Below are 72089 nucleotides of genomic sequence, written 5' to 3' on the forward strand. Positions count from 1 at the left end.
TTCATATAGAATGTCGGAATGTCCCATTATAACATCATCTTATAAAGACATCTATAGGATATCCTCCAGACATCCTGAAATCCTGTAGATGTATCAGAATAGAATATCCTATGGATATCTCTAATCTAATGTACATTCAGCTGAGATATCCAAATATGCTCATGATAATAAAATATCCTAACAATATCGTCTAGATATTTAGGAAAAATAAATAATGTACTACTTTTTATATTACATAAAATGCAATAAACCATATAGATAGATATATATTACGTCAAGACAACAAAATATCCTGTTGGTATCTTCTGGATAATCTGGACATTTATGAGCTTGGTCACTCCCAGTAATACAGAGAATTTAAAACGCCCGCGCAAAAAAATTCCCACAATCCATCTCGACCAATGACTCTGACTTGTCCAAAAAAGTTAATTTTTATTTACTTATCTCTTGTGGTCTGCAATTCATGTCTTAACATCTTTATAAAAATAAATATCTACTTTAATTTAAGAAAAAAATAAATAACAACCTTCAGATTCTCCTCGAGAATCGTTACAATACTAAATAAAATCAGTCTACTTTGCCCATCGCCTCCGAATACGGGCCAGCCTTTTTCAGCGCTATAGCTATCCCGTTTTGTTGCACCTCCTCGCCAGGCAAAGCCTTAGGAAGAAACCTGGGAATAGCGTAGACAGCTAACAGCGCCAGCAAGTGCACGATCCAGTACAGCTTAGCGTACACCGCTATACAGGGCCAGAACTCCAAAAGTATGAACGGGAACGTGAGATAGGCCATCACAAAACGCGTCGTGGCGAAGGTTATCAGGTCGTACAGCAACTTCGACTCGGAGGAAGACGTGAAGTGACTGCGCAGATGTCTACGGACCGTCCGCGCAGCTATGGTAAAGAGGGCGCCGCTCATAAACGTTAGGTAGTACCCTAATTCGAAACCGTGCCACAACGCGCTTAATCCGAACGTGAGGAAGGTCGAGTATTTTTGTACTCTTCCGTAAACTATAAAACGTAACCAAGAGTTTGTGCCTCTGTTCCAAGCATCTATACTCTCTTTAAGATTCGTTCCGAACTCGAACTTGAATATATCCACGTTGGAGAACTTGTTCCAGTTTGTTCCGTCCCATCCCATTCCCGCGTTATTGCAAATGGCGTCCGCCAAAGTCCACGCGAAATAATACTTGGTTCTCACTAAGGTAGTTGCCACAGTTAAATACCAAAACTTGTAGCTGAACGTGGTGTTTTCTATGAAGTTGTCGTCTTTGAGTCTGCTGATAGGGAAGGCTGGAAGAAACAGGACGAAGACTAAAGCGCATACGATGCCGAGAATGAGTTTCTGGAAGACCACGCGATTGAGGCTGGGCTCGTGGACGATGACTTTCTGCATAGAAGTGGTGGGTTTCTTGGTGGGGGTTAGGGTTTGGCCTTCGATGAAGCTGATGTAGTCCTTGTAGAAGATGACGGGGCCGGCCATCAACGACGGGAACATCAGCGAATAGCTGTAAAAAAGAATTTGGTTAGGAACAAACTATATAGAGGGTGGTCCGAACTGTTGTAGCCTGGAAACTTCCTAAATGTATGTCCTAATATGCTTAATTTCGGAGATACAGGGTGTAGAAGTTTCATTTTTATTTCAATTTTTTTCGAATAATTTCTGAAAAAACGTCAATATTTGGATGAATTTTTGGAAAATTGGTGTCTGGGAGTTTTTTGGACATGAGAAATTTGATTTTGATGTCAATATGACTCCTACATATAGAGGGCACCACCTACATATTTTTTAGCTGGTTTGAAGAGTAATCACTTTTCGTCCGTACCTGTATAAAACTACTGAGTGAAAAAATATACACCCAAGCAGCATTTGGACGTCGGGACAACGTTGTGTCACGCGACCAAACGTCGGGGCGCAACGTCGGCACAATCTCGTGCCAACCCTAGTCTGCACTAGTTTGGAGAATAAATTTTGGGTTGAAACGACGTTGGATACCGACGTTGGCTAGCAGCCTAATTTAGTACAAACTGCAACGTTGTTTAAAATCCTAATTCACAGAAATACAAAACTATAATAATAAGTCGCGTTTTATCCTAAATTGGGATAATTATAGTAAAAATATTATTTTTATGATTTAGTTAGAGACATATGCCAGATGGTAGTAAAGGAAAACAAAACAAAAGTATTTAAGTATGGAGGATATTTGAAGATCATAATTATTGAAACACTTTAACCGACTCTGTAACTCGTTACTCAAGGAAAAAAAGTTAAACGCAAACAACTTTATTGATAAATGTATTGTCTCTACATTGAAAAATACTAATGGGCTTCAAAATTAAAGAAGTTTTAAAAAAATTCTTGAATTTTTTTAAGTAAAATGAGAATAATTTATTCGCAGTCGAAAAAATTGCTTCCGCGTGTTTTTTAGGGTCAAATATTTCAAGTTAATGTATTCAAAAAGCAGGAATTGCTATTTTAGGAACGAAACATTTTCTTATTCAACAACATGGCGGCTTTTACTTTGTTGTTTTGGAGATTAAGATGGAGTAGTTCGAGTAGTCGCATACTGGACTAATAAAGTCGCAGTTTAGTCTTAACAGGTAGTATACTAGTCGCAAGATTGCCTAATTTAGTCATCCTAGAGTCTAGCTTGTGCCGCCCTCTATAATCTAAATAAACGAGGGAATGGATAAAGTATCGGTAATATGTCGATGTATATTTAAATTTAATTTGATATGTACCTTTCTTATGTAGCATTTTAATTAAGTTTTTTTTATAAAAAACAAAAACAGCACTGAACTGTCTGACTGAACAATGAAATGAAAATTTAAGATTTAAGGTTATGGTTCAATACAGTTGCAAAAAGGTAGTGGCTCGACGTCCTACCAACGTAAGAATAAGGAAATCTAAACAACGTTGGAATTAGTAAAACAGACGACGTTTGCATAACGTTGGAATAGGTCCTAAAAGTGACGTCGGAAAACTCTTTATTGCCCAACATTGTAACTACTTTGTCCGAATCACCTAAAGATCACTTAAGCAAAAAAGGTTACAAGACAACGTTTATTCGACGTCGCAGAGCTTTTACTTTGTTGTAGTACTAGTTCAACGTCGGCACAACGTTACAACAACGTTTACATTTATAATTTAATACCCAAGGTACGGAGCTAACTATTTTTTGTAACTAATCCAACGTTGTGTTTAGTAAACATTTGGTCGCAAGTCGTGAAAATGCTACTTGGGCATTTACGACCTTTTTTTATGTAAGAAACGTCTCTTGGTAAAAATCGCTACGTGCAATGGTTTTCGAGATATTTGGAATCGAAATTATCAATACCTGTCATCACTGACATAAATTAAACATGTTGACTAAATAGTTATTAGAGTGAAATCATAAATTTTAAATGTTTTTGTGTCAAAACTTCAACAAAAACTGTTTTATTATCATTTTTTCGCAGAAAAATTTATCATTAATTTAAAAAAATAAAAATTTCCGAAATTTATTATTTTAGTCAAATAACTATCTACTCAATGTGTTTATTTTTTGTCAATAATGACATGTATTGACTATTTCCATTCTAAATATCTTGAAAACGGTTGCTCGTAGTGATTTTTACCAAGAGACATTTTTTACGTGAAAAGTCACGGAAATTTACATTTTTTCAATTAGTAGTTTTATTATAGTATTATTACGGACGAGAGAAAAGTTATTACTTTTCATAACAATTAAAGCACATGTCGGTGGCGCCCCCTACAAATAGGAGTCATATTGACATCAAAATCAAATTTCTCATATCAAAATACTCATTTTGACTCCTCAATTTCTCCCCAATTTTCATCCACACTCCTCAATTTTCATCCAAATATTGACGTTACTTCATAATTATTTGGACAGAATTGAAATAAAAATGACACTTCTACACCCTATATCTCCTAAACTAAGCATTTTATGACATACATTTATACGAACTTTTTTACTTATTTTTATCTGCAGAATATGCTGCCAAAATTTCCGGAATACAGTTCGGACCATCCTGTATATATGTATATAACGTTTTTTTGTTAGAAATACAGGATAGTTTTAAGAAATATTTTCTATTACATAAAATGTATACGAAAATGAATGATTTGCAATAAAATCAATGTTTATATCTTTATTTATGAAAAACTTTGTACTACCTTTTAACTCTATGGAACCACCTAACAGTGAATGGAAATGAAGTTGGACTTTTTTGTTATTGACCAGTTCGTAAAAAATGCTTTTTTCAAATATGCTAATGAGCCACCCTCATTTCATTTGAAGAAATTGAGTTACGATTAACAATTCATTTAGGGCATTTTTAAGTGGCCACGAAAAGTTACGAAAAACATTAGACGATCAAATCTATTTTACCAAGGACCCTTAAAATTCTATTTCTTTAAGCATAAATGCCAAAAGTTCACAATTTTTTACAAAATAAAGTAAAAAAATACCGAAGGTACCGTTTAAAAATCAAAAGTTGTTTTCATTTCCGGTGAAACAGGAAGTGACCGAAAATAATTGAATACGTCAATCAATCCTGATTTCTATCGTATAGGAACATACCAAATCTCGTTTTTTTATCTGAAAAATTAAAAAAGTTATAGCGGTGAGCCATTTTTGAAGAACACCCGCTATTCAATCTGTGCATTGAATATGCACTCGATAAAACAATACACGCAAATATCGACTTATCCTTAAGAGCCACTGACAAAAACCTATACTGACGTCTACATCGATGAGACCTCTTTTAATTGAAAGCAGATTGTTTGCAGAGCTCTTGTCTCATTGCGATTCCATTTGCGTGTTCTTTTTTCCTGTTTGTGCAGTCAGTATGAATCTGACGTATCGCATTGTGCACACCTCTCGCCGATAGCACGATAATGTTTAGTTTTGCTACCGTAATGAAGTGAAATCGATCATTCCATTTATCGGAACCATTGTTGTATCTATGTATGGATATCCAGTTGCCTGTGGTTTACTAGTAAAGATATTTTTAATTTTGTTTTAAACTAGGGTTAATAACGTTTAATATTTTGAGGTTTATTTATTTTATTTTAGATCCTTTCCTTGCTAGTTCATCGGCTTTTTCATTGAGTTGGATGCCGTTGTAGTGCTTCATTCAGAACCTCGCAAATAGTGGTTTAAATTAGTGGTTTCAATTAGCGTAGAAGTTTGCTCCTCTAGTTTGAATGTAAGCATTCAGAGCGTCAAAATTACTGGTAGGAATTTTCAATTAGTGGAAAAAGTTAACAAACTTCTAACTTTTCCAGTAATTATACTTCAAAATTTGCGAGAAATGTCATTTTGGCCTTTGATTGTCATCCGTCAAGAGAAAATGTGGTTAGAAATCAAAAGTTTATTGTTTTATTACTTTGAATAAAAAGACTAAGGAAGGAGCATATCAAAAATCTTAGGTCCACCGCGATGGGACTCAAATATGGCCGACTTAAATTCCGGTTTATCAGTGCCGTTCTAATTTTATTTAAAAAATGTAAAACTGTGATGTAGGGTAGACAAAATAATTTTTTTTTATTTTACGTTGTGAATAAATGTTGGTAGTTATTAAAATTGTTATAAAAACATATTATTATAATAAAAATAGATAAGTTTTAATAATTATTTATTAACACAAACATCCGATACGCTACTGAAGCAGGTAAGTCAAATTGACGTATCTAAATTCTTTGACATCTAATCTTTGACAAGTAGTAAATAAAAGCAAAAATGCAAGAAAAAATGTATAATTAGTTAATTTAAGTGAATTTCATAAATGATCGGTTTACTACACGTATGTATAATTATATAGTCACTTACTAGCGAAAAGTTGTTCCATTATTCCACTCGATTTTTGCCAAGATCTACCGTACGCTACACAACTAGTGATGTTGATAGCGAATATTTCCATTCGAATTTTGCAGGAAATTTCAGAAATTTCCGAAATTTCGGTCCCAAAATCACGAATATTCGCAAAAATCTGAATTTTGCATGAAATTTCTTTTCAAAATATACGGTAACAGTCGCGAATATTCGCGCGAATGTTTCATGTATAAAATAACCTCAAAAGGTGTAAGCAATGTGTAAAAATACTCAGTTGAAATATTTAGCTGTTGCTCTGCTATCTTTACCAACGTCATCTGCAGCCACTGAGAGAAGTTTTAGTACTTACAGTTTTATCCATACTAACAAAAGGAATTCCTTAACTGCCCAAAGAGCCGGCAAAATAATGTTCGTAGCTCATAACAATAAATTATTACTACAAAAACAAAAAGTGGATATGGAGCATGATATTCAACAATATGAAACTCCTCCAGAACCACCAGAACCCGTAGAGGTAGAGTTCCATCCTTCAGAATCAGAACCAGATGATACATCAAATGTATCTGATTTGGAAATAGAACCTAACGAAGCTTTGAGTAAGACTATGGAAGGAGCATATCAAAAATCTTAGGTCCACCGCGATGGGACTCAAATATAGCCGACTTAAATTCCGGTTTATCAGTGCCGTTCTAATTTTATTTAAAAAATGTAAAACTATGATGTAGGGTAGACGTAGGGTAGACTCAATAATTTTTTATTTTACGTTGTGAATAAATGTCGGTAGTTATTAAAATTGTTATAAAAACATATTATTATAATAAAAATAGATAAGTTTTAATAATTATTTATTAACACAAACATCCGATACGCTACTGAAGCAGGTAAGTCAAATTGACGTATCTAAATTCTTTGACATCTAATCTTTGACAAGTAGTAAATAAAAGCAAAAATGCAAATTATAATTACTTATAATTTAAGTGAATTTCATAAATGATCGGTTTACTACACGTATGTATATTATATAGTCACTTACTAGCGAAAAGTTGTTCCATTATTTCACTCGATTTTTACCAAGATCTACCGCACGCTACACAACCAACTAGTTTAGAGGCTTTTTCGATAAATCTCGATAGTGTCACTGTCAATTTAAGTTCTGCCACAATTTCCATCTAGATTTACTACCTTTATACAACTATCAGTAGTAGAATAAATAATAAATAACATAAAATAAGCTTCGTAAAGACGGACAAATCCACAAAATTTCAAATCAAATTCAAATGTGTCAAATGAATCGTCAAACGGAACTGTCAAGGATCCCCACCCTAGAGTCCTTTTTCCGCCCACCATGCATGAATCCATGGATAGCGTTATGCTCCTTCCTTAGTATTCTTATTCAAAGGTTAAGTTATGTCCTAAAATCTCTTTTTCTATGGATATGTCATTATTTTTATTATACGAGGGAAATTTTGAAGACGCTTCTCAGCATTTTCGATGTCGTAAATTATCAATTACTTATTGAGGAATTTATTTTTATATATTTATTTTTTGATAAGGAATTACGAACGTGCATTTTTTGAACACCCTGTATCTGCATTGAAAACTGCATCGATAAGGGAATTCAAAAGAGATGTATGGTCTAACAAAATAGTGCAATAAAAAGATTAACTGATAAAAACAGGTGATCTTGAACAATGTAAACAATGGAATTCTCTCAAAACTTGACTACAATGTACTTAAAAGAATGTCAATTTCGACACGAACAAGTGTAATAATCATTATGCTATTTATATTGTTGAAGTGGAAAATAAATGATTTTAAAATAGATTCCCGCGATGTGACGCGTGAGTCACGGTAAACACAACCAGACGAAATATTGCAAAAAAATGGGAAAATTATAGTAAGGCGCTTTAAATATTAATAGTAGAAATAGTTAATTTAAAAAATAAATTAAAAATGTATCTGTTTTTACTTTATCCGATAGAAAGTGGCACTCTGAATAGAATGACATATCATATGCCAACTTTTGACATTTTCGCATATGGATTATTTAAAATTGTTCTTAAATGCATTCAAGAGCCACCTTTTAATAAAAATGTCAAAAGTTGATATATAATATATCAACTTTTACATTCTATTGAGAGTGTTATTTTCTATCGAATAAAGTCAAAAAATACCATTTGTAGTGCCATTTAAAAATCAAAAACAATTGAATACGTCAACCAATCCTAATTTATGTCATACACCAACATACCAAATCTCGTTATTTTATCTAAAAAAAATAAAAGCTTATAAGGGTGATGAGAAACACTCGGTATAAGTATTCATTTTCCATGTTGAACATTATAGTTGTATTGAAAACTTTTGCTTGTTCTAAAATGGTTATTGCCATTTATACTTTTCCAAATTTCCATACCGTATTATTAAGAAAAATATGTAAATATGGTTTAATTTTTTTAAAAGTCCTAAAAATCAAAAGGCGTTCCTATGGTTATATGATTTCGTATTCATTCTTTGATAGATGGTTATTATTAAATTTGATTAACGTCATATTCTTTGCTGTTGTTAAAGTATCATATTTTCTGATAATTATCATCGCCCTTACCGTAGCATTGATCTAAGTAAATTTTTTTTGTACTTTTTTAATATTTTAAAACAGCAAAAAAAGTTATGTTAGTTAAAATTATATGAATAACAATCTATCAAAGAATGAAAGCGAATTTATATTACCATAGAAACGCCTTTTAATTTTTAGGACTAATAAAATTCAACTATATTTTTCATTTTTTTCTTAATTTTCCCTAAAACGATATGGAAATTTGGAAAAGTATAAACGGGATTAACCATTTTAGAATAAGAACACATTTTTATGAAGAATGAATCTTTCCCAAAATGTCAATAATAAAAAAGTTTTTCCTCTTGTAAAGACAATCCGGGGACATCTTGTTTTTTAATCAAGGATCCTTGGAAAAATACATTTGCCCAAATCAAAAAATATTTTTAATCATACATCATTTTTTTTCAAATGGAACGAGTATGGCTCATTAGCATATTTGGAAAAAACATTTTTTACGAATAATTTGGTACCACCACAGATTAGGTATACTATATGTATACAGATAAAAATCTTATCCCTAATTCGTGGTACAAAAATTGTTTTTTATGACGATGTGCAAACGAGTAAAATTTCCTGTACGCAAAAATAAACTCGCGTAAAATAACAATAAAGAGCATAATAGAGAGATATCGCTAAACCGAATAGCGTGCATGGACGTTAATAAGGCCAGGTGTTATTTCCTTTACGTGAGGTGGAATAGGTGGTCTCTTCATTTATAGTTATCGGATCGGAAAGAATTCTGTTCGCGTCGCGTCCGCTATTTAAACTTAACCTAACTTTGAATTTAAAACTTTGAAATTGTTTTGTTTACTAGGTATTTTAAAACTAAAGGGCTAAAGTGCTTATTTCCAGTGCTTTATTGTTCAACGTTTGCCAGTGGGTTTAGGGTAACAAGCAACAAATTCTCTTAGAAGGGCTAAGTCGTCATATGCTGTAAACCTAAGCCTCTTTATAGGTTCTTTAATATTGGAAGAGGTGGAATCCATATTTTGGGCCATATTTATTTAATTAAAACTAATCCCAGCTACTTAAATATCAAATTGCCTAATAAAACTAAAGTAATAATTCAAAACAATTCAAACATAACCTAAAATAAAAGATCTCGCCGGCCGGCCCCGGTTGTCAAATACCCACACATGCCCATTTAAGCAATTTTTAAACGTTATTTAGAAATAGCGCTTGGTGTAATTTATCTGTAAATTACGTCAGGCGGTAACGTTATTAGCGGGTGTTGAGTTAAAAATTGACTCGCGCATATCGTAACCATGATAAGGTACGCGTAAATACTGCATGACGCTATTCGGTTTTCCGATATATCTCTAATAACTGTACCGGTCAGGCGCTGTGCACAATTTTAGAGGCCATAAGTGGGTGTGCTAAGTGCGCAAACTAGTAACCTAACTAGTGCCCGATTCCGAAAATTGGAACCACGAAAAACAATAAAGAAAAAACAAAGTTTATAATCTGTATAATCTGTGGTACCACACACTTGGTATTTCAAGTCAAATTGTCGTTATGAACCGCATGTTACAATTTCAAATAAACCATATGCGAAAATGTCAAAACTTGACATATGAAATGGCATTCTATTCAGAGTGTCATTTTCTATCAAATAATGAAAAAAAAATACCGAGGATTCTTAATCAATCCTAATTTATGTCATGTCATATACTAACATACCAGATATCGTTTTTTTATCTGAAGAAATAAAAAAGTTATAGTACCTGAAAAATTCCAAAACTGACGGCAGTTTATCTACAGCATGATATTTCTGATTTTCTGTGAGTGATTCTCTCTCCTTCACCGTGCCGTCGTGTAAGCTGTAGGCCAAACTGGTCACTTTCTGCGTGATGACCATCAGCGGACCGCTAATGTCCAACGAACTGTCGTCCAGGAACTGGCGGTGCAGATGGACCAAGGACAGGTACAGCATGGCAGTGAACAGGACTGCCCCGTGCATGATTGCGGGGTTCTGCGTTAAAATAACCTAAAATCAAAGAAAAATATACGATAACAAAGTAGCATGAACTAATGCCCGATCCAGACCAAGCAGACAAAACAACGACAAAACAGAAACATTCATGTAGAATGTTTAGAAGGGGAGTTAATCACTGCGACCTTATAGATCTATTGTGTGTTCCCCTTTCTTGAGTTATAACGAGTTATAACTCATCATACAGTCTCAAGGCTTTAACAAAAGCCAGTATCTGAGACGGCTCCACAGAGGGCAGCTCTCCATCCTCGACATCAGCCATGACAAAGGTCATGGCACGAATGGTCGTCGTCTCGGCGCACTCAGTGATAAGGTGTTCTGGTGTTTCCCCATCTTCCCCACAGAATCTGCATTCGCCGTTGTTTCTCAGCTTCAGTCTACCGAGGTGTTCGTTGAGGAGACAGTGTAATGTTAGAAACCCCGTGACAATCCGAAGATTGTTTTTACTTAAAACAAGGAAAACCTTTGATTTTTCTCGGTCATAAGTTCTAAGGAACTTTTTCGAGTGTCTTAGACCGTTGGAGGACACCCATTCCAAGTTACAGATGGAGTCTTCCAGATTCTTCAGTTCCGCTTTCAGTTGGTTCCCGTTTGGAAAACAGAACGGTTCTGGTCCAGTTAGTGGAGTGTTCGCTCCTTTTCTAGCTAGATCATTTGCATTTTCATTGCCTTCTATCCCTTGGTGAGCAGGCACCCAGAGTAGGAGGACTTTATTTTCTTTGCCTAATTTGTTGAGCTTCTCCAGGCATTCTTTGACCAACTTCGAATTGATGGTTACTGAGTTGATCGCGTTAAACAGGTTCCAAAATATTTCAAATGCTAACCAAACCAGTCCAACCTTTTGGCTTTTAATATTATTTAAATTTGTGATAACATACATAGGTAACCTAATTTTTAAATTCACCTAAATAAAAAATAGTAATATCAAAATAATTTAAAAATGAAAAAATGAAAGGGAATTACAATGGAGCAAAGTGGAAAGGAAATAAAAGTAGATAAAAATAAAATAAAACTAAGTATAAATTGTACTGAAGCTGTGGTTGGTTCCTTGTGAACAAAACCATCAATTTTCTTGACGTTACAATTACAAAACATTCTAATAGATTACAATTTGATATTTACAGAAAACCCACTACCACAGACACTGTAATACATAGTCAATCACACCAATCCTGGCAAATCAAAATGTCATCCATTCATAGATTAGTAATGCTTCCACTGAGCCCAGAGAATTTTAAAAAAGAGTTAAATATTATTAAACAAATCGCCATCAACAATGGATATAAGTGTTCCCTTATTGATAATATGCTAAAGAAAAAACAAAACAAAATATTAAAGAAAAAAATTTATTCCGCTAATTCTAAAGACAATAACAATTATCGACTTTTAAACTACATTCCTAATTTAACTTACAAAATATCAAATAATCTCAATAAAATAGGATGTAAAACTACTAACGTAAATAAAAGAAATTTAGGTCAAATTTTATTAAATAATAAAGACAAAACTAATGTCAAAAATAAGTCGGGTGTATATAGGGTGGATTGCAATGATTGTGATGCATAGGCCAAACAGGTAGAAATTTAGATATAAGGATTAAAGAACATGTAAAGTCTATTAATAATCTCCAGCATAGTTCTGGTCTTGCAACTCATTGTATAGTAAATGATCACAAAATTAATGAAAACTCAATTAAGTTACTACACAGAGAAACAAAAGGTAGACGCTTAAATTACATTGAACAGTTAGAAATACTAAAATCTGTTAAAAACGAAAATAATGTTAACGACCAACAAGGATTTCTAAACACATTTTTTATTATCCCTATTGTAAACTCTCTGAACTCACCTCCATAGCAAATATATACAGGGTGTTTCAAAACAAATGCGAAAAACTTTCGGGGGTGATTCCTTGTTCAAAATAAAGGGTAGTTTGCTTTATAAACGTTAGGTCAAAAGTCAACCATTAGATATCGCTGTACAAAGGTGGCGGAAAATTAATGTTTTTATTTTTTATCTTGAAAACAAAAAGAGATAGACTAATGAAATCTTATGGAAGCATTACTGTTATGAAAACACACTTTCAGGTAATTTTTTTACTTTTTTACTATTAACTTGTATATTTTTTATTAGCCTGTGTGGCATTTTGATAGCCTGTGTGGCTTGTTTTTTTAGCCTGTGTGGCATTTGATAGCCTGTGTGGCTTGTTTTTTTAGCCTGTGTGGCATTTTGATAGCCTGTGTGGCTTGTTTTTTTAGCCTGTGTGGCATATTTTTTTTAATAGTCTGTGTGACTAGCCTGTGTGGCATGTTTTTTTGGCCTGTGTGGCATTTTGATAGCCTGTGTGGCTTGTTTTTTTTAGCCTGTGCGACATTTGATAGCCTGTGTGGCATATTTTTTTAATAGTCTGTGTGACTAGCCTGTGTGGCATGTTTTTTTAGCCTGTGTGGCATTTTATTATTTTATTTAAACTTGTATTTTTAAGTTGGACTATTGATAAATCATTCAAGTACCTGTTTAATTTTAAATTCACTTTATTTTAATAATAACTGGTAACATTGTTGCTCACACCATGTTTTTTTCTTTAATTGCAGGTAGGTCATCTCGGTAGCCATACAAGACTTTTGTTGCTATACAACATTTGTCCATTTGCAGCGCCCAGATCAAAGTTGGCTATTACCATTAGTAACGTACCATCTATTAGAATTATTTTTATTTTATATTATTAGTTGTATTTTATTATACAACATTTACGCTCTTTAAATTTGTTTTATGGTTTTTATTTTTAATTTGAGTTGACCGCTTGAAAAAAAAAATGTTTGGCCCGTACAATTATTATCGTTATTATCACTAGATTCTTAATCTAAAAATGTTTTTTGTCCTGACATGTAATGCTTTACATTTTATTTTTTAATTTCAAATCGGTTTATCGAGTTTTATCAAAAAAACACAAGAGATAAAAAAGTTTCTAAACAAACTAAACTATCCAAATTAAAGCATTTGCATGTGTTTGATAAGATTTTTCTTTAAATTTCGTTAACAAGAATGATAGGGGTAGTTTATTTCAACCCCTTCCACTCATTTTAAAAAAGTGAAAAAATTACCAGAAAGTGTGTTTTCATAACAGTAATGCTTCCATAAAATTTTATTAGTCTATCTCTTTTGGTTTTCAAGATAAAAAATAAAAACATTATTTTTCCGCCATCTTTGTACCGCGATATCTCCCTAATGGTTGACTTTTGACCCAACGTTTATGAAGCAAACTACCCTTTATTTTGAACAAGGAATCGCCCCCTGAAGTTTTTCGCATTTGTTTTGAAACACCCTGTATATAGTTACAGTGTAGTTAGACGATTAGTTCTTAAAATACTCTTGAAAAAGGCCTAACAAGCCGAAACATATATGTAGAGTTAAAGTTACTCTTATTAAGAGTTTTTTGATACATCTAAAAGCGTGTTTTATTAAAATACTAATAAAACTAAATATACCGGGTGCGTCTCAAAAGTGGCTTACCACCATAACTTTTTTATTTTTTCAGATAAAGAAACGGGATTTGGTATGTTAGTATATGACATAAATTAGGATTGATTGACGTATTCAATTGTTTTTGGTCACTTCCTGTTTCATCGGAAATGGCTACTAACTTTTAATCTTAAATGGCACCCTCAGTATATTTTTACTTTATTCGATAGAAAATGACACTCATATGTCAACTTTTGATATTTTCGGATATGGTATGAACCAGGACAAGACACGAAAAATATTAGACGATCAAATCTATTTTTCCGAGGCTCCTTGATTAAAAATTAGTTTTTATCACAGCCATGGCACTCTAAATTGAAATTTAAAATACGATTTTTTAAGCGAATATGTCAATAATTGACATATGATACCATTCTACTCCGAGTGTCATTTTCTATCAAAAAAAGTAAAAATATATCGAGGGTAACATTAAAAATCAAAAGTTGTAGTAATTTCAGGTGAACAAAGCAAATCTCGTTTTTTTTGTCTAAAAAAATAAAAAAAAAGTTATAGAGGTCAGCCACTTTTGAGACACACCCGGTATAGGACTAAAAAGAAATCACTTCATGGATAAAAAAGAGTGCATATGACTGAAAATAAAGTAGGTTTGGACAAAGTTAAAAATCCACCGTCTAAAATTTATAGCTAAATATCATTATGATCCATATTAATTTGAATTTTTATGGCACATTTAGCAATAAAAATTATGTTTGTATTAAAAATATATATTGCATACATTATTATATAACCAGCAGTAATTTTTATTGCGCCGCTTTTTCATGATTCAATTAATAATTATACAGAGTAATCCTGTTATAAAGAAAGTTCCTTACAGTAAATTTCATAAAGCAGTATAATAATGTATTGTTAAAAAACTATAAAAACCCGTTTTTAATTATTATAATAATCGCGGATAATTAACATTCCAAAGTAAATACAGGGTGTCCCAAATAGGAAACTGAACATTAGTGACTGAAATTTACTCAGAAAAAAAAAATATTTTATACAGGGTGTTTGAAAAATATACGGGTAAATTTGAAGGTGATCCCTCATCAAAAAATATAAAAAAAAGTTTCTATAAACTACTTAAACTACCAAACTTTTCTATGAGTCCGGAAATACTTAGTTTTAAAGATACAGTATGCTAAAACTTTTTAAAAATAGTTTTTTTGCTATTATCTTAAGCGTATTTTTTTGAACTTGCTGTAGATAGCACTAAATATCAATGTTATAAATTGTAATTTGTTATTAAGGAAATGAAGTTAATGAAGTTAATGAAATTTGGCCGTGGATTTTTCGAATACCCTGTATAATTAGTGACACAAATACGCTGAAAGGCTCAATTTTTTTAAAAATAAGTAATGATTTTAGATACAATTTGAGTTTGGCGCTAGTTAATTATACCGGGTGCGTCTCAAAAGTGGCTTACCCCAATAACTTTTTCATTTTTACAGATAAAAAAAACGCGATTTGGTATGTTAGTATATGACATAAATTAGGATTGATTGGTGTATTCAATTGTTTTTGGTCACTTCCTGTTTCATCGGAAATGACTACAACTTTTGATTTTTAAATGGCACCCTCGTTGTTTTTTTACTTTATTCGATAGAAAATTACATTCTGAATAGAATGACATATCATATGTCAACTTTTGACATTCTCGCTTAATAAAAAATTGTATTTTAAAATTCAATCCAGAGTGCCATGGCTATATTAAAAATACTAATGCTTCATCAAGGAGCCTTGGAAAAATAGTTAAAAACAGTTAGAAAATGCTCCAATCGTATTTTTAATCATATCTCAATTTTTTCAAATGGAACGAGGGTGACTCATTAGAATATTTGGAAAAAGCATTTTTTTACGAATAATTTTATACCACACACTTGGTATTTCGAGTCAAATTTTTGTTACGAACCGCAAGTTATAATTTCAAATAAACCATATGCGAAAATATTAAAAGTTGACAAATGATATGTCATTCTATTCAGAGTGACATTTTCTATCGAATAAAGTAAAAAATTATCGGGGGTGTCATTTAAAAATCAAAAGTTGTAGTCATTTCCGGTTAAACCGGAAGTGACCGAAAACAATTGAACACGTTATTCAATTCTAATTTTATATCATATACTAACATACCAAATCTCGTTTTTTTAACTAAAAAAATAAAAAAGTTATAGGGGTGAGCCACTTTTGAGATGCACCCGGTAGATTAAAAAAATAACCTAATAATTTTACTTACTAAATAACAAACTGCAGGAAGAGCTGCCAAGTGTAAGGCCTGATATCCAAAACAAAAATATCCCATCCATAGTCCAAAAATAAGTCCAAAAGAATGTCTGACTGATGGGCTGACCTTAGCTGGACTTAAAACTGTCCTAAAAACCGAACCAAATCTATCATCAGTTATGTCATTAAATTACACTTTTTCTAACTTATTTCGGAAACAAAAAGAAAAATAACAGCGTCTGGCAACGCCCATTTCCTGAACATCAACCCCGACTTACCTGTACAACGTTGCCAAACCGAGGGCGAAAACTTGGGAAGCGATGAAATTGAGCTGATCGACTTGGAGACTAGTGTAGCTACTCAGTCCTTCCAGCAGTCTGGAACCTGGATAGTTGTCCAGTTGCTGCGTCATTTTGATTGGGGTTTGTGCGTTTTGTTCCCTCAATAATTCGTTTCCTTATTTAGACAAATATCATTTTGGCGTAGGATGCTTGTAAAGCGGGTCAAAAAGTTTTCTTATGTATATTTTCAAAAATATTTAGGTGGTATATAGTTTTATTTCAGTCGAGGGGATTAAAAAACAGTTAGTTTATAAAATATTTTCAAAAAAATTGCCGGGAAGTTCTTGTTAGTTTTGTTTTTTTTTCTTAGTTTTGAATGTTGTTCTTTCTTCGTATTTTCCAAGGATAAAATTCTAGCGTTCTTCAGTGTTTCACATCTGAAAAAAATAAAATAAAAGTAAGCAACAAGGAAATTTAAATTATCTTCTGAATTGGCCTTAATATTGCAAGCTTCTTATTTTTCAAAGATTAGTACAAAACTTTAAAATAAAATCTCTATTATTAAAAATATATCTTATAAACTGCCCTGTATAAATACAAACATGTCCCCAGATAAATGGGTAATAAAAAATAATAAAATAATAGTAAAGGCGTGATAGGATGAAGGGCAATGAATTCTAAAGTGCGATAGCCTAGAATTTATAAATAAATACAACAAAGGGGGGAATTATTGCTCAATTGATCATTGCGTAATAAATTAATCCACTGTCCTCGGCTATTACTTCTAAATTTTGTAGTAAATAAAATTTATTTACCATAATGCAATAGAAAGAAGGATAAAATAAACAATAGAAAGAAAGAATAATAAAATAATCTATACTAATATACAGGCTGTTTCAAAACAAATGCGAAAAACTTTAGGGGGTGATTCCTTGTTCAAAATAAAGGGTAGTTTGCTTTATAAACGTTAGGTCAAAAGTCAACCATTAGGGAGATACCGCGGTACAAAGATGGCGGAAAAATAATGTTTTTATTTTTTATCTTGAAAACGAAAAGAGATAGACTAATGAAATTTTATGGAAGCATTACTGTTATGAAAACACACTTTCAGGTAATTTTTTTAATTTTTTAAAATGAGTGGAAGGGGTTGAAATAAACTACCCCTATCATTCTTGTTAACGAAATTTAAAGAAAAATCTTATCAAACACATGCAAATACTTTAATTTGGATAGTTTAGTTTGTTTAGAAACTTTTTTACCTCTTGTGTTTTTTTGATAAAACTCACCGATTGGAAATTAAAAAATAAAATGTAATGCATTACATGTCAGGACAAAAAACATTTTTAGATTAAGAATCTAGTGATAACGATAATAATAATCATCTAGATAATAACGTATTGCAGTAGAGTAATGTCAAATAAAATAATATTAGGAACATCCTAAAAAGTAACAGCGGCCGACTAGATTTTTTTCTAAAAAAATTACAGCAGCCCACTAGATTCTTTATCAGAAAATTTTTTTTGTCCTGACATGTAATGCTTTACATTTTATTTTTTAATTTCAAATCGGTGAGTTTTATCAAAAAAATACCAGAGATAAAAAAGTTTCTAAACAAACTAAACTATCCAAATTAATTTTTTTGCATGTGATTGATAAGATTTTTCTTTAAATTTCGTTAACAAGAATGATAGGGGTAGTTTATTTCAACCCCTTCCACTCATTTTAAAAAAGTGAAAAAATTATCAGAAAGTGTGTTGTCGTAACAGTAATGCTTCCATAAAATTTTATTAGTCTATCTCTTTTCGTTTTCAAGATAAAAAATAAAAACATTATTTTTCCGCCATCTTTGTGCCGCAATATCTCCCTAATGGTTGACTTTTGACCCAACGTTTATGAAGCAAACTACCCTTTATTTTGAACAAGGAATCAACTCCTGAAGTTTTTCGCATTTGTTTTGAAACACCCTGTATAAAATCCCCTATATAAAATCCTTAAGTGACATACTGATTAATCACGATCCTGCTCAAACCACTCAACGTAAGAAGCTCAATTTTGGCATACAGGTTGATGCTAGGGTGTAGAAGTTCGATAAGAAAGAATTTTTCGAAATTCCAGTTCCAAGAGGGTGAAACCACCCCTCAAATATTACAATATCTTTTATTTAAAAAACGGTCAAGTTCCCGAAAAAACGCTTAAACACGTATATTTTATTTTGTTTTTTTACATTTTTTACATATTTTAAGATTTTTAAAAATGTATACAGAGTGTTTTGAAAAATCAGGTCATTGATTAATCACGATCTTGCTTAAAGCGCTTGACGTAAGAAGCTGGTTTTTGGAAAACAGATTGACTTTAGGGTGTAGAGGTTCGATAAGAAGGGATTTTTCGAAACTCGAATTCTAAGGGGGTGAAACTATCCCTCAAATATTAAAATATTCTTTATTTAAAAACCGGTGAGTTTTTCGGAAAAACCTCTTAAACACCTATATTTTATTTTGTTGTTTTACATATTTTAAGATTTTTTAAAAATGTATACGGGGTGTTTCATAAAATATGACCATTGAGTAATCACGATTCTGCTTAAACTGCTTGATGTTTAAAGCTGATTTTTGATAAACGGAGTGACTGTGGGGTGTAGAGGTTCGATAAGGAGAGAAAAAAAAGAGGGTGAAAACGCCCCTCAAATATTACAATATTTGTTATTTAAAAAACGGTTAGTCTTTCGAGAACACGCATAATTTATTTAGTTTTTTTACTTTTATTTTTATTTTGAAATTTTTTAAAAAATCATACAGGGTGTTCCAAAAAGTTAGGTATTGATTAACCACGATTCTGCTTAAACTGCTCGACGTTTAAAGCTTATTTTTGGCAAATGTGCGAAAATTTTATCCAGTTTGTATGTTAATGGAAATTCTTGCTTGGCTTTATCATCACCATTACAAATTATTAATTCGACGCGAACGAAGTCGCGGGTACACGCTAGTAGATAATTTTCACAACTTCCAAAATATTATTTTGAAGAATCAGTTAACGGCAACATGATACAATTTAGAACCGTTATAGTTTAAATCTAAATATAATCGTAGTTGCATAACAAACAATTTTTCAATCTAAATGCAACAATTTATTATTTAAGCCAATTTCATGTGAATATCAACAAGATTGAATTGAGACTTTAACATCAATATACAGGGTGGCCCATCGAAAACGTTCCGCAAGGCATAACGGCCAGGGTATTTATTTTTTCAAAAGATCCAAAAACACGTCAATTTTGTTTGTGAGGTGCGATCAGGTGCGGTAGTTGCTAGATAGCTGTTCTGTGACTTGTACGTTGAAGTTCTTCTCAATATCGTTAAACTGACCTACAATAGAATTTCCAAAAATACCAGCCCACACATTCAATTTCTGAGGGTTTTGTGTGTGCACCTCGTGAAAAACCCTGGGGTTGTCCTCAGCCCAGTACCGACCATTGTGCCGATTAACTACACCGTTCAAAAAGAAAGTACACTCATCCGAAAAACACACATTAAATAGGAAATTATCATTCGCCACTCGTTCACTCATAGCTTCACAGAATTGCAAGCAACGATCAAAATCGTCTTCGTTGAGTTCTTGTACCAACTGAATTGTGTACGGGTGGAACTTGTGTTTTTTTAATATCCTTTGGAAACTTGTACGATTCCCGCCGGTCTTATTGGCTAATTTTCTTGTACTCAGAATACTGTCCATGGCAACTTGGCTCAATATGAATACCTCCATAGGTTCATTTACTACAGGATTTTCCCTCTGCCTCTTTTTATTCATAACGGAACCAGTTTCGCGAAATTTTGCTACTAACTGGCGAACAATTTTGCCATAAAAGTGTTTGAATATCTGCGCAACCCGATTGCAAACATCTAGAAATAATAAGAAAAAACAGCAAATTGATCGACAATCCTTATCATTTATTCTGATAAATGTTTAAAAAACTTTTCAAATCTCAATCCTTCATATTTTCCCAACGACTCGACCGATCTTCAAAAACGAAGCAGGAAATTATAGAGAATAAAAAGCCCTTTTCATTGCGCTACCACTTGACCCCCCTTCCCATTTGAAAAAAATCGGGGGATGACACCCCCGCTTAGAGGTTTGAAGATTTTGCAATAATATTTCACAAACAAAATTGATGTGTTTTTGAATTTTCTGAAAAAAAAATTATCCTGGCCGTTATGCCTTGCGGAACGTTTTCGATGGGCCACCCTGTATTTTATTTTAACAATGTTGGTATAGCACAATTTTGAAGTATATTTGATACCAATTAAACTATTACTATTGTATGTAATTGAGGATGCAATTTTTAAATTCATTATTGCCAACCATGGACATATTCTTCACCGGGCTGGCAAACTGGAATTTAAATTTCCCGCTGGAGATTCAGGTGGTAGCTCTGCTGTAAAAAATGTCAAGTTGCCCGATTTATTTATTTATTTCCTGGCATTGTCATTCGTTTTGCCACCTTAGTTTTGTATTACGAGTTTTTGTGGGTTAAATTAATTGTGTTGTGATATTTTATTTATTTATTTATTTGCTAGTAAACATTAATTACATGTTAGCGACTGTAAGGTCTGCTAACATGTAACGTTTAACATGTAACATTTGTAACTGTAAACATGTTAAGAACAATGTTCCACTGAACATTGTTCTTTTTAAAACCTCTTTTAGTGCGAAGTGTACAAGATAGCTTAATAGCCGTAAAAACTCATCGCAGCTTAATTGGAATATTTTGAACGGAAAAGCGGTAGTAATGGTCCTTTATGTCCCTTAAGTGCTGTTAAGATGTCGCGTTTTGTTGATGTAAATAATAGCTGTTTATATATTTATAATTATTTAATTTATGTTTGTTTCCTAAGATATTTTGATTAAAAGAAAATATATAAAAGTAGGCAACGCTGTGCCAGTCAAGCTTAATCACGCGATTAAAAGTTTATTTCATATGAACTGTATACCTATTATTTATATATTGTTTAAGATTAATTATAATTAATCTTAAATTTCTCAATTCTATAGAAAGTACTGTGCGATAAATAGAGTGCAAAACAGAATATGGAATAACAGACATTAATAGAAAATAGAAAAGTATAATACAGTGATACAAATAAGTACATTATTTTACAATTTCTCACTTTTATGACATGAAAATTACGTTTCACAAAGCTTAAAAGTGCATGTCAACCTGGATTTATATCCTTCAAACTATAGTTATACAAAATTAATTAATCAATAAACAAATGGTGGTCAGTGATAAAATTAGTACAGCTCAAATGCATAATTTCGAATTAAAAATAGGTAATACACACATCATAATCATCATATTTTGATACGTTTAAATACTCTAGGAACTACATATAACAATAATTCTGGAAATAATGGGCTAATTTTAGAACATGCCGAATATCAAAAATATTGTGATCTGAATTTTAATGAAAATCACCAGATATATTTTGGTAAGTACTTAATATAAACAATATTGGATAAACATATACCCGTTTACTACGTAAAACACAACAAACAACTACTAATGATGATTATGATCCTTGAGATTCTAAATTTTAATTAAATATAATTAAAATAAATAAAAAGATCTGAAAAACAAACGAGATAAAATTCAATTGTGCTGTTGCAGTTTTATTTATATTATGTACCGATTTATTTACCTAGATAATTATAAAATATTGCAGAACAATATTCTGCTCTTCAAATTTTAATTATGATTTTACTGTTTTAGGATTTCAATAATATAAATAAAAAAATAACAATATCATTAACAGAATATTTCCGTATTTAGTATTTCCTACAATGCGTCACAATATAAGTCACTGCACATTTCAATATTGTATAAATATTTATTTTGTTATTAACATATGTAATTAAAGAAGCTATTGTTAAACGGATTTTTTTTGAAATATGAGATATGATTTTACGGTTTCGCATTGTAAAAATTGACTATGAAAATGAATATCCTTAAAAAACGTTCACTGGATTCACAAATAAATACCCCAATTAACCAAAAACAAGCAAAGAATAACCAAATAAAGAAATAACCAAATTCTCTGTAACCAAATAAGATTCAAAGGTACCCTTAAATTAATCAGATTAATTAAGTACATACACAGTAAATTAATAACTTTAATATAAATAAAAATTTGTAGTCGATTTTCTAATATCTTGCATGATTTATTATTTATTCCAAAGTTAACCAGGAAAGTAACTATTACCTTTGCTATTACTAAAATTTCACAGAGAAATTAAAGAAAGAAATCATAGACAAACAAAGATGACAATTACCAATAATAGTTAAAAAAAATCAGTAACTACCTAAGTACTGTACTGTGTTTAAAAATCAACTTTCCTAAACAATTACTTTCACCAATTTATGAATCCATTAAAACGCGTTAGCCACTAAAGCATTAACAAATTAAAAAACTGCATTCTCCGTGTCAACTCTCTAAATAGCACTTTTTCGATTGCGAGGTTGTCAAGAGACGTTATTATTGTTATTGTTGGACATTTATCAAACAGAGTTTGAAGAGTAGACTTTCTTTTCCATTATATACTTTTAAGAGGCTAACTACAAGTTAAGGTGAATAAACCATATTTTGTGGACACCCATCAGACATTGATTGATATAACTTTTTTAAGAATTTTATAAAAAAAAATTCAGAAACAACATTTGGCATTGGTTTCTATGTAATTTGACAAATAAATAAAGCTGTCTCTTTAGTTGTCAGTTTTGAGTTAATATTTTTTAATTCTCTTTCGTGTCGATTGCTGATTGATGTAATTTTATATGGAAAATGACGATTGGTGACATTTTATACATTTAATACGTATCTATTAAACTTTCATGCCATTAATAAAACATAGCTGTCAATTATTGTCAAACAAAAAGGACATTATGTATTCTGCAATTGAAATCTTGAACACTAATTTAAATATTCAATTTATGTATTTCGTAATCCAAAGTGCTCTTAAATCACAGCATCTCACAACGTTGCCACTAGTTGCTTTAAATCCAAAAGATATATTCATGTACTGTTTGCTGATATAGCCTCATACCCAAATTTTGTTATAACATTTTATAATAATTGAAATACAATACACTTCATCTCATATTTTTTTATTTTACTCATATTTTTAAGTGATTTTTAAAGTAAAAGGTACTAAAAAAATAAGCTCAAAAATAAGTTTGTATTTTGAAAGAGAATTACCTATTACTATTTTAAATACTCTTGTTAAAATAACAGTTGTGTTGTTTATCTAATGTGTTAATTAGATTATGTTAAAAGTTATTAACAGAAAATCTAAATTTTCCTTCTTCACGGAGTAAGTGTGATTTTTTTTAAATAATATAATTTCTTGTAAATGTGGCAACATATGTAGATAGTTTAAAAAATAGCAAAACTAGATCAATTCGGTGGCTATCAAAATGTGAACAGTTTTTTGATTTTCAAACTCAAATAATTCGCATGTTTTTTACTTACATACCTATTTGAAAAATGGGTAAATAGTAAATATATTTCTTAGCCTCTACAATAAAACTACTCTAGCAATTTACCTGAGTAAAGGTTCATTTTAATTAGGCAGTTGACAACAAGCCAATTATTAGTTTCGTGTTTACTTGACCATAATTAAATAAAAGAAAGTATTCTTTAGAAAAAAAGCAAAAAAAAAGTACCTAGGTATAGTACTACAATTTATTTACTAAATTATTCCACTGAGGTTAAAGGCATTTGATCTGATTTCGGCGAATGGTATACAGGAAAGATAATAACGGTACTTACTATACATATTTAACATATGCGTACTTACGAAGGTACTATAAAAGGAAATTAATAATTAGATTTAACCTGAATTGACGTCGAGTTAAAGAAAAATACTCGGAGAAATTACTAATAGAATTTGCAAAATTGTTGATTTAACAAAATAAGCAGAAAAAAATAAAAAAAGTTATTGGAACAAGTTAATTGTGATATATGCATTATACAGAGTGTTATTTCAATAAAAAAAAAACTAAATAATAATTAGGAGAGTGCTTTCTAATTTAGGTACTAAAAAAAATCCATACCTTTTACGAAATGTGGAACTGCAAATAAAATTTTTGAAAATTTAGAATTTTTTGAAAATTTTTTTGGATTTTTTTTATTTTAGTTAAAAAACATAATAATAATATCTTCAGAATATCGCAATATAGATACTTAGTAGGTTAAATTTGCAAGAAAGAAATAATGAACTGAGAATTGTTTTTTTAAAGAAACGTTTTTGTTTATAAAATTTTAACACCCCGTAATTCAAAACATTATATTTTCATAAAAAAAACTTCATAAACCCCCGATATAACCTATATTTTCAGGGATGGTAAATCTTAATAAAAGAAATACCTACATTTACTATTTACCATTTTTCAAATAAGTAAAAAATATGCGAGTAGAGATTTGAGTTTAAAAATTTTAAAAAATGTTCACATTTTAAGAGCCACAGAATTATTCTTGTTCAGCTAAATTTTTTAAATTTAGTCCTTTTTGGACCTACATTCGCACAGATAGGATGGTAAATCTTGATTAAAGAAATATATTTACTATTTATCCATTTTTCAAATAAGTAAGCAAAAAACATGCGAATTATTTGAGTTTGAAAATCAAAAAAATGTTCACTTTTTTATAGCCACCGAATTGCTGTTGTTTTGCAATTTTTTAAACTACCTATGTTGCCACATTTACAAGAAATTATTTTATTTATTTTAAAAAGATCCAAAATTAAGTTGCCTAACTCGCCTAAAAACTAACGCAAAAAATATTTGTAATTAAATTAAACTTATATTTACAAACACGAAAATTGTGATTAAGAAATATGAAAAAATATGAACTACCTATTGTCCTATTGGTGTTCATGAGGGCAATCATTTCATTCTAAAATGACACTAAATAATAAAACATTTACAGTCATTCTATGACAGAAAGACTGCCCTTGTTAAGAAGCATTAACTGCTTTAAATGAACTTGATTCCAGCGCAAGTTGTTCCATGAAAAAAACACCTAAATAGAAGAATCATATAAATAAAAACAAGCAATAATAATGAAATGACACATAGAACCACTCGTCTAGAGAAGGAATGGCTTTTGACAAGATTTAAATAAATTATTGCATTAATTTTTAACAACAGTTGTTCTGGGTTTAGAAAAAAAATAAACAAGAGAGGAACTAACGGTTTGCATAATAACAAGGTATGTTAAATAAAATTACATATGCATACCTTTATTCCTACGTAAGTTTCTATAAAAGGAACTAAAAACTAAACAAAAATACAAAAGATAACTTGTTGAAGTGATATTTTGTTTAAAAAAAAATGGCAAATTAAATGAATAAAGTAATAGGGCTTAATACACAATTACCGGTACTCTACAATCATAACACGACCTAAAACCTAGATTACACACGTTTACACCACCCCTATGACACACAAAACCTCCCTCGTGAGTCACGAAAACAAAACGGGCACATTTGGCAACAAGCAATTAACCTCTTTATCACCTAAACACACCTTATTTTGATCCGATCTCGCTCTCCTGCTTGTTTCTCACTGATGATTTGGTCGTTTCTCTTGAAAAAACTGCAAATTTCACTGTTCACTGATGAAAAAACCGGACGAAATTCGATGCAATAACAAATTCGCTCTTCCCGGCTGTCACACTGACGGACGCTTCGCACAGCGCCGGATAAAAACTGAAAACTGTTTGGACGTTGCCAAGTCGACGCGGTTAGAAATCTGTGTCGTCATGGTCGTAGTATGTTGGAGGTTCAAAGTGGGAGAGAAATTAGAAGAAACGCGTGATTTTGTGGGAGGAGATTTTTTTGCATTTTATGGAGAGGGTGTGCCAAGAGGTTTGCAACAAATGAAATATTTACGACAATATTAAAAAATATTGAGTAAAAAAGTTTATACAGAATTACATACTTCAGCATACTCTAAAGTATACAGGGCGAATCTTATTAAATAAGTGCAACGTTGGCTAGAAGCCTAATTTAGTACAAACTGCAACGTTGTTTAAAATCCTAATTCACAGAAATACAAAACTAATATGGCGTCTAAGTCGCGTTTTATCCTAAATTGGGATAATTATAGTAAAAATATTAGTTTTATGATTTAGAGACATATGTCAGATGGCAGTGAAGGAAAACAAAACAAAAGTATTTAAGTGTGGAGGATGTTTGAAGATCATAATTATTGAAACACTTTAACCGACTCTGTAACTCGTCACCCAAGGCAAAATAGTTAAACGCAAACAACTTTATTGATAAATGTATTGTTTCTACTTTGAAAAATACTAATGGGCCTTAAAATTAAAGAAGTTTTAAAAATTTTCTTGAGTTTTTTTTTTAGTAAAATGAGAATAATTTATTCGCAGTCGAAAAAATTGTTTCCGCGTGTTTTTTAGGGCCAAATATTTCAAGTTAATGTATTCAAAAAGCAGGAATTGCTATTTTAGGAACGAAACATTTTCTTATTTAACAACATGGCGGCTTTCACTTTGTTGTTTTGGAGATTAAGATGGAGTTGTTCGAGTAGTCGCATACTGGACTAATAAAGTCGCAGTTCGGCCTTAACAGGTAGTATACTAGTCGCAAGATTGCCTAATTTAGTCATCCTAGAGTCTAGCTTGTGCCGCCCTCTATAATCTAAATAAACGAGGGAGTGGATAAACTATCGGTATTATATGTCGATGTATATTTAAATTTAGTTTTATATGTACCTTTCTTATATCCCATTTTAATTAAGTTTTTTTTTATAAAAACAAAAACAGCACAGAACTGTCTGACTGAACAGAACAATGAAGTGAAAATGTAAGATTTAAGGTTATGGTTCAATACAGTTGCAAAAAGGTAGTGACTCGACGTCCTACCAACGTAAGAATAAGGAAATCTAAACAACGTTGGAATTAATAAAACAGACGACGTTTGCATAACGTTGGAATAGGTCCTGAAACTGACGTCGGAAAACTCTATATTGTCCAACGTTGTAACTACGTTGCCCGAATCACCTAAAGATCACAAGCAAAAAAGATTACAAGACAACGTTTATTCGACGTCGCAGAAGCTTCTACTTTGCTGTAGTACTAGTCCAACGTCGGCACAACGTTATAAAAACGTTTAAATTTATTTTAATACCTAAGGTAGGGAGCTAACTATTTTTTGTAACTAATCCAACGTTGTGTTTAGTAAACATGTGGTCGCAAGTCGTGAAAATGCTACTTGGGATATTAGATTAAATTTAGAAGAAAGAAAACCCAGAAAGAATCCAGTGGTTGTCAAAATTTAAGCAAAAAATCATTTTTTTTAATTTTCAAAGTAGAACGTCTCAGTTATTTTGGCCTTATTTGAAAAACGGTAAAGAGAAAATATGTTTCTTTTATCGAGATCTACCAGCCCTAAAAATATTTGCAGTTATTTAGGACCCACCCTGTTGTGTTGTCTGTCAAAATCTTCTCTGACCGGTTGGACATAGTTTATTGAAGCACGCAGTACAACACAAATGCGCGCTTTTTTGTACATACATTTATTTAAAATTATTCAATCGATTATTACATTTTTTAAGGATGACAAAATGCTCGAAAATATATTTGATATTCATTTATTTTGATTTATTCGTCTATGTTATTGTCTGGTAGACATTGGCCTAGATTTTATAAAAAAACTATACTTCCTCATTTAGATAGTTGATAATTTGCGAATTTATGAAGAGTCACTACACCTACTATATTATATGATTCTTTTTAGTTAAAAGAAATAAGAAAAAAGCTACAAATCACATATTATGTTTATTGAGTTTGTGAGAGATTAGATTACACAGGGTATCTCTCTTGAATAAGTGCATTTATATTAAAGGATAGTTCTGGAAAGAATAAACACATTTTCTTTTTACTATTTTTAAAACAAATTAAGGATAACCGAGTTGTTTAACTGTGAATATATAAAATAATAACGGCTCACACGTTAAGGTTTGTTTTTTCAGTTTACCTACTTGAAAATAAGTGTAAAAATGTATAGTGCGTTTTTCTAGAACTATTAATAATGCTACTGATATAATTAACATTAGTTGTCGTAATTTATTGTGTACAAAAACAGAAAAGGTGGCAACACTGTAAGGCTTCGATACACCGTCAGATTGGATTTAAAGAAAAGAAGAGACTAGATTCAAAGAAAATATATAAAAGTAGGCAACGCTGTGCCAATCAAGCTTAATCACGTGACTAAAAGTTTATTTAGTGTGAACTGTATTAACAAAAAAATATAATAGTAACATTTTTTTTGTAAATACGCCACTGTAAGTCTCTGTGACGCAAGAATCTTATATGTCAAAATAACTCGTTAATTTGTTTATATATTTAACACAGAAACATAATATAAAAAATTGTAAAATACAGGATTACTTGCCCTATTAAAATTATTGTGTTGTTTACTTTAAATATATCTAATTAAAAATGTAATAATTATTTATTTGAAACGTTTATCTAATTATAGTAATTATTTTGAAATTGTTGGTGATTAATTTTATCGTTTATTTGTTTGGATGATTAAATAAATTAAATATCAATTCTGTCACACCATATGTGGTTGTTGTCTCGCCTATCATATTAATTGTTTATTTACCAAAATCAAATATGAGTTTAATTTTATATAAATATTGTTTAAAATTATTATTTTTTTTATATTTTTTTTATAATTTATATTTTTTAATTAGTGTAAATTGTATAAAATTTGAGGCAACAATTTAGACCCTCGTTTGGTATAACTAATAATATGTCAATAATTTTTTTAAAAGAAAATAAAATGGTACATATGGAATTTTTCGTTTGAATTAAAAGGTTCTATTTTTAAAATAAAGATTGAAAATCAGGATGTTTGAAGTTGTTTGGACTGATAGACTTGAAGTATTTTTTGGCGTCGGGTTATAAATCAAACCACTCACGCGATTCAATCGACTTTTCGACGCTTTTATAACTGTTTATAGTTTTATAACACATGAAAAACAAAAATACTGTTTACAAAAAGATTATATACCATATGATGTGATAAACCAAGCAAAAAAATGTGACCGATGTAAAGCCCCATACTCACACTTCGCTCCTTCCTCGCGTTACTTCCTCGCGTCCCTTCGTTCAAAAATCATATATTTACTATGGGAAAATGTAGATTTTATGCGACTGTGTGTTCCTTCCTCCTTCGTCAAAACGCTACTTCGTCTGTTTACTTCCTCGAAACGGTCCTTCCACGTACTGTCGGTTTTTGGAGGAAGTAGCAAAGGAATTATCACGAACACAAAAAAATATTAAAATATATAAAATATTTAAATCGATCTTGGATTTCATTCGTAGTTTTTATTTTTGTTTTTTTTTTTTGACACGACAAAGAATTGCAGTTTTATAAAATAAAAATTATGCGCCTTTCGGACTTTTTAAAAATTCTAGAGGTTACTAGATATTTCGTATTAAACATGTAGCTGCTATATTAAAAATATTTTGTGGTGTGTTGTTGCTGACTAATTTCCAAGCATCGAATAGACGAAGGAAGGAAGCGAAGGGACGAAGGAACGCGAGGAAGTAACGCGAGGAAGTAAGGCGAGGAAGGAGCGAAGTGTGAGTATGGGGCTTAAGGCACATAATTTTTAAGGCCTAAGGTCTGTTGTCCACACGTGTCAATCATGTTCCAGTTCCGTCGCTGTACCGTCTCAGTCTTATTCAGTTAAAACCATGTGACTTTTTACTAATAAAAAAATTGCACAAAAATTCTTGACGGTTCAGGTTTTTTTATATTTCTGTTTTAGTCGCGAAATACCCAAATTATTCTTAGATATTAGAAGATTATATCTACTAAATTTTTATCTATCTAAATACAGTAATATTACCACACTAGTTAACAGTCTTTTCAGGTAAGTTCTTCATTGCGATTTAACTCATTCTTTACTTAAGAAAATGTATGATGACAGACAATGGTATTTTATATTAAAATGAATAATGAATGGTATGGTTTGTTTTTTAAAACTGTTAATCATTTTGACTAATTAAGACCTGTTTAAAATACACAAAAACACTAAAGGATAATGTAAATGTAATTAATTAAATGACAATTGAAAAGAAATGCAAATCGTTGATTAAGTTCGAAATTTAATTTGTTAATGGTTAAGAGTCCATTTCACTAGTCTAAAAAAGTAGCAAAAGCGTTAGTTCAAGTAGCAAAAGCGTTAGTCGAAAAAAACAAATTTCGGCTATTTTGAAAATTGTCCCTAATTCCATTATAATCTATTTTCGACAAAAAGTTTTCACATAAAAGTTATAGATAATCACATTCTTAATGAGACTGTGTCCTCCGTTTTTTCTAAAGCCTGTCATTTTTGACATATGACACAAACATATGTTTTTTTTAAATGGAAACCATAGTTGGCCATGACTTCATAAAAAGCGCCATTTTTTAAGCTTTTCAGCGATATAAGCTATAATATGTTTTCTTCTACAACTTTTATCTGAAAACTTTTCGTCTAAAATAGCTAATAATGGAATTAGGGACAATTTTTAAAATAACCGAAATTTGTTTTTTTTGAAATATCTAGTAAGCCATAAACTTTTTCAAAATTCTGAAAGGTGCATATTTGTAATCCCACAAAACTGCAATTCTTTCCCCATTTAACCGACTCTTTATCTCCAGTAGTTTCCGAGATACCCATAGAGAACATCGTAGGAAACTCACCCTGTATAATATCAGTTATTCGTCATCCGCAAAATAAACATCTATCTGCATCAGTTCAATATTGTTTCAAAAATAATATATAATAATAGGTAATCTTAAATTTAAACGTCTATGCAATTAATCTATATAAACAAAGCAGCTCTGATGCCTCCTCATTGTTTTCATCATAATAAACTTGCATTTTTTGACTTCATTGTTCACTTATGATATACATTATTGTAAACAGCAACGTTCTATATTCGGAATTTTCAACAAATATTAGTAGATATTAATTTATATAAATGAAACGTTTAACAACGACACAAATTATTATTTTTTTTTTTTCATTTTATCTTGCAGCAAATATTTAAATTATTTTCTTTAAGTGTAACGCAATTGCATTTGTCCAAAGGATCAGGGAAGAAAGACGAAAAATCGCAAAAAAAAAACGATTTTCTTGTAAATTAAAATGGCAGACAACTGTCACTGTATCTTCTTGCTGGACAGATTTTACTTGACAATTTCAAGGGGTAATGTCTCAATGATGGTTAGGAATGGTTAAAAGAATAGTTTTAAAGATACAGGATATTAAAGCTTTTTTAAAAAATCGTTTCTTTTGTAATTACCTTAAATACCATTTTTTTATTTGTTGTAGGTAGCACTGAACATCAATGTTATAAATTGTAAGTTATTATCAAGAAGTATTTTAAAGGTTGTCGCCCACTAGAACGCGGCGCGGCGCGGCGCGGCGCTGGGAAGAGATTTTTTTCCGGCTGCGAAGGGACGGCGCCCACTATAGCGCGCTTTTGAAACGCGGCAACGCTATTTAGTTATAGTCGAAGTGTTTTTTACTTACTGTAGTTTAGTTTTTAAAGCAATGAGTTCAAGTACGGACGAAAGCGTATTTTTTGTGCTCTTCTAACAGAGGAAATGGAAGAGGGGGTGAGGAAAAGTTTGGACTCATACGATTAACAGAAAAAGAAAGAAGTTTGGAGAATTTTACCATCTTTTTCCAGATTTAATAAAAGACAAAATCATTTTTTTCAGTATTACAAAATATAAAGGAAACATTTTACGCACTCCTCAATTGAGGGTTTTAGAAGAAAAAACACCGGGTATATCTACTCATCATATTTTTTCAGAAGAGACAAATTACTAATATTTTTGATAATTCTTATTTATTCTGATGTGTATATTAGTTATGTGGTCAAAAAAACCCTGATCTTTTTTATATATTTAGGTAATTAGAATTTAAAAATTGGAGATTGTCACTTTTGTTAAAAAGTGGAGATTGCCAGTTTTGCCTCTACACCCCTCAATTATATTAAATCTTTGATAGAAAGGCATTTCGTCCATCTGTCTCTAGTCAGGGAAGACTAAAAAATATATCATATTCCTTTATGAAAATCGATTTGCCTAATTTACCTTTAAAAATACAATTCTGCTATTGATACATATCACTAGTTCCTAGTCAAAAAGCCAACTGAAAAGACTCGAATGCAAAATTATTCCCCTTGTGAGTACGCACACTGCAACGCGCCGAAACGTGGGAGACGGAAAAAAGTTGCTAGAGAAGTCTTCCGACTTCTTGACGGAAATCCCGCGGCGCGCTTCTGCGCTGCGCGCTCTAATGTGCGTTGGTCCATTTAAATACATGGCAAGCAGACAAAAGAAATTTCCACATGGCGCCGCGCCGCGTCGCGCCGCGGTCTAGTGGGCGACAACCTTAATACTTTTCCAGTTAAGTTTTAAGTTTCCAGTTGCAAACTGATATATAATATAAAGCATATTCAAGCATATGATACAAGAGAAAAAAATCGTATTTTTGGTTGCCTTCACCTATGCAGTGTAGAGATGAGGAGAAATATCTCTTATAGGATTTTATTTGAGAAAGTGGTCACAAAAATGGAAAGAATAAGGTTTCACCAAATAACCACAGTGGCGCTAATGGCGCATAAATCTAAAAAATGAAAAGTATAGATAAAAGAATAAAAGTAACATAACCAAACATTACCCAAAAAAGGTTTGTTTTTATTTTTTAGAATATAAAACAATTATTTTTATATATTAAAAGCCCAGTCTATTGCTGCTGAATAAAAATCGATAATTTATTTTATGTGACATGAAAATAAAATTTGTTTTTTTTTGAAACCCGCGCCTTCACGTCATATATTTATCTCTTTTGAATCATTTCCTGTTCTAAAAATTTTCGGCGCATATTTTAATTTTTTTTGGTTTTTGCTACAGCAGCGCCATCTTAAGTCTTCCCTTTTTTATGACCATTTTTAATGCACGAAGATATTTCTCCTTACCTCTACACTCCATACCTTCTACCTAAAAAAATATATAAAAATTGGAAGAAAATTCACTAAATAGCAAGAAAGAAAATAAGCGGCATCAATAAAAAACATACATCATCAAAGCCTAATACTTTTTAGACTAATTTTAGTTTCAAGTAGGTAATTAAATTAAACATGATCGGAATTTAGATGTGTAAATAAAATAAACTGAAACGTTATCAGATGACTAAACCATCAAATAAGTGCGGTGACGCTAGGGCGAATTCCCATTGATTTGATTGCTATACATATATCGAAATCGTATGATATTGCGAGTTGTTTGCCAACAACAAATAAGTATCTCAATGATTTACTAATTATTATCTACTAAAATTTAATCACCATTAAATAAATTAAATTTATTTATTTTGACACTCTCTTATGCATCCAATTGGCGATAATTTGCGATAATACCCGATCTTTCAATGGAGGTGTTTTATCGTTATTAGTATTATTGGCGATATCCGATATACACAAATTTATAATTAACTTCTTAAAAATTCATTTTAAACCACGGGTCAACGGTACTGAAACATAATTTGACGTATTTTTAATTTATATCTATTTGAAAATTCTAGTTTGCAGAAATCGTGAACTATTGTATATATGTTTTCTAAGCTACATTCCTGTTTCAAGTTTTTCTCTAGAATAAAATAAGCTACTTTTATTCATCACTTTAAAAATTTACGTGTAATTTTCTATAAAAATTATTCCGTTATCTGATATCGAACCATCAAATCGAGATAAAATTATTTGGTTTGCGGTGACGCCGCTGGTTATGCTCTAATTCTCACGTCAGTGTCGTACGACATTACGAGTTGTTTGCCAATAAACAATGATTAACGGCGTTTTCCATGTAGCTTCATTATTTAATTACCAATATCTGATCTTTTTGGTTTGTCTCTATTTGACACAAAATTATCGGATATTGATATTACTTTCATTGAAGTAGTGTGAGCATGTTTCATAGTATCTGAAACATTTCAAAAATATATTATACAATATTACAATATTAATTTTTTTTCAGTTTACAATTAAATCGATTTTGTCACGAGTAATTTCAATGTATGTGTTCAATTAATTCTTCTTTGGTATTTCCACATTCTATATAAAAAATAATCCTCAACCATTTGCTTATAGCTTTTTCAATAAAAAAAAATTATACAGTATTTATATTCCGAAACGACGACTATGAATTTTCAATTTGCATGATATTTGGAAAAAAAACACGCTGGTCGTACTAATACATAAAATGAACTGATTCTTAAGAATTCGTACGAATTTACATTCAGTGTAAAACATTGTCAAATTTTGTTAATGCAAAATTGTTACTTAAAGAAGAACCAGTCCAGTTCTGACCTTCAAATATTTTCCTACAGAAATTAGTCAGTTTTAAACTAGCCATGTGCCTAGAATAAATTAAAGTTTAAAAAGATTGAACGAATCTAGATTTTGTTTATTTGAAGGTTGAATATCCCAAACAGAACATTAGTGAATTTTATTCATTATCATTAAAGAAAAAATATTTGACGTCGCGCTTGAACGATAGGTACCCTAGATATTTACAAATTAATGAATGTCATTTTAATGGTGACATTTTATACCTTCACAACTTTATATACATATGTTTCTGGAAGCTTTGGTAAGTATTTTTTAGAGTTGAGTACTAAAAAATCATGATTTAAAACACAATATGAACATTTCCTTTCAGGAGATAATTATAGGCAAATAGTTTTCCAAAGGTTTTTTCTGGATACAAAATATTTTCTTACTCCTCAATAAAACAGCCCACTGAAAAGTAAGCTATTGATTCTATTTAGTATATATAGGTACCTACCTATAGCCAGATTGCAAATAATTACTTAATCCATATAAATACAAGGTGTCCCTTCCGAAAACAAGTTTAATTTATACCAGGTGCGTCTCAAAAGTGGCTCATCACCCCCTATAACTTTTTTATTTTTAGAAATAAAAAAAGAAATTTGGTATGTTAGTATATGACATAAATTAGGATTGATTGACATATTCAATTCATTTCGGTCACTTCCTCTTTCACCGGAAATGATTACAATTTCTGATTTTTAAATGGCACTTCGGTATTTTTTTACTTTATTCGAGAGAAAATGACACTCTCAATAGAATGACATTAAACTGTCAAATTTATTTTTCCAATACTCCTTGATTAAAAATTAGTGTTTTTAACACAACCATATGGCACTCTAAATTTAAATTTAAAATACAATATTTTTTAATGAGTGTCATTTTCTATCGAATAAAGTACAACAATACCGAGGGTGCCATTTAAAAATCATAAGTTGTAGAGGTATTAAAATATTCTTTGGTTGTAGTCATTTCCGGTGAAACAGGAAGTGACCGTAAACAATTGGATACTTCAATCCATCCTAATTTATGTCATATACTAATATACCAAGTCATACCATATTATGTATTTATGTTCTTCTCAAAAAAAAATGGTTATTTGAAATGAAATCCTATAAACTATATGCCTAAGATTTGCCTTTTTTCCAAAAAATTACTATGATTTTTTTTCTTTGTGAACTTCACCTTGGACAAATAGATCCATTTTTTCGGTTTTAATCTAAATATCTAGTTCACCTTAAAGCTAACATCGACCGTGACCATTTTTTTATGCGATCAAATTTAAATAAAGAAATCAGCGCTAAAACTGGCTAAACTTTATACAGCTACTATATAAATTAAAACCTACATTTTTTAATTGAACAGAAAGTGTTACTAAATAGTACAAATATAGTAATCTAAAAATACTACTTGTTGACATTTCAACACATAAGTAGTCCATTATCCAAAATTTTTGGTTTTTTGCCAAAGAGATTTGTCGTGCCAAATTTGTAACTTCCTTTAAGTTATCGACTAAAAAAATTCCGTTATATCCTTTAGATTAAAATATACTTTGTTTAAAAATACTCTTCTGAATGATGTAGTCAAATATACAAGGTGACTATTTAAAAAGTACTACTTTTTCCTTTTTCACCAAATTTTATTAGACCTTTTTGCTTAAAAATTTAGGGAATATTATAACTTGCAAATATTCTCAGGACTGTTAGATCTCGATAAAAGAAACATATTTTCTCTCTACCGTTTTTCAAATAAGTCCAAAATAACCGAGATCTGCTACTTTGAAATTTAAAAAAAAATATTTTTCGCTTACATTTTGAGAACCGCTGGATCTTTTCTGGGTTTTCTTTCTTGTAAATTTAATCCACTAGCTATGTTGCCATATTATGAAGATATTATGTTTTTTAACTAAAAATTCCAAATTTTAAAAACAATTTTCAAAAAAACTTCATAGGCATGTTACTGGGTTCGAAATGTACCACCCCTAAAATATTTGCACTTATTTAAGACTCACCCTGTATATAAGGGTAACGAGTAGTTTATATCAAAAATAAAAATCCTCAGAGACACGTCCAGACAAAATCAAATTCTGAAAACAAAATCCAAAAAAAATAGTTTTTCCTATTTTTGAGACAAAAAATATATATTTATTGATGGGGTTTCCTTTTTTATTTTTAAGTAATTGAGTTAATTTTTAAGTAAAATATAATGTCTTCAGTTCCAGAAAGGATTCTTGATTTGAGGTATCCGTCAAATTATGCTGAGGATCATTCCAAAGTGATATGTTCTGCAGAAGAAGTATATCCGAAACCTGAATTAAGGCTGTACCTAAATGGCAGGTAAATAAGTATTTTATTTTATTAACAATCTCATGGGGTAAATTTTACGTTACTGGCTTTTTATAATGTTGAAAATCACATTATCTACCTTGTAACTCTCATTTCCTTTGAAAATTTTCCTCGCTGTTGTGATGAATCGGTTTTTAGAAAAGAAATTAAAATTTTTAAATAAATTATTCTATAATTATTAAATCAGAAAATACAGGATGGTCCGAACTGTATTCCGGAAACGTTGGCAGCATATTCTGCAGATAAAATAAAGTAAAAAAGTTCGTATAAATGTATGTCCTTAGTCTCAGAGATATAAGTGTATGTCCTTAGTCTCAGAGATACACGAGATATAAATGTATGTCCTTAGTCTCAGAGATACACAGGGCCTATCTTTCACCTGGTCGGGCCCTAGAATTTTTTTTTTAGAATTTAGAATGAGTGGGAGGGGGGTTAATCACTTCGACCTTACAGATCCAATGTGTCCCCCTTTCTTGAATCATAACTCATCATACAGTCCCAGGGCTTTGACAAAAGCCAGTATCTGGGACGGTTTTATAGAGGGTAGTTCTCCATCTCCAATATCAGTCGTACCAAAGTTCATGGCACAAATGGTTGTCGTCTCGGCGCACTCAGTGATGAGGTATACTGGTGTTTCACCATCTTCCCCACAGAATCCGCATTCGCCGTTTCTTCTTAGTTTCAATCTACTGAGGTGTTCATTGAGGAGACAGTGTCCTGTTAAAAACCCCGTGACAATCCGAAGATTGTTCTTACTCAGACCCAGGAAGATCTGTGATTTTTCTTGATCATAAGCCCTCAGAAACTTCTTCGAATGTCTTAGACCATTGCAAGATTTCCATTCCAGGTTGCGGATGGAATCTTCCAAGTTCTTGAGTTCCGCCTTGAGTTGGTTACCACTTGGAAAGCAGAACGGTTCTGGTCCAGTTAGTGGAGTGTTCGCTCCTTTCCTAGCTAGATAGGAAATATAATAAGTCGGGCCCTAAGGCCCAAGCAAAATTTCGGGCTCTTTTTTCCAATAAAATTCAAAAATTCTCTTGTTAGTTTGGGTTAAAAAAATAAAACAATTATTTTTATTTTTTTAATAATTTAAAAAAATAAATAAACATTATTATATTCAACAAAATAAATAATGAAAAAAAATAAATCATATCAATCTAAAGCTTATTTTATTTAATTCTATTTTCCTCATCAGAGGTAACTGTTTTTTTTCTCTGCTATGTAAATTTACATTTGAAATTATGAACATTTTACAACCTTTAACGGGCCTCCCAGACCACCGGGCCTTATGGGCCTTATGGTAAAATAGGCCCTGGAGATACAGGGTGTAGAATTTTCATTTTTATTTCCAATTTTTCCAAATAATTTCTGAAGTAACGTCAATATTTCGATAAAAATTGGCATCTGGAAGTTTTTTGATATGAGAAATTTGATTTTGATGTCAATATGACTCCTACTGGTAGAGGGCACCATCTACATATTTTTTCACTGGTTTGAAGAGTAATAACTTTTCGTCCGTACCTGTATAAAACTACTGAGTGAAAAAATATACATTTTCGTGATTTTTGATGTAAAAAATATCTCTTGGTAAAAATCGCTATACGAGCAACCGTTCCCAAGATATTTAGAATGGAAATAGTCAATACGTCATTATTGACAAAAAAAATATGTTGAGTAGATACAGTACGTCTGCTGGATCTGTGTCTATGAAAGGAATGCGGACAAAAAACATTTAAATAAACAGCAATATATCTTATACGTCGACTTGACAAGTACGTCACCGCAAATCGCGCCGCCCAATCACTTTATTGGCTACTTGCAAATTTGTGGAATTTTTATTGATGGGACGCGTCGTCTAATTTTTTACGAAAAACATCGAGAGAATATCGTTTCCCCTCTCACGGATACCCCGTAGCTACAGAACGGACAGACGTACTGTAGTTATTTGACTGAAATGATAAATTTGGGAACTTTTAACTTTTTAAATTAATCATAAATTTTTCTTCCAAAAACGATGATAAAACAGTTTTTCTTAAACTTTTGGCATAAAAATATTTCAAATTTATGATTTTAGTCTAATAACTATTTAGTCAACGCATGTTTAATTTATGTCAATGATGACAGGAATGGATAAATTAGGTTTCAAATATCTCCAGAACCGTTAAGCTTGATTTTCATGCATCCGTTGTCCGACGATACGTTGATACGATATTAATTTTATTGGTTGAATTATAGGCTTCGATTGGTTAACCGTTTCTAACTAATCAAAGTCTTTAAATTCAACCAATAAAATTAATATCGTACCAACGTATCATCGGATAACGGATGCATGAAAATCAAGCTTTACTCGTAGCGATTTTTACCAATAGACATTTTTTACGTAAAAAAACGTCGTAAATGTATATTTTTTTACTCATAATTTTTATACAGGTACGGACAAACAGTTACTAAACTTCAAACCATTTAAAAAATATGTATAGGTGACCCCCCTAAAAGTAAGAGTCACACTGACATCAAAAACAAATTTCTCATGTCAAAATACTCTGAGACACCAATTTTCATTCATATATTGACGTTATATACTTTAGAAATTATTTGGAAAAAATTGAAATAAAAATTTCCACTTTAGGACATACAAACTTTTTTACTTATTTTTAACTGCAGAATATGCTACCGAAGTTTTCGTGATACAGTTCAGACCACCCTGTATATTAGTTTGCTATATTAAATTTGGTAATCAGACATTTTTTTAGCCAACCATACCAATAGATATGGTATTCAGATCGGCAAAAAAAAGTTTTTTTTAATTTCACTCAAAATGAGTTATTTCGGTCATAAATGACCTAAATTCAAAATATTTTCATGGTGTCTGTCTGTCTGTCTGTTTGTCTGTCCATCTGTCCGTCCGTCTGTCTGTCTATCTGTCTGTCTGTCTGTCCGTCTGTAACACGATAACTGCATAGAGAAGCTGAATAAATTAGGCAAAGAAAACAAAGTCCTCCTACACTGGGTGCCTGCTCACCAAGGGATAGAAGGCAATGAAAAAGCAAATAATCTAGCTAGGAAAGGAGTGAACACTCCACTAACTGGACCAGAACCGTTCTGCTTTCCAAGTGGTAACCAACTCAAGGCGGAACTCAAGAACTTGGAAGATTCCATCCGCAACCTGGAATGGAAATCTTGCAATGGTCTAAGACACTCGAAGAAGTTTCTGAGGGCTTATGATCAAGAAAAATCACAGATCTTCCTGGGTCTGAGTAAGAACAATCTTCGGATTGTCACGGGGTTTTTAACAGGACACTGTCTCCTCAATGAACACCTCAGTAGATTGAAACTAAGAAGAAACGGCGAATGCAGATTCTATGGGGAAGATGGTGAAACACCAGTACACCTCATCACTGAATGCGCCGAGACGACAACCATTCGTGCCATGAATTTTGGTACGACTGATATTGGAGATGGAGAACTACCCTCTATAAAACCGTCCCAGATACTGGCTTTTGTCAAAGCCCTGGGACTGTATGATGAGTTATGATTCAAGAAAGGGGGACACAATGGATCTGTAAGGTCGACGTGATTAACCCCCCTCCCACTCATTCTAAATTCTAAAAAATTCTAAACACGATAACTCAAAAACCGCTAAACCGAGTTTAACCAAATTGGCACAAATATACTGTGGCACCCGAGAATCTGGCCATTAGATATTGGTGGGGGTGGGGGATTGGTAAGGGGGTATGGGAGGAGGTTAAAAATTTTAAAAAATCGTAACTCCAAAATTACAGTAGGTAGCAAAACGCGATTTTCAATTTAAGATTAGGAATAATATTCGCAACAAAATTTGTAATAACATCAAAATCAGTCAAAGTCGCAGTTTTTGAGATAAAAAAAATGGGAAAAATTCCTTTACTTTGAAACTTATAAAAGAACTGCCTACCAACTTTTTATTAACATATTTTAGTGTGGCTGTCTATACGTGCTTCCTGGCGCCAATTTTTCTAATACATGAAAATTACAGTTGGGACTTTGGTTGGGGATTGGAACCTTTGGTGTTCACTACAATACACCAAAATACTTTACTTTTGCACTAGATATGCGTTTCGATAACCATGTTAGTATCATCAGCAGATGATGTATCTCAGTTTTATTCATCTACTGATGATGCTAACATGATTAGTGAAACACGCGTCCAGTACAAAAGTGTTTTGGTGTATTGTGGCAAATTAGTGTTTTATTTTGCTCGAATACATGAACCTTTTAAAGTATCTGTTTTTTGTACAGGTCAGTGTGTGTGAGCTTTTACTTAATAAATTCATTGCTAAATACAAATTTTCTAGTACTTTAATTTGTTCAATATTTTACAACTGAATAATTATATTACGTAGGTACTGAATTGGTATTATTAATTGAAATAATTAGGTACTTATTCCTAAGCAATAAACGAACAATTACCCAATTAGTATAATTTTTAATTAGCTTAATCTAACTTAATTATAAGTACCAGACAAATTTGCTCGCTTAAATAGCTAATGTGCATTTGTCTACGTTCTAGCGAGATTGAAAACACGACAATTAGCATCGAAGTGACGAACAATGGCCTATATTCGATAGAACTGGCGGCCATTGTGGACATTTTGCTGGATGGGACAGAAGTTGTATGCGAATTGACCATTATTCAGGCCAATTACACTGTCAAAAAGGAAGCAATTTATTACAAAGGTACTATATTTATATATCTATATAGCTATCAGTATTATTCATTTATATATCTATATAGCTATCAGTCAAGGATTGACAAAGTCAATTCACTTTTCTATGAAAATTCATATACTTTAGGAAAATGTTTACTCAGATCGGAGTTCAGATCACTAATAATGAATAATAAACTTTTAGAAAAATAAATCAAAGTGAAAACATTTTGATTTACAGATCACGATAACAATATAAAAAATTCTAATTTATTTATTGTCTTTTTTTCAGCAAGGACAGCTGCCAGTTATGGCCACTCTTCACAATTGACATCTTCCAGCATTCTGCATATCTGTCTTTTTTTATTGTATAAGATATTTTTCTAACAAATATTATTTCAAACATTGCTTTAATGCACTTTTGTACGAATTTTGATAAGGCTGTAAGTAGAGTATACAGATACGTCTTTAGATGTAGTAATATTTATGGATAGTTACAGTAAATTATGAGTTATAAGTGATATATTTTATTTATTTTATAGCTATGAAAGTTAGATTACTAGGTTGGATGTTAGTTAAAAATAGTTAGTGGTTAGCCAAAGGATATTTTATTGTACAAAAAATATTAAAGTGTACTTTCATGATTTAATATATTTTTCTTGTAATCGTTTGAGAAGAAAAATAAAGTGTAGGAAAACTAAATCATGTTTTATTCTCAAATTCTTCAGTTTTTATTCTACCTTAGATACAGGTTGTCCCAGAAATAAGTACAGATATTTTTAGGAGTGATAGATCTCGATAAAAGAAATATAGTTTCTCTTTACCGTTTTTCAAATAAGTCCAAAATAAACGAGTTATTTTACTTCAAATTCAAATTTTTCAAAAAATTCCAAACTTTGAAAAAAACTTTTGCGAAAAAAACCTCATAGGCGTGTTTCTGGGGTCGAAATATATTACCAGTTAAAACATCTGCACATATTTCTGAGACATCATGTATAATAATCTCTCAAAGTATGAAAACTAAAGGATTCTCATCAAGACGCGTTTTGATGATAAATTCAACCATATTTTCATATTTTTTAATTTTCGATTGAAGATTGAAGATTGAATTTTTTTCAAAATGAAAATATTAAAAAAGTGTTTTGACGTATCTATAAGTACGATCCTGGGACATACTGTATATTAAGAACGAACAAAAAAATCTCTATCATAAATAATCGAAGACATATAACATTAGCAAGTCGCCTCACAAAAACTGGTCCTCAACCTTATCTTCCGATTTATAACCTTCAAAGGAGGATGCCGATGACTCCCTAGAGATGCCTCTAGATTTTGAAGAGAAATGGTAACAGCAAGATTGGGGGTTTGTGTGGAGTAAGAAAGGTCTTTAACGTAGAAGGGTCGAAATGACAGATAAGCGGAAGTAAATCAGGACAAAAAGGAATTGTCATAATTTGGATATGCTTTTTACTGTTAAATAATCCACATATTAAAAAAAAACAACTGGACGAGAAACAAAAATACCATAAGAATGTGAGAAATTTTATAATAACATTCTTTTAATATATGCCATAAAGATACTCCAAACATAGAAAAAAATATATGTATCATAGATAAACAGTCCCTGCGAGACTCCACGTACAACAATTCACTCTTGATCGAAACGATCATCAAGAAGCTAGAAGTATCGCAGCAGACAAGAAAAAATAATTTGGAAAAAATCGAAATAAAAATGAAAGTTCTACACCCTGTATCTCCGAAACTAAGCCCATTTTAGGACATACAAACTTTTTCACTTATTTTTATCTGAAGAATATGCTGCCGAAGTTTGCGGAATACAGTTCGGACCACCCTGTATTTCAAGAATTGACACGGACTTTTAGTTGAAGTTTCCTTAAACACCAATAATGACACTAATAGTGACCAATCAAACAATCAACCTTCGAATCTATTTCCATCCGCTCCTATAATGCCAATCCTCTCCGTTAAATCTGCATCCCATTAGAGCCACCATACTAATTCGTGAGACTCTATTAGCTCTAACAGAGAGAGCAAAGCTCTGTTACTGCATGTATAAATTAGCCGAAATTCGCTGCCGCTCATCTCGTCATCGCTCTAAGACAGAACGACGTTCCTCTCTCCCGATAGAGCTCTCTGTTTCAACTCTATTGCCTCTCTATCTGTTCCTTATCTCCCACTTGCAGCTTCATTATCTTTTATGCATCGGATACCCGTCTGCTAGTTGACTGGAAACTATTTTAGTTCGTTTGAAACGGTCTCTTATGCAAACTAACTCGATCCAAGATATCGTTGGAGTATATACAGTAGTAGTTGCCAAAGTTTGGAAGGAATCCCTTGATAAAAACAAAGTTGTTTTTAGCTCAGACAAACAATATTAATAGATAAAGCCAAGATATACAATTAGCAAGATGTAAAATGCTCTAGTCTTGCCATTTACTTATTAAAAAATTATTAACGAAACTCGTGTTTGGTTAACTGTTAATGTTAACCTCCCAAGTAGCATTTTCACGACTTGCGACCACATGTTTACTAAACACAACGTTGGATTAGTTACAAAAAATAGTTAGCTCCCTACCTTGGGTATTAAAATAAATTTAAGCGTTTTTATAACGTTGTACCGACGTTGGACTAGTACTACAGCAAAGTAGAAGCTTCTGCGACGTCGAATAAACGTTGTCTTGTAACCTTTTTTGCTTAAGTGATCTTTAGGTGATTCGGACAACGTAGTTACAACGTTGGACAATATAGAGTTTTCCGACGTCAGTTTCAGGACCTATTCCAACGTTATGCAAACGTCGTCTGTTTTACTAATTCCAACGTTGTTTAGATTTCCTTATTCTTACGTTGGTAGGACGTCGAGTCACTACCTTTTTGCAAATGTATTGAACCATAACCTTAAATCTTAAATTTTCACTTCATTGTTCTGTTCAGTCAGACAGTTCAGTGCTGCTTTTGTTTGTATAAAAAAAACTTAATTAAAATGGGACATAAGAAAGGTACATATAAAACTAAATTTAAATATACATCGACATATATTACCGATAGTTTATCCACTCCCTCGTTTATTTAGATTATAGAGGGCGGCACAAGCTAGACTCTAGGATGACTAAATTAGGCAATCTTGCGACTAGTATACTACCTATTAAGGCCGAACTGCGACTTTATTAGTCCAGTATGCGACTACTCGAACTACTCCATCTTAATCTCCAAAACAACAAAGTGAAAGCCGCCATGTTGTTAAATAAGTAAATGTTTCGTTCCTGAAATAGCAATTCCTACTTTTTGAATACATTAACTTGAAATATTTGACTCTAAAAAACACGCGGAAACAATTTTTTCGACTGAGAAAAAATTATTCGCATTTTACTAAAAAAAATTCAAGAAAATTATTGGAACTTCTTTAATTTTAAGGCCCATTAGTATTTTTCAAAGTAGAAACAATACATTTATCAATAAAGTTGTTTGCGTTTAACTTTTTTGCCTTGGGTAACGAGTTACAGAGTCGGTTAAAGTGTTTCAATAATTATGATCTTCAAACATCCTCAACACTTAAATACTTTTGTTTTGTTTTCCTTCACTGCCATCTGACATATGTCTCTAACTAAATCATAAAAATAATATTTTTACTATAATTATCCCAATTTAGGATAAAACGCGACTTAGACGCCATATTAGTTTTGTATTTCTGTGAATTAGGATTTTAAACAACGTTGCAGTTTGTACTAAATTAGGCTTCTAGCCAACGTCGGTATCCAACGTCGTTTCGACCCAAAAATTATTCTCCAAACTAGTGCAGACTAGGGTTGGCACGAGGTTGTGCCGACGTTGCGTCCCGACGTTTGGTCGCGTGACACAATGCTGTCCCGACGTCCAAATGCTGCTTGGGCTGGTTTAATATCTGGATATAGAATCAGAGAGAGAGTTAGGCGACGCGACGTCGAGAATGACGTCGTCAATGTCGACAATGTAGAGAGTTAATAATTTCGTACAAAAATTATAGCTATAGGCATGGTGCATTTCAGTTCCTCCTCCTCCTCCTCCTCCTCCTAGGTGCCTTCTCTGTTGAGGTTGGCGATTAATATGGCATATGACTCTCTGTCCAGAGCTTGGTGAATAAGGGTGTTCCGTCGGTGTGGGTCCAATTTCTTGTGTTACGTAGCCATGATTTCTTTTTCCTCCCTATGCTACGTTTTCCATCGATTTTTCCTTCTATTATGAGCTGTAGGGGAGAATGCCCAACAGTGAGACATTTAATCCCCTTCATTTAAAACGCGTCGAATCCAATTCCCGTTTCGAGAGTAAAACACTACCTATATACCAACTATTTTGTATCAAATATGGAACCTGCAGTGTTGGGAGATATATGTCAACTGCACCCAATACAATTTCTGCAGCGAAAAATAATTTTTAACACGTGCGTTTTCTTCAGTCTATAAGGCAGCACTTAGTTATTTTAATAAATCCATTAGTGGAGCGGTAAGTTTAGAATGGTTTTTTAGAATATACCTCTAAGTTTTTTTGTTCAAGTAGTTTTAGAATAAAATAAATTACAAAATGGCCGACTAGTGTTAATGTCCAGAAGTGAGACAAAATATATTTCCCAACAGTGAGACACTGTCCGACAGACAGTGCACCCGTTAAGACTGGGACATAGGTACCTTTTGGGCACTCGTTGGCATTGTTGAACATGTCTATCATGTTATTGATTGTTATATAACAGAGTTTTTCTTTATTTTAAGTCGAAGTTACATTAACAACAAAAATCTATGAAACTCTTTTTTTTTATTTCGTTAGTTGATTAAGTTAATTATATTTTTAGCACTTGTGTTTATATTTTAAGTTCTTTGCTTAAGAAGACAGCTCTACTTTGTTTTATGCCAAACGCAAATAAATACTCTTAACTATTCTTAAGTAATTAATAAATAGTTATTTGTTTAAAACTTCCTCTGTCTTACTGTTAGACCTTAGGGCCCAACAATGAGACAAATGCAATAATAACAATATTGTTAATTTTAAGACATGTTTTTGTCTCAATGAGAGTAGTTAATTAAACATGTTTAGGAGAGAGTGGTTGCCTTTAAAGTATACTAAAATAGTTTATTTTGATGAAAAAATAAAATATTTTTTACGTTCTTAAAAAAATGTGTCTCACTGTTGGGCATTCTCCCCTATTTCTTCATATTCTGAGTGCCGCATTATATGTCCAAGGTAGGAAGTCTTTTTGATTTTAATTGTGCCTGTTAGGTGTGCACGAGTTTTCATTCTGTTTAAAACTTCACAGTTTGTTGTTCTGGAGGCCCAACTTATCCTCAGCATCCGACGATACATCCACATTTCGAACGCATTAAGGCGTTTGATGTCTTCTTGTTTTAGCATCCATGTTTCGCATCCATATTGAAGTAGGGGCCATATATACAGGGTGGTCCGAACTGTATTCCGGAAACTTCGGCAGCATATTCTGCAGGTAAAAATAAGTAAAAAAGTTCGTATAAATGTATGTCCTAAAATTCTTAGTTTCGAAGATACAGGGTGTAGAAATTTAATTTTTATTTCGTTTTTTTTTTCAAATAATTTCTGAAGTAACGTCAATATTTGGATGAAAATTGGTGTCTGGGAGTTTTTTGATAAGAAATTTGATTTCGATGTCAATATGACTCCTACTTGTAGAGGGCGCCACATACATGTCTTTTAACTGTTTTGAAGAGTAATAACTTTTCGTCCGTACCTGTATAAAACTACTGAGTGAAAAATTATACATTTCCGTGATTTTTTACGTAAAAAATGCCCCTTGTTTAAAATCGCTAAGAGCAACCATTCTCAAGATATTTAGAATGGAAGTAGTCAGTACATGTTCATTATTGACAAAAAATAAATATGTTGAATAGATAGTTATTTTACTGAAATGATAAATTTGAGATTCGTAGCGATTTTTACTAAAAGATCTTTTTTACGTAAAAAACATCGTAAATGCATATTTTTTCACTCGGTAGTTTTATACAGGTAGGGTCGAAAAGTTATTACCCTTCAAACCAGTTAAAACACACGTAGGTAGCTCCCTCTATCAGTAGGAGTCATAGTGACATCAAAATCAAATTTCTCATGTCAAAAAACTCCTAGACACCAATTTTCATCCAAATATTGACGTTACTTCAGAAATTATTTCGAAAAAATCGAAATAAAAATCAAAATTCTCCACCCTGTGTCTCTGAAACTAAGCATTTTAGGACATACGAACTTTTTTACTTATTTTTATCTGAAGAATATGCTGCCAAAGTTTCCGGAATACAGTTCGGACCACCCTGTATATTGGTCGAATGTTTTCTTTAGATAAAGTGGCATTCTAGATTTGAATATGATTCAATTTTTTCCATAGGAAAAGACATATAAAAAGAAAAAACTATCGGATAAAAACGATCTAAAAAATCCAGAGTTTTTTCAAGAATTGACCCCAACACAAAGGTATGGTATAAGGGGAAACCCATGGATACCTATGGATTGAATTGAAACCCATGGAATACCTATGGATTGAATAAATAAAATATTTAATAATTCTGTTTATTGACAACATTAAGAACATTTTACGTAGTTTTACTTATTCCTTTTCTCTGGCAAATCCACTGGAAAGTTACCTTCTTCAATTTGTTCTTCCCATTTTTGAACCCATTCGTTTGGACATATGGCTCTATATACCTTCTTAAACTGGCCACAACAATCGCTTCTATAAATAGAAGATTTTCGTCTCAATAATTAAATGATTCATAAATGATATAGAAGAAGTTGTAAACTTCTGTTCCCAACTTCATTAATTGATGTAAACAAAGCAAAGACTGCAGAACTTTAACTTCTACTTGTAAATAAATACTTATAAAACGATAATATATTCAGAGGCGGATCGTGAATTTGTGGGGCCCTGGGCTGAAACTACTTAGGGGCCTACATAAGTACTCAACTAATAGCCATATCAAAAAACTGTTTCTATAATGATATATTATTATTCTTCTTTACGTGCCGTCTCTTTCGTGGAGGTTGGCGATCACATTGGCAAAATCTTCACGATTCTCGGCTTTCCTTATAAGTTCTTCAAAAGTTAGATGAGTCCAGTTTCTGATGTTTTTCAACCAAGATAGTTTCTTCCTGCCGAGACCTCTCTTTCCTTCAATCTTACCCTTAACTATCAATTGTAAGACGTGGTATTTTTTATTTCTCAATATATGCCCTAAGTATGATGTTTTTCTTATTTTTATTATATTGAGCAATTCTCTTTCTCTGCCTATTCTGCTGTAGACTTCGGTATTTGTGATATGTGGATTTAAGTAACATAAATGTTACTTAAATCTACGCAAGTATTAGTTGTACAAAAGGCGACCTTATTGCTGTGGTAGCAATCTCTTCCAGGCAAACTTTGGGTGAGAGAGAAACCGAAATAGTGATATTTTATAAGAATATAAAAAAACAATAAAACAATTTTATTTATTTACTTATTATGAATTAGTAAAATAAATTGATAGGTAGTAGTCACAGAAATTGACAGTTATTTGGTCATCACATTCCAAGTCTTTAGTTAGATCACAATTTATGGAAAGAAGTGATAAACTATTTAGTCGATGGTTAGACATTGTTGTCCTATATTTATTTTCTACATAGGACATCTTGGAGAAGGAGCGTTCTGCTTTACAGCTAGTGATTGGCAATGTTAAAAAAATCTTTAAAATGGTATAGCAGTTAGGGAACACGTTAATAAGTTTATTTTCATACATGAGCATAAAAATGTCACTGCAAGAGGTGTAAGACTCAGACATAGATTGGAGTAAGTATGATTTTAATTGAATGCACTCATTCACTAAATGCTCGTCTACGTCATCGGGATTGTAATCAATAATATGAAGTGTAATTTCCAAATCTATGTTTTCGATATTTTTGTCTTGCAAATCCATTAAAAATTTGAATTTCTTGCTATATGTCTCATAGACTTGTCTCCTTTTATTTAAATCCATAATCAGCTTATCCAACGCAACTTTTAACGTGTCTCTTTAAATCTTTCTGCGCCGTATACTGAGAATTCACCTGTAGACTTATCTGAAAATTTTGGGATAATGCATCTCTTGTTTATGTAATTTAGTCTATTATTACACTAGTACTTAATTTTTTAGCTTTTTCGTCGTATTCCTGTAACATTTGATCTGATTGATGTCGTATGTTGCTCACAAAGTCTTTTAAAGAAACAATTAACTTGTTGCCTTCACAAATGTCTAAACCAGGGCTCTGTATTTTTTTATTAACTAAATGAAATCTCTCCAAAACTTCTTCCCAAAAGATAATCAAAATTGCAGTCTCGAGTTTCGCCATTTTATTGAATAAATTTCGTGCCTCTTTCCGGAAATCAACTTTCTCAACCTCATTTTCGCTGAAACTTTTGAAAATTTTCATAATGTCATCATAATTATTTTTTAAGGCTTTGACAGCATCATAGTGGCAAGGCCATCTTGTCGGGCTTAAACTTTTAACCTGAATTTTAATTTTATTTCACGATTCAACAGTTCCCACCTATGGGTCTATTGTTTTTCGCGGGGCCTGGGGGCCCCTTGTAACCTCGGGGCCCTGGGCTGCAGCCCAAACAGCCCGTAGGTAGATCCGGCCCTGAATATATTCAATTTTGAATGATATTGTGAATGATTGATACAGAAACAAGTAATCAGTAAACGCTATTTATCAATAGATACCTAAAAATCTATATTTGATACCAATTAAACTTTTAGTTACGTAATCGAGGGCGCGATTTTTAAATTCATTGTTGCCAACAATGGACATATTCGGCGCCGTGCTGACTAACTGAAATTTAAATTTCACGCTGGGGATTCAGAGGTGGTAGCTGTGCTGTACAAAATGTCAAGTTGTCCACATTTATTTATTTCCTGACATTGTCATTCGTTTTGACACTTTAATCACGCTTGACTATAAAGAATTCAAGGACAAATAACACCCGAGAGCAAATTGTTACCATGGCACCAAACAGTGCCGTGGCCATATTTTTTTCTTAACTTTAGCTAGTTGAAGGGATATTTATATTTTTGATAAAAATGTTTTGACTACGCCTATGGTGTAAGCGATGGCATCATACTAATTAATTACGAAAAAAACGTATTAAAATGTTAACAAAAGGTACAAAACTAGTATCGACGTATAGCACACATCAAGTACATATAATATCAGAAAAATAATTATCGAATTCAATAAGAAAACTTTAGAAAACGCTAAAAAGGTGGAGCGGACTGTTTATTTACCTATGAAACGTAACTCCTGGCTCTTTCTTGTCACTGCTGCTTTTACATTTGAAAGCTGAACAACTAATCAGCATTGTAATAAAGTTTATACAAAGTTCACTACACACGAACTATTAAAAATTGCTAAAACTGTCGCTGATGACGTGAAGCGTATCTTAAATTTTTGAAAACGCATTACAAAATGTTATTTAATTTTAATATCATGACTGGATTATTTTGGTCAGATATACCCAATAATAATGAATGGACTGGATCAGTGGATCTTTTCTAGGCTAACGCAGGGCCATGTAAGTGAAATATTAAAAATGGTTCCAGCAAAAGTTTCCCAATTATGACGGGTGATGGCGCTGATGGTCAAAATTTTTGTACAGGGATTTTGCTTACCGACAATACGACGTGAGCTACGACTGGACCAGAACCAATCAGAATGATCAGTCTTTCTTGGACGTTCACCGCGGAAGTGTGTGTTAATTTTTGTTGTGATAAGTGTGGTTGTGTTTGCAGTTTGATTTTTCGGTTTTGATATTATGTTAAAATTAATTTTGAAGTATTGTATCACCTGTTTTTATGTAATAGTACTTTTTTTAGTTCTATGATCTGATATGTTATGATTTGTTAATGTTTGTTTAACAATGTTATACCAAAGAGGTTATACTTAATATATCAATTTGTATAGCCTAACTTTTTTATCAATAAACTTTGTAGATTTTCAGATTATTTAATTCCTTTTGTTTCCATTTGTAATTTTATTATATTAAGACATATTATGTGATTGTTTCACATAATATGTTTTAAAAATGAAATGGCAAATAGCGAATAAAAATAATTAAAATAAAAAAGTGTATTTTACAATTCCCCCCGGCCCCGCACCCCTTTAGCTAACCTGTAAATGTCAGCTATGTCGAGAGATGGCGTTACGAAAATGGAACCGATTTATTATAAGGAACTTGGGCTTCTTTTTCGTTAGTATATTCTGTGGGCTAACGTTAATTCAAGTCACTCTAACCTACCTCTACTTCTTTTATTAATAAATCTAACCCGACCACTATAAAAAAATGATTTCCTATGTATTATCCAATGACCATAATGCATGACAGCCTTTGAAGAAATCTGATGGGTTAAAAATGCAATCAAGCCTAACAGGAAAATTATGCAGTCCTATGTTTAAATTTCCCGCAAAGTTATTCGTTCACATTCAAGTCTTGTCGGAATCGGAAGTCGGGCGGTTTCTAATGGCGTTTTCGATTGGCAGAGCTAGAGCGCACGTGCGCACTCAGTGTAGTTCCATCTTTTATTAATCCACGTAAAAAATAAAAACAACAATAACGTTACGTACAAAACACGGTACGTACATAGTACGTACCGTGGCTGTATGGGGTCCTTTAAGTGCTGTTAAAAAAGGTGAGTTTTGTTTATATAAATAATAACTGTTTATATAATATTTATAATTAATTTTTTTTCCTAAAATATTTTGATTAAAAGAAAATATGTAAAAATAGGCAACGCTGTGCCGGTCAAGGTTAATCACGTGACTAAAAGTTTATTTGATATGAACTATATATAGTTCTGTATTATGTATCATAGTTTGGATATTGTTGGAACTTTCGTTTATATAAAATCAAAGTATTTAAATATAAATTAGTTTTTCTGTTTTTATTATTTGTCTGATATAAATTATAAATATTATATTAATATAGTTACCCTTCTCCTAGAAGTCGCTCGCATTTGTGAAAATCTACGAACATGGTAAAACACCATTTAGTTGCGTTCTGATTCTGAAACCTCGCATCTTGGAGGCATGTTTTAAAATTCGGATCTTCAAGTGACTAAAATTAAAGTATTTAGATATATGTTCTTTTCCTGTACAATTCTTACACCCACCCTAACGGGTTTATCATTACCATTACCGTTACTCATAATTTAGTTTTAAAAAAATAAATTTTAAATATAAAAACAATCAAATGACGTTACATGACTTTATACAAAAAAATTATGTTGACATATTTTACGTTACAGAACGAAAGGTATTGTTGAAATGACGTTTAAAAGTAAATTTTGTCACGTATTTTTTATTCTTTATTAAAATTTATGTGGAATTAACTCTACAATACTAAGAGACATGTCTTATGGAATAGACTATTGCATGTAGTTACAGAAATATCTCATAGATGGCAGCTAAAATTTTTTTTTTTTGGAATTTGGAAGGAAGAATCCTATCTTCATATAGCCTGATATTGCTTCATACCCTCTGCAAAATTACAGGTAAAATAAAATAAATTCTTATTCATAACTATTTTTAATATATATTAAGCTGATCGCATTACAAAAAACTACTTATATTTGTACTCTTAAAATATTTATTGATATATCACAAACGACCTAACGATGTTTTCCAAAATATTTAAAATCTACTGGCGACAACCACTTGTGGCAGCCTCCTATATTATTTTGAATAATGTATTTCATCGTGTAGGGATTTTGGTTGTTTTCCTCAATCCATTTTTCGTTTGCTTCCATTTCCTCCAACATCTCCTGAGACACTGCCTTCGCTTTGAACGGCATTTTCATGGCTATATCTGACAAGAAGGGTTCAACCTCTTCAAAGGTGCATTTGCCACCCATTTCAACTATAACCCTTCCTAAAAGTATACGAGAATTATACTTAATCGCCAAATTAGATGGTAAGTACTGTTTTCAATATAGCTTTAGATAGATTTACCTGCTTTAATTGGAGTTACATAATGATCTATAGGCCCCTTGCCACCTCCCAATCTCATCCCTTGACCTCGTTTGGTCACTGGCTGCCATGGTGGATCTATTCTCCATAATGCAAACATTCGAGTATTGTCCATTTTTCTACCAATTGTCATACGGATTACTTCAAAATGACCAAATTTTAATCTACCTCCTCCCTCAGCCTGTAAAAATTCTTACTTCAAAAACAAGAGAGTCTAATTTTAAATATACAAACTACTTACAATGATACCAAACTGCTTGAGTTGTAAGGTGTTGTGAATATCTTCATAACCTCGCATGTATCTCAATCTTTTCTGCATTTTTGGTGGTTTTACAGTGGCAGGTAACGTTGGTACTTTATCCACATAACGAAGTCTTGGACGCTCAGGAATCTCAATATCTATTACCATTAAATTAACAAAAATCATTAAAGTTATACATGGATAGCTGTATTTGTATTACAATAGAGAATAACATTAATAATGTACCTTAAAATAGTCTTAAAATATACAGTTTCATTAGAGTAATCCAGTAAAGCTTATTGTGTAATAGGTAACATAATATAAAAGAAGTTGGATTTTCCAAATAAAAATAGTGTACTCACGATCAAAGTTTTCAGGTGGCTTAAAATTCTTTATACCACATATTTGTACAATGCAGAAAGTGGGCCCTATAAAACAATAAATTAATATACTCTACCAAGATAGAATTTAATAAACATGTACTTTGCAAACTTAATAATTTTTGAATATTCATTTTTTCTTGTGGTGCTGTACTATTTACAAAATCACTTTATTTTTAGGTTAAAAATACATGTTAGAAAACTTTGTAAATGTTTCAACTCTTCGAGTTTTATAATATTTTATAATATAGAAATCAATATGTTATAAATAAGTCACTCTAAAATTAATATTTCTAATTAATTCAATGTTAAAAATTAGATTTAATAATAAAATTTCAAATAATAATATCTAGGGACTTTAAAATAAAAAAATTCCACGCGCCATCTATCAGGAAATAGTTTACAAAGAAATAATTGTACAACAGAAAACTGGTAATGAGTTACTATGAAAATTTAGGATATAGGTTTAATAAAACGTATTTTCCTATAATTCCTCATATAGAACATAGATGGCACTAAATAAAATTAGTTAACTTTGCCGAAATACTTTATTTGTAAATTAATTTTACTCTATTAGGATATACACTAAATAAAACGCCTTTTTGCACAGTACAACACTAGGTTCATAGATGGCACCAACCGCAATACGATTAATTTTACCGAAATACTAAAATTCTAAAAAAAATCTTAAAAGTTAAACATTTTCAAAATATTTTTACAGTAAAAGCGGATTAATCATTACCAATAAAACACACTTTTCTTTATTAACTAACACAGATGTTTTATTAATCGCTACCACAGCTTGTAATCTATATTGGTGAAACATTTGTTTTTTTTTACGCCTGTGTTGCCAAGATATCATCGAAGTCCTGAAACTAATCAAATTCAGGATATTTGTGAGCATAAAACCGTTAGAAAACGTATTGAACCGTTACAAAATCAAGACAAATCTATCAAACTGCATTACTACAATAGAATAAATAATATTTTTTCTTTTAGGCACAACATTATTTATATTGCAAAAAATAATAATTTAGTGTTCCATCTGTTCAATCTGACAACGTTGACAGTGCGCCATGTTTTGCGTTGTTTGCTGTATGTCAATATTTTGGTCTCAATTTTTTGGATTTTTTGATGGAAAAAGTTATTTTTCTGTATATTATTTGAGTGTATTCTGTTCCTTAGGGCCTGTTTAATCTCTTGAAAATGTAAGTACCCATTATTTCGTTTGCTTTTTGTAGTTTTTTCACTTTCAAATCTTTCAATTACATCATCGTTAAAAGCTGATACATTTCTCCTATTTTCGTAATTTTCTTTTTCTAAGCTGAGTATATGGAAATATAGATACTTTCCTTGATGTCCCTATTGTACATTAAGAAATAGTTACTACTTAAAATAATGCTCCATATTTAGGGATATTATATTTTTTGAACCATTTTTTTTTGGTAGAGTTTAAAGGTGTTTTTTATTCCTAAAGATAACTTTTTAGGTGTTTATTTTGATACACAAATAAGTATTTTCTACGTCGTATAGAATAAAGTCAATACCTAAAGAGGCCCCCCATTCTCAATAATTATATAATATAATACCTGATAATATACTTTGATATAAAAAGAATGTTTACACATCACAAGATGTTGAACACGACTATCCTGTCGTCACATTTAAGTTAATAATTTTGCATCAGTATATTATAATGCTTTAATTAATATTTTTAGGAGAGCTTTATAACAATAAATAAACATATATTATATAAAGATCATCACCCAAAAGAAGAGACATATGGATCTTTCCCTATAGCTATAATCCTGTTGTTTGACCATCATTCTGGTTTATGAGATTGGTCTTCAAATATCTGGTTAAAAGTAAGTTTAATTTATTATTCAAAAATAATTTTAATAAATTTATTAAATGTTTATTAACAGCCTAACCATATATTTAAGATATATTTAAAATTATTATCAAAGAAAATAAATAATCAAAAGATTGTAGCATAATGATTGAAATGTAATACCATTTATTTCTTTTTTTACAGATTTTGGTCAACAAATCGATGGATGCATACAGTTCGATCCAGGGCATTTATCCTTTTCATGAACATTATCAACAATGCATCAGGACTTATAAGTATATCTAAGATTTTATTTCTTTTGGGTAAATAAATACAATTATATTCTATTTCAATCGGTCTCTGAGTTACATTTTTATTGTTTTTTATTATCATAGAGAAATTCAGGCAACTATTTTTAATTTGGGGTAATTTTTGACTTTTGGTCATTTTTTTTAGTAGATATCATCTACTTACTACTTAGAACTTTATGTTGTTTTTGGTTTACTTTTATTTCTTTATAATAGCTTGACTCTTATTTATTTTTGATTATGGGAATAAAATCATTTATCATTTCTATACAAATATATATACCATTGAGTGGTATTTTTGTAGGTTTTTATTTGTTTGGTAAAATATACCTACTTAATCTACTGAGAATTTTATTTTATGATGTTTTTGGTTAACTTTCCTTTCTCTATAATAACTTGCCGTCCATATTTTCTTGATTATGAGAATAATAATATCTTCATTTATTATTTCTATAAACTATTCTATTGACTGTGTTTCTATAGGTTTTTATTTGTTTTGTAAAATATACCATCTACTTATAATTTATTTATTTTATTTTGTTTATGGTTAACTATCATTTTTCTATAATAGTTTTACTCTCATATTTTCTTCATTGTGGGAATACTAACATCATTCATTGATTCTATAAAATATTACATTCACTGCATTTCTATATGGTCTTTTTATTTGCATTTTTTTTTCTTAAGGTGTCATTTTTGTAATATTCTCTTTTGCTTGTGTAATTCTTTGGACAGAATTTTAGTTTTGATGGAATCATTTTCATGTCATTTTTCTCAAACCATTTGCCATGAATTTCTGTAATTTTTGCAGATCTGTTGGTTTAGTTTGCTTGTGTTTAAATATAATTTAAACACACGACACAAATCTCACAATAAGGACTCTAATTTCCAATCAATTACTGGCGCATTCGCCATTTATTAAAAAAACCTGATTCGTCCACAGGATGTCACTTCTGGATTTTCTAGATTTTTTCCATTGATAATGATTCCACGATTTTTTAATCAAATGTATTTAATAACATTTTGTTTTTTTTTTAAATATGGAAATATAAATAATAATGAAATGTAATACTATATACATATATATTTCTTTTTTACAGAGTTTGTACAACAAATCGATGGATGTATACAGTTCCAGGGCAGTACATTTATCCTTTTTAAGAATATTGCCACCATATTATGGCATCAGCACTTATGTAAATATATCAAAAATTTATTTCTTTTGGGTAACTATATTTACATTGGTTTTTATTGTTCATCAGTGGATTTCATGATTTCTAAATTTAATAAAGTAGGAAAAAAATTCCAATGAGTCTCTGAGTTACATTTTTATGGTTCCTTATTTTCATAGAAAAATTCAGTCCATCTATTTTTGAGTTTGGGCTAATTTTTGGCTTTGGTTTTTTTTTCTTTTTGGTATAGTATCTACTTAGAACTTTACTTGCTGGCGTACATCAAGATGTTTTTTTTTTATTTTGTGATCGTTGTTTTCTTTATTTATTGCCGTTTTTCTGTAATAGCTGGCCTTCCATATTTTCTTGATGGTGGACAAAAAATAATCTCATCATTTATTATTTCTATAACATATTCCATTAACTGTATTTCTTATTTTTTATTTCCTTGATAAAATATACCATATACCATCTATTTGCATTTTACTTTATTTTGTTTATGGTTAACTTTCCTTTTTCTATAATAACTTGACTCCCATATTTTTTTAATTGTGTAAATAACTTATACAGGGTTGTTCACCACATACGACACGGAGTATTGTAGCCAAACGATGAGATTTTTACAAATTGTAAGTTTTGGGTTCGATAAAGGACTATTAGAGGTACAATTTAAAAATAATTTTACAAGATACAGAGTGTCCCAAATAAGTAAAAAATATCAAAGTTGTATTTTTTTAAATGGAATACCCTGTATATTATTACATTTTTAGTTTCTACGATTAAAATAAAGGTAAATTTGATTAAGATTTATTATACTTAAACCTTACCGTTTTTGAATTTTTTTCAATTTTGTGAAATTGCAGTAAAAATTTTAAGGCTTCATTTCTCCAAGGGTATCAAAGTTTTTAATACTAAATATTTACTGAAGTTTATTTACTGATCAGTTATTGTGTTGCAATAATAAAAATAATACTACCTTATACAGAGTGTCTAAAAATTTATTTTAAATAATTATTAGCTTCAAACGGCAATAACTTCTTTAATTTAAATAGAATGCCCTGTATATTTTACGAGAATCAGATGCACAATTTAATTGTCTATCAAATTATATTATACCATTTTTTACCTATCTCTTTAAGTTTCCGTAGAAAATGCATTTTCTTGTAATTTAGAACTTATTTATCAATATATCCATGGGCTATTGACATTTTAGATTATTTTTAAAGATGTACCAAATTTTTAAAGAGTACAGATACTAATATTGTCGATATAATTCGTTTATTTCATTAAAAAATAAAAAAAAAACTGTTTAAATATTTGTTAGAGGACCAATTAATATGATTCCAGTGTTCAAACTACATTAACTGACTGTTTGTGTTGATTAATAATAATTGCTCCAAATACTAAAAAACTGAATTTTGTATGGGCATTAGACAGTGTGATAAAAAGTAACACCTTAAAAATGATATTTCATTTTTTAATAAATGCTTATTTATAACAACAGAGACTTTAATTTGATAACTTATTATTATATTGATTTCTGACTCAAATCCACATTTATTTATAATAATTTATTAACGAACACAATTAAGTATGTAATTAATTAGTAAATGGGCGGAAATAATGGTGTTATATTTAATTAATGGTATACTCTTTTATAAAGATTTAAATAGTTTTCTTTTTGCATACAAATGAGCGTTTTGCTAAAAACGATAATATTACTAGTCTGTACATTTTGTACATTTGTTGCTTTAAAAATAATCTAAAATGTCAATATTCCATGGATATATTGATAAATAAGTTCTAAATTACAAGAAAATGCATTTTCTACGGAAACTTAAAGAGATAGGTAAAAAATGGTATAATATAATTTGATAGACAATTAAATTGTGCATCTGATTCTCGTAAAATATACAGGGTGTTTCATTTAAATTAAACAAGTTATTGCCGTTTGAAGCTAATAATTATTTAAAATAAATTTTTAGACACTCTGTATAAGGTAGTATGATTTTTATTATTGCAACATAATAACTGATCAATAAATAAACTTCATTGAATATTTAGTATTAAAAACATTGATACCCTTGGAGAAATGAAGCTGTAAAATTTTTACTGCAATTTCACAAAATTGAAAATATTTCAAAAACGGTAAGGTTTAAGTATAATAAACCTTAATCAAATTTACCTTTATTTTAATCGTAGAAACTAAAAATGTAATAATATACAGGGTGTTCTATTTAAAAAAATTCAACTTTGATATTTTTTATTTATTTGGGACACTCTGTATCTTGTAAAAAGATTTTTAAATTGTAGCTCTAATAGTCCTTCAACGAACCCCAAACTTACAATTTGTAAAAATCTCATCGTTTAGCTACAATACTCCGTGTCGTATGTGGTGAGCAACCCTGTAGATTCTATAAAATATTTAACTGGCTTTGTTTCTATAAATCTTCTATTATTTTTCTTATCGTGTCATTCTATATCCAATATTTTTTGGCCTGTGTGATTTGGCATTTTCTTGTCAATGATTTTTTTTAGAATTACTTCATGTTTATGGTTAACTTTCATTTTTGTATAATAGCTTGACTCCTATATTATCTTCTTTCTAGCACTTGTAGGCATAATACCATTCGATCAATTCCTGGCGCATTCGCCATTTACTCAAAAACCTGACTTCTACAGGATGACACCTCTGACTTTTCTAGCTTTTTTTCCAACGCATTTTCTTGTGTAACATCGACTCCAGAGCATTATAACTAGCCTCCCCTAAGAGGAGGACACCCGGGTCACCCCCTAACCCTGATGTTCGGGCATCGATGACCTATGTAGCATGCATAGGTACCCAAGGGAGTCACCACCCTCTGGTTTACGAGCTAGGTGTTCTAACGCTAGAGGCTTCGGCCGGATACGACCTGGCACCCAAGCTCGGAGACTTCTTCGTGCACGTATTCCGTGACCCTCGAAGAGGCAGGGGGCGGGATATCGGACACATTGAAGATGATGAGGGGGGTCCGCCTGTAGGGGGTCCCGGTGGATGTCCGCTCGATGGGTGACGAGGGTGACCCGAGACGAGGCTGCTTAGCTGGGATGGGAACTGACTGGTGAGGCTTAATCGTCGCCCAAGGGTTAAATCTGATGAAGGGGGGCGAAATTATATGCTCTGGAGGATTTTTTCTTTATGTGATTGATGTCAAATTTTGACTAGGTATTCCTGAGGGGAGGCATAAGACCCAAGCATAGTATTTTTCAAATTTATCTCTTCTTATTTACCGCATACTTTTTTTTTTAATTTCAGCTATTAATTTTTGCTTCATCTTGCTTTTGGGCTACCTCTCATTATTTTTGTCTACCATATTTTCTTTATATTAATATCAGTCATGTATACTCTTCCAATGATATATTTCTATATTTTTTGTGTTTTTATTCATTCTTTATGCCGTTTTGCCAATTTACCCCCATTTTTATGCAATATTTTTCATTATTTTTTACTCATATATCATTATTGTTCTATCTTGCTTTTGGCCTACCACTCACTCTTTTTGTCTGTCATAATTTCTTTATTATTGGAATATATCTTATTATTATTTAGTACTAAAGCTCTCCCAATCATTGTTACCTATATTTTTATATTATTTTTGTCATTTTTGTGAGAGGTTTCTAAGACATAATATTTCATCAATTCTATTGCCTCTATAGAATGATGGCTATTTTTTAATCATTTTCATGCCATTTTTCAACTCTTAATATCTCCATTTCTTTATATTTGTCTCTCATGTTTTCTTTATGATTGTGTTGTTTGTGTAATTTTTTGTGCCAGACTTTATATACGTTTTTATGTCAGACTTTTCTAAGACATAGTATTTCCACATTTCTATTTTCTATTGCCGTTTATTGTTTATTTTACTGCTATTCTCCTTTTCTAAGACTTCTAAGTCTTTCTATTGCCTACAGAGAATTGTATAATTTTTTTGGATTCATTTTCTAATTGATTTTCTTTTAATTCATTTTCTAATTCTTTTTAAAATTGAGTTTTTGAATGGGATATTGTACTGCTTTGGAACAAGGATATCTTGGAACAGCTGCACTTCAATTCAACCACCCTCATCAAGATTCCTATAGGTTGATTTCATTCAACATTCAACAGTGGATTAAGATTAAAATTCATCATTGAAGAGGAACTTAATAAATTTAGGTGATTACACGTTAAACAATTTTTATTATTAATTAATTTATTACAAATTTATTTTTAGAAATATTGTTATGAGTAATAAAATGTGTAATAAAAAAATAATGTAAAATATTTTTTGTTATATGTGTTTAATTCTAACTTATTTACTAAAGTTTATTTTTGTTTCAGATCAGCAAAAAAATGTTGAAGATCATTCTATAACAACGAACAACTACAGCTGATACTGGTACTTCTATTTTTCCTCCAGGGACAGTTCTTCGGCACACATTTCAAGAAGACTTGTAGAAACACTGAAAATGTTGTTTTAAAAGTTTTATAATCTTTGTTTTGTATAAATATATATGTTTTTATTTTTTAGAAACTGTTAAAGGACAGTTTTTAAAAGTTGTTTAATTCTGTCATTTATACAGAAACATTTTAAATTATTAAGTTATGATACTGTAGTACAATCAAAAAGTTTTCTCATCAAGTAGGCTCTGAGCATCGATAAATTTTCTATGAGTAATTACATTAAAATTTATACAATATGATCAAAAAAAAACTGTAATTTTTTTTTATATGTAAAATTAAATGGGGAATTTCATCGATTGTTATTTTCAAACTTGTTCCAACTGGACGCCGTTTTTTTTTTTGACCATACGGTATAATTTTTATACTTCAAAGGATATATTATTAGTCGTTTAATTATGCGTTATATTAATATAATTAGAGTATCATTTATAATAGGTTATAGATAAGATATTTATTAAATGTAATTTTTAGTTTAGTATGTTGTGCCGAATGATCGAAAAAAAAACGGCGTCAAAGACGGCTGGGTAACACAATTAATGATAATTTTGGCGAGGTCAATCGTCTGGAGATTGACTGGTCATTTACTAAAAATTGACGTAGAGCTTGTCAAAAATTACGAATAGAACGTTTCCAGACACGCTAAAATTTTCGAAAATTTCTTTTTCGAATTTTAAACTAAACCATTTAAAAATGTAAAAATATCAATCTCAAGACCAACTGATAGTAAGAGCGAGAATAGAGTAAAAGATAAAGAAGAGTACTGGCTAAATAAATGACGTCTAGGGCTTGACCTCTTCAAAATTTACATTGATTGTTATTCCCCAGCACTCTTTGACGCCGTTTCTTTTCGGTCGTATGGTATATATGATAATTATTATATAAAGGCTACCAAAATTTGCAAAAAAATGAGTCCGAAAACAAAATTATAAAATGTGATCAAAAACAGGGATGGGTGATTAAAATCGTAGAAGTAGAAAACAATTTTTTGCATGTAGGAAATTTTTTTTACACGCGAAAAACAAGTTTTTTTCGCAAAACAACTAGTTTTGTTACGATCAGATCAAAATTATTTTGAAAAAAAAACAAGTTTTTTACGCGAATAAAACTAGTTTTTTACTTGTAAAATTCGTAGTTTTATACAAGGTATTTTTTACGTTTTATGAAAACGCTGCGTTCTGTTATTGCGATATAAGAAAGATACCATACGGTTGAAAAAAAAAACGGCGTCGAAGATGGCTTGGAAATTTAGATCGCTGTCATATCATCTGTAATTTTATAGACGGAATTTCATCAATAATTGCAATTTCAAAGCCAACTGGATGCCTCTCTTTCGATCATACGGTATAATTTATTTAATTATCTTTAGTCAATTTTATTGTTAATATCTTCAATTTTGTGTAGATATCTAAAAATATAAGCAGAATTTTTTTTACATTTTTTACTTGTATTTTTCGCCATAACCAATGTCGCAACTAGGGGGGATAGGAGGGCTGAGACCCATAAATAAACTACCTATATTAAAGTTAATTGTTGTTTTATTTCACAGTTGTATTTACAAGAAAGCATTTTTCAGAAAATTATATTCTATAAAGTAACTTCTAGCAAAGATACTCTAGTAAAATATAAAAAGTATATACTTTAAATATAAGATAGAATTCATCTCCTTGCTCTTATATTCTCCTGGCAGTAATCGGAAATTTATTTCAAAATAAAAATTCTCCGTGCCAGTTTTGTTATGGTTCGAATATCCTTGATTTGTATCAGGAGCACATAAGAGCGAGGAGTTGGTTTAGTTGTTGAAAAATCGTACATATATGTACCTCCTCGCATTCATATACTCCTGATATAAATTCAAGATTGTTCACTTTTAACAAAAGCTGCCGAAAATAATTTCAACCTAGCAAATTTTAGAGAACCTGACCAACGAGTTCGAATGAGTTAGATTTTTTCGAAAAACGGCCCTTACGGCCAAACTATAAGAGATATCGAGGAACGCAAGACGGCAATCGACAGGGAATTCAATTCTCTATAAGGGTGCAAGTTTAGGGGATGATCGGAGACAAAAAAAATGTTTGGGCGAAAATGAAGGAAGGTTAACCCCTTACCTCATTTTTCGCCAAAAAATTTTTTGGTCTCCGATCGCGCCCTTGTTTTGCGCCCTTATAGAGGGTTGAAATGCCTATCGAATGCCGTGTTCCGTTCCTCTCTAACCCTTATAGTTTCCGAGATATTAGGGGTTGAAGTTTGGAAACGAGGTCGAAGTGCTAGAGATAGCAGAAATATCGTTGATTAATGCTATATTTATATGTGGTACTAATTTGCTCCTTACCTCTTCGCCCTTATGTGTTCCTGATAGAAATCGGCGATTTTTGACCCGGTTTAAAAATTTTCGTGCAGCCTCTGACAAAAATTGAATTTTCTCGGATATGTATCAGGAGTACATAAGAGCGAATAGGTAAATATTGGTACTCAATTTACTCCTTACCTCTTTACACTTATGTGTTCCTGATAAAAATCACTGATTGATTAAAAGTTTTCGTTGTTCAAAGCTGAATTTTCTCGGATTATTATCAGGAGAGCATAAGAGCGAAGAGGTATATACTTAAAATTTTCGTGCAATTTTTATTAAAAGACGAAATTTCTATCAAGGGGAGTACCTAAGACAGGTAAACTTAGGTATTATTTTTATATAAAATACTGTCTAATTCCAGAACAACTTGTTAAGTTTTTCAGTAATAGGATATATTATTTTTATGATTATTGAATGACTTTCATTTTGTTCAGGATTAGACAGTATTTCTAGTATTATTTTTGGTTTAATAAAACTCATATATTATTAATTATTATTTATTTGCATATTCCATTTTAATTAACAAAGAGTAAAATAAAAAGTATATTAAAATACAAAATGTTGAGGGACATGCTGATGTTGAGGTAAATAAATCTTCTGGCTACCATTCTGGAAAGTCTTGGTTCTGTAACAAAAAAATAAAGAAATAATTAACTATTTGTTAACTAACAAGCATAATTAAAAACTATTACTTCTATAACTTCAAATTATCATTGAACTGTTGGTTTACATAAAATATCATAAGTATTATAATAATATATCAGAATCTTTGTAACTTAAAGAACTTTTTTTAATAGTGATACAAGAAACAAAACATGGTTAAATCAGCTGTATTTGTAATTAAAAAATAGTTTAATTATAATATTTAAAAAGGATTTTTTTATACAGCCACATTGTATACACAAAAGTGTACTTAAAGTTACCTAAAATCAAAAATTAAATTTAGATTCCTGATGTAACTTTAGTTGCCTATACAAAAGCAAATTTTGGGCAAAAATGTTTTATTTGAAATAAATCATTTATATCTACATATTTTACAAAATACAATATTACCGTAGTTATTAAACAAATTTGTTTTAAAAAATACACCGTTTAGTATAATTTACCTAAAATTATTAAGCTTCCTCTTCAATGATGAATTTCATCCTCAATCCACTGTTGAATGTTGAATTTAATCAACCTAATGGCATTTTGAAGATGGGTGGTTGCTTGTAGTGCAGTCCCTTGAAGTCCTCTTGAAGTGATGCCACAAAAAATCCTTGTTCCAAAGCAGTACAATACTCCATTTAATAACTCAATTTTAAATGGAATTAGAAAATAAATGACAAGAAAATCAATTAGAAAATGAATCTAGAACTATAAATATCGATGTGGGCATCAATAGAAAATAAAATCAAAGACCTGGAAGTATTAGAAAAATAGCAATGATATCATAAATAATATAAATAAAAAAGATAATGAAAAATAGAATAAACATAGAAGAAAAATAATAAATTATATTTAAGAATAACTAAACTTCTACTCTGTATGGTATGATGAATTGAAAAAAAAACATCAAAAAGATAATATTACATTCTACAGAGAATAGATATAAAATGCCTTAGACTAGTCTTGACACAGAATAACACAATACAAAAAAAATAAATTGATATAAATAAATGATGACGCAGATAACTCAGAAATACGTAAATTAATAGATTTTCAGAATTTTTTTTAAAGAAACAGATGTGGAAAGAAAAAATTGCATGAAAATGAGTAATGAACTTCAAAAAAGTGAAGAAAAGCCAAGGAAGAATGACACAAAAAATTATACAATTGTATACATATAAGAAGATTTTAGAAATACAATCAATGGAAGAGTTTATAGAATTGATGATTGATGGCATTCCCATAAAGAAGAAATATAGAAGCCTAATAATGAAAGAACAAATACAAAAATATGTAATTCTATACAGGCAATAGAAAAAATTGAAATATTATGTCTTAGAAAATTTTGAGAAGGATGAGAATGATGAATATAATGATATTCCATTAATAATAAAAATATGAGTGAATAATAATGAAACAGAGATATGATGAAATGAAAAAAACGACATGAAAATCAAAGATAAATTGGAAAAAATGACATGGAAATGAATAAAAACACAATCAAGTCATTGAAATAGTATATATGACTGATATTCAAATAATACAGAAAATATGACGGAAAAAAAGTGAAATAGAGGTAGGCCAAAAGCAAGATGGAGCAAAAAGTTTTAGATGATATTAAAAATAAATAAAGAGCTATATGGTCAATAAGAACAGGAAAATTGGCAAAAAATAATGCTTAGCCTCCTCTAACAAATATTTAGTCAAAATTTGACATCAAGCACATAAGAAAATATCCCCCAGAGCATATAAGTTCGCCTCCCTTCATCAGATTTAACCTTTGGGCGACGATTAAGCCTCACCAGTCAGTTCCCATCCCAGCTAAGCAGCCTCGTCTCGGGTCACCCTCGTCACCCATCGAGCGGACATCCACCGGGACCCCCTACAGGCGGACCCCCCTCATCATCTTCAATGTGTCCGATATCCCGCCCCCTGCCTCTTCGAGGGTCACGGGATACGTGCACGAAGAAGTCTCGTAGCTTGGGTGCCAGGTCGTATCCGGCCGAAGCCTCTAGCGTTAGAACACCTAGCTCGTAAACCAGAGGGTGGTGACTCCCTTGGGTACCTATGCATGCTACATAGGTCATCGATGGCCGAACATCAGGGTTAGGGGGTGACCCGGGTTTCCTCCTCTTAGGGGAGGCTAGTTATGATGCTCTGGAGTCGATGTTACACAGGAAAATGCATTGGAAAAAATGCTAGACAAGTCAGAGGTGTGGTTATCTTGTGGAAGTCAGGTTTTTGAATAAATGGCGAATGCGCCAGGAATTGATCGGAAATTTTGAGTGTAAAATTATAACAATTCATGTATGAATGACATGCAAAGGAATCCATGAAACAAAAATTCTGTACAAGGAATTACACAAGCAAAACAGTATTAGAAGAATTTTGACACCATAATAATGCCAATTGAAGACTTAGGAATGGTATTATGCCTACAAGGAAGAAAATATAGGAGTCAAACTATTATAAAAAAATTAAAGCTAACCATAAACAACATCAAGTAAAATTCTAAGTAGATATGGTATATTTTACCAAACAAATAAGACCTATAGAAATACTTATAGGTAATGGCATATTTTATAGGATTGATAAATGATATTATTTCCACAATCAAGAGAATTCAAGAGTCAAGCTATTATAGAGAATTAAAAGTAAACCAAAATGAACATGAAGTAAAGTCCTAAATATCCTACCAAAAAAAAAAGAAGTGTCCAAAAGCCAAAAATTAACATAAAAAATAAGGAACCATAAAAATGTACCTCAGAGACTAATTGAATTTTTTTTCTTACGTAATTAAATTTTAAAATTATGAATTCCCTTGACGAACATTAAAAACCAGTAAAATTATATAGTTATATACCGAACAGAAATAAAATTATAGATATACTTATAAACCCTAATGCATTGTTAGTAATATTTGTCAAAAGGATAAATGTACTGCCATGGAACTGTAGCCATCCATTGATTTGTTGTACAAAATCTGTAACAAAAGAAATAAAAATTATATTTTTGTTTCATACTGAGATTAAATGTATCTTAAAAAATCTATGGTTAGTGAGTTAGTAAACATTCACTAGATTTATTAAAATTACTTTTAAATAATATATAATTTAAACTTACTTTTAATTAGATAATAGAAGATCAATGTCGTAAACCAGAATGGTAGCTCAACATCAGGATTATACCAAGGGGTGACCAGGTCTTTTTTTTTTTGGGTGGTCATTTGCTGGTGTGTATTTTTACTAACGTTCCTAAAAAGAAAATTATAATTCAAGCATTATTATATGTATATTAAAACGATGCAAAATTATTAACTAAAATATGACGACAGTGTCTACATAACAATAAAGACTCGAAAACAAAGTTTAGTACATATTTCGGGTGATGTGTAAACTCTTTTCTTTTATCTGAAAGTATTATATAAATATATTGAAAATGGGGGCCCCTTTAGTTATATTTAACACTGACTCGTTCTAAAAGATGTAGAAAACTTGTTTGGCTGTATGAATAAATACCTAAAAACACATTTAGGAAAGAAGTTCAACAAAAAACATCTTTACCTCTACCAAAAAAACTGGTTCAAAAAATACCAAATATCTCTAAATATGGAGCAATATTTTAAGTAACTATATTTTTAATGTACAATACAGACATCAAGAAAACTATCTATATCACCATATACTCGATTTTCGAAAAAGAGAATTATGAAAATAGGAAAAATGTATCGGCTTTTTAATGATGATGTAATTGAAATATTTGCAAGTGAAAAAAACTATAGAAAACAGGTAAAATACCAGGTACTTACATTTTCAAGAGGTTAAATAGGCCTTAAGGAACAGAATACATTGAAATAATGTACAGAAAAATAACTTTTTCCTTCAAAAATCTCAAAAATTATGAGAGCGACATAACGACACGATACAAACAACAACGCAAAACATGGCGCACTGACAACGCTGTCAGATTGATTTTTTGCTGTTTTGTATCAAAAATGCTGTGCGTAAAAAATATATTATTTATTCTAATCTAACATTGTTTATATTATATGCTTAATAGAATTGTCTTGATTTTGTAAGAGTTCAATTCGTTTTATAATGGTTTTATAGGTACATACAAAAATCCTGATTTTGATTAGTTTCACGACTTCGATGATATCTTGGCAACACAGACGTAAAAAATGTTTCAGGAACATAAATTACGAAACTGTGGCAGTAATTAATCAACAATCTTTGTTATTTAATAGAAAAAAATGTGTTTTATTTATTTGTAATGAATAATTTACCTCTACTGTAAAAATATTTTAAAAATGTTTAATTTTTAAGATTTTTTTTTAAATTTTAGTATTTCGGTAATATTAATTGTATTGCGTTTAGTGCCATCTAGGAACATAGTGTCGAATTGTACTAAAGGCGTTTTATTTAGCGTATATCCTAAATAAAGAAAACTTTTTTTAAAAAAAATTTACAAATTAAGGATTTCGGCAAAATTAACCAATTTTATTTAGCGCCATCTAAGGTTCATATTAGGAATTATAGGAAAAGACATTTTACTAAACCTATATCCTAAATATTCAAATTTAGGAAAAATATTTTTTTTATGCGCCATCTATCAGGAACTAGTTAAAAAAGGAATAATTTTGCAACAGAAAACTATTCCTTAAAATACACTAGTCGTGTAGAGAGATAAAAGAGGGCAGAGCAAGCACTAAATTCAAATAGAGTGCATTCCTACAGATATGTTGGCAACTATCTAGAATCTATTCCATATCAAGATACCCACATTTTTTAATTTAATGTTTTGATAGAAATGAAGGAAGAATGAGAAGAATTTAATACTTTTTGACAGTTTTAGAGCTTAACTTATTGTATTTAGCTACAAAGGCACAGATATCAAGAGAAATATTCCTTTATTCGTCGACAAAGCAAAAGTTAATGCGGACATACCGTTTCCACATCCGCTGTAATTGGTTTCGCGTTCTTTTCGTTCTTTCTTTCTTCAACTTGTCTGGAAAAGTATTACCAACACGCGTAAACATCGGCAAAGTTTTAGCTGAAATGTTGGGATAAATGCTCGTGAAAATATTTTACGTTATTCAATCCTCTTTTAAATTCTGTAAAGTACATTGGAAAATAAAGACAGCTCTATGTATTTAGAAGTCTTGAAGGATATTTTTTGTAAAATATCTAAATAAATATTTTTATATGTAGATATATATTTTTTAATACAATATATTTTTTTAATTTTGGAAATTTAGAAACATTATAATACGTAAAGAGATGGAGAACCTTTGCCACAAAAAAAATCAGGTTTATGATTTTCCGTCTAATTACTATCTAGTCAACATGTTTAGTTCTGGTCAATAATGACATGTATATTGATAATTTCGATTCCAAATATCTCGAGAACCATTACTCTACTAACAATTTTTATCAATAAACTTTTTTACGTAAAAAACTACGGAAATGTATATTTTATGACTGCTTATTGACTCAGTAGATAGTTTTAAACAGGTACGGACGAAAAGTTATTACTCTTCAAAATAGTTAAAAAAACATGTATATGGCGTCCCCTAAAACTAAGAGTCATATTGACATCGAAACCAAATTTATCATGTCAAAAAACTCGCAGACACCAATTTTCATCCAAAATCGATGTTAGTACAGAAATTATTGGAAAAAAAACCGAAATAAAAATGAAATTTCTACACCCTGTATCTCCGAAACGAAACATTTTAGGACATACATTTATACGAACTTTTTTACATATTTTACTACTAAATTAACATCACTAAACTAAATATTATCATTATATTATTATAAGCAATAACCAAACAAAAAGTAATTTTCGTTTTAATTAAAACATATCAAATCGTTCAGTTAGTTTAAAATATTTATTTTTTGAAAATTGTCATGCAACGAAATATCATCTGTTCGATATAAAATATTGATATAAAATATCATATTGTAAGTTGATTGGGTGTTTATACAGTATGTCCCCGGATTGTCTTTACAAGAGAAAAATCATTTTAACTATTGACATTTTGAGAAAAATGCATTATTCATAAAAAATTTTGGTTGTACCTAATGGTAAATTCCCTTTATTTAGTTCTCCAAATTTCCATACCGTTTTGGTATGGTAAAAAACATGAAAATATAATTTACTTTTTTCTAAGTCCTAAAAATCAAAACGCGTTTTATGGTAATATAAATTTTGTTTTCGTTCTTTGATAGATTGTTTTATCTATACAAAAAAATCCTTTATGGGTATTTCGCCACTGCACTGCAAGAAAAATCTACAAAATAAAATAGTTATTTTTTGTAAACACTTCTGCGTTAAACCTAAACGGACGCTGCTTGCCAGAAGTTGTGTTTACAGTTATAAAAATTTGCCTAACAAAGAAAAAAATGCTTAACGTTTCTGAAAGTTTTCTCTTTCCGTCGTCGGAAGCAAAAACATATAAAGAATCAAGAAAAAAGCTATTTAAAATATTTAAATTGAACTATTCGAGAACACTTTACTTTTTAAAACAGATACGTCTACAAGAAATCGTTGACGTTCTGTTAAAATGACATTATATTAAGTTAAACTTCAAAATTAACAATTACTACCTGATAACAAATACTTAATTAGGTAAAACCAAAAAGCCCAAACTTTCTG

The 72089-nt window shown here is 31.0% G+C and overlaps 4 protein-coding genes and 2 long non-coding RNA genes across 8 annotated transcripts; 2 read left to right on the forward strand and 4 right to left on the reverse strand.

The window, feature by feature from the left end:
* Window positions 1–511: 511 nt before the first annotated feature.
* Window positions 512–26237, reverse strand: LOC115880522 (lysophospholipid acyltransferase 1). The gene is made up of 5 exons (XM_030897740.1): window positions 26052–26237; window positions 16472–16911; window positions 16207–16342; window positions 10178–10440; window positions 512–1507 (listed from the first exon to the last, which is right to left on the reverse strand). The coding sequence occupies exons 2-5, from the start codon at window positions 16603–16605 to the stop codon at window positions 568–570; spliced, it is 1473 nt and encodes a 490-aa protein (XP_030753600.1). The 5' UTR covers window positions 16606–16911; window positions 26052–26237; the 3' UTR covers window positions 512–567.
* On the forward strand, window positions 26131–42661 carry LOC115880527. 2 transcript variants are annotated; one of them, XM_030897750.1, is made up of 4 exons: window positions 26131–26392; window positions 37166–37286; window positions 41845–42011; window positions 42273–42639. In XM_030897750.1, exons 1-4 carry the CDS (start codon window positions 26143–26145, stop codon window positions 42365–42367), a joined length of 633 nt encoding a protein of 210 aa, XP_030753610.1. In that variant the 5' UTR covers window positions 26131–26142; the 3' UTR covers window positions 42368–42639. The 2 variants fall into 2 exon arrangements, with proteins under 2 accessions (XP_030753610.1, XP_030753618.1); XM_030897758.1 differs by lacking the exon at window positions 26131–26392 and adding an exon at window positions 34809–35212 and having other exon boundaries at window positions 42273–42661.
* A 5865-nt stretch (window positions 42662–48526) lies between these two features.
* LOC115880228 (cytochrome c oxidase subunit 6b-2) lies at window positions 48527–53310 on the reverse strand. The gene is made up of 3 exons (XM_030897387.1): window positions 53164–53310; window positions 52984–53108; window positions 48527–48719 (listed from the first exon to the last, which is right to left on the reverse strand). The coding sequence occupies exons 1-3, from the start codon at window positions 53197–53199 to the stop codon at window positions 48590–48592; spliced, it is 291 nt and encodes a 96-aa protein (XP_030753247.1). The 5' UTR covers window positions 53200–53310; the 3' UTR covers window positions 48527–48589.
* A 252-nt stretch (window positions 53311–53562) lies between these two features.
* LOC115880235 (39S ribosomal protein L16, mitochondrial) lies at window positions 53563–55037 on the reverse strand. Its single transcript, XM_030897401.1, has 5 exons — window positions 54744–55037; window positions 54623–54688; window positions 54261–54418; window positions 54002–54200; window positions 53563–53921 (listed from the first exon to the last, which is right to left on the reverse strand). Exons 1-5 carry the CDS (start codon window positions 54772–54774, stop codon window positions 53662–53664), a joined length of 714 nt encoding a protein of 237 aa, XP_030753261.1. The 5' UTR covers window positions 54775–55037; the 3' UTR covers window positions 53563–53661.
* Window positions 55038–55724: 687 nt separating this feature from the next.
* LOC115880241 lies at window positions 55725–58535 on the forward strand. 2 transcript variants are annotated; one of them, XR_004049830.1, is made up of 4 exons: window positions 55725–55848; window positions 56359–56505; window positions 56676–56794; window positions 57880–58535. It is a non-coding gene; the product is annotated as an uncharacterized LOC115880241 (long non-coding RNA). The 2 variants fall into 2 exon arrangements; XR_004049831.1 differs by having other exon boundaries at window positions 56676–56767.
* A 6754-nt stretch (window positions 58536–65289) lies between these two features.
* LOC115880541 lies at window positions 65290–69365 on the reverse strand. Its single transcript, XR_004049899.1, has 4 exons — window positions 69238–69365; window positions 68553–68683; window positions 65888–68412; window positions 65290–65406 (listed from the first exon to the last, which is right to left on the reverse strand). It is a non-coding gene; the product is annotated as an uncharacterized LOC115880541 (long non-coding RNA).
* Window positions 69366–72089: the final 2724 nt, after the last annotated feature.

Source organism: Sitophilus oryzae, unplaced genomic scaffold (assembly GCF_002938485.1).
Source record: "Sitophilus oryzae breed Bouriz unplaced genomic scaffold, Soryzae_2.0 scaffold_1081_pilon_pilon, whole genome shotgun sequence".
Taxonomy (NCBI): Eukaryota; Metazoa; Arthropoda; class Insecta; order Coleoptera; family Curculionidae; genus Sitophilus; species Sitophilus oryzae.

Excerpts from the sequence above, each read along its gene's own strand:
- LOC115880522 (XM_030897740.1), bottom strand. The coding sequence starts at position 16,605 with ATGACGCAGCAACTGGACAACTATCCAGGTTCCAGACTGCTGGAAGGA. Across the intron at positions 16,343-16,471 it reads GGTTTGGCAACGTTGTACAG|GACAGTTTTAAGTCCAGCTA; the intron begins GTAAGTCGGGGT and ends TTCGGTTTTTAG. Across the intron at positions 10,441-16,206 it reads TTCCTGCAGTTTGTTATTTA|GTTATTTTAACGCAGAACCC; the intron begins GTAAGTAAAATT and ends CTTTGATTTTAG.
- LOC115880527 (XM_030897750.1), top strand. The coding sequence starts at position 26,143 with ATGAAAAAACCGGACGAAATTCGATGCAATAACAAATTCGCTCTTCCC. Across the intron at positions 26,393-37,165 it reads TGGAGAGGGTGTGCCAAGAG|TTCCAGAAAGGATTCTTGAT; the intron begins GTTTGCAACAAA and ends TAATGTCTTCAG. Across the intron at positions 42,012-42,272 it reads GGAAGCAATTTATTACAAAG|CAAGGACAGCTGCCAGTTAT; the intron begins GTACTATATTTA and ends TCTTTTTTTCAG.
- LOC115880228 (XM_030897387.1), bottom strand. The coding sequence starts at position 53,199 with ATGAGTAACGGTAATGGTAATGATAAACCCGTTAGG. Across the intron at positions 53,109-53,163 it reads GTAATGATAAACCCGTTAGG|TCACTTGAAGATCCGAATTT; the intron begins GTGGGTGTAAGA and ends CTTTAATTTTAG. Across the intron at positions 48,720-52,983 it reads GAGCGACTTCTAGGAGAAGG|AAGCGATTGTTGTGGCCAGT; the intron begins GTAACTATATTA and ends TTCTATTTATAG.
- LOC115880235 (XM_030897401.1), bottom strand. The coding sequence starts at position 54,774 with ATGAATATTCAAAAATTATTAAGTTTGCAAA. Across the intron at positions 54,419-54,622 it reads GCCACCTGAAAACTTTGATC|ATATTGAGATTCCTGAGCGT; the intron begins GTGAGTACACTA and ends TAATGGTAATAG. Across the intron at positions 54,201-54,260 it reads TCAAGCAGTTTGGTATCATT|GCTGAGGGAGGAGGTAGATT; the intron begins GTAAGTAGTTTG and ends GAATTTTTACAG.